The 72,089-nt window shown below is 31.0% G+C and overlaps 1 protein-coding gene across 1 annotated transcript; it reads right to left on the bottom strand.

The window, feature by feature from the left end:
• Nucleotides 1-41,687: 41,687 nt before the first annotated feature.
• On the bottom strand, nucleotides 41,688-62,465 carry LOC126883047 (uncharacterized). Its single transcript, XM_050648236.1, has 3 exons — nucleotides 62,298-62,465; nucleotides 47,675-47,895; nucleotides 41,688-42,053 (listed from the first exon to the last, which is right to left on the bottom strand). Exons 1-3 carry the CDS (start codon nucleotides 62,362-62,364, stop codon nucleotides 41,736-41,738), a joined length of 606 nt encoding a protein of 201 aa, XP_050504193.1. The 5' UTR covers nucleotides 62,365-62,465; the 3' UTR covers nucleotides 41,688-41,735.
• Nucleotides 62,466-72,089: the final 9,624 nt, after the last annotated feature.

Here is a 72,089-nt window from a genome sequence, read left to right as displayed (position 1 = left end):
ATTGTTTAGATATTAATAGTAAAAAGTATTTTGAAGATTCTCAATTCAGAATCTCAAAACAATTTTTTCAAAAATAACTATGTTAAGTGTTATGTTATGCAATGAATTAAATTGTTTTTTGACTTTTGAAAAGTAATGTGGTATTGTTTAGAAATTTTTAACAAATTTTATTTTGAAGAATCCAAGTCTGGATCCTCAAAATAATCACAAACGACTAAGCTGCGTGTTTGATAGAAAATTCAGTATATTATAAAATGTTTCAAAATTATTCAAAACTCACAATTATTTTAAAGTTAAATTAAAACAGAGTAGGCAGGGATAAATTCTAATTCTAATTGTGCATTTAATGTATGTGAATCAGGGTCTTTAAGAGATCGTAATATTTCTAAGTGTTCCAGGTTGTTCAGAATGAAACCTCGGTTACTGATGTGGAGGATATTGAAATCAGTGTTTGGGTCAAATGTATGGTTAGAGTTGCGGATATGCTGAGAAAAGTGTGATTGGCCAGATGATGGGCGTTCTATGTATCTAAGGTGTTCTTTCAGCCTAATGTTGAATGACCGATACGTCCTACCAACGTAACAGGAGCTACAGGTATGACAGTTCAGCTTGTAAATTCCACTACGCTCAGATTTGTCACGAATGTCCTTGTTATTAAGGAAAACCAAACCTAAATTTGATATTGTTTTAAATGAAATGTTACAGTAGTTTTTGAACAGTTTAGCAAGTTTATATGAGAACTGACCTGTGAATGACAGCGATCTATATGGCTTTAGTTCTACTTCAGCCATTGTAGGTTGTGTATAGACTTGATATTCTAGAAGTCTATTCGTCTTTTTATGAAGTAATTTATTCACTAAGTTAACGCTATAACCATTATTAACTGCAATCTGTTGGATAATTTTTAATTCTTTATTAAATGAGGTGGATGTTAATGGAATAGAGGTAAGGCGATTGATGTAACTGTAAAAGGCTGCTAATTTATGTTGTATTGGGTGATGTGAATCTGCTGGTATAATTGTGCCTGTATGGGTAGGTTTCCTAAATATACCAAAGTCAATCGTTCCATTTCTGAGCGTTAAAGTAAGATCTAAGAAATTTAAACTATTTGAATCATCTTGAATCTCTAATGTAAATTTAATAGAATGATGTAGTGTGTTAAGGTAATCCATAAAATTGTGAAGGGTGTCAATAGTACCATTCCAAACTATTATAGTATCATCCACATATCTCGAGTAAAATTTGATGTAATCTGTGAAAGGATTGTTCTTCATTATTTTATTAGATTCAAGATCATTCAAAAATATGTCCGCTAGTATTGGGGACAGTGGAGAGCCCATAGCAAGTCCATCCGGTTGAACATATGTAATGTTATTGAAATTAAAGAAATTCTGGCTCAGACATAAATTCAACAGCTCTGTGTACTCTATAATTTGACCCGGTGTATAGTTATTATTCCATAAATCTAAAGCAATGATATTGATCACTTCTTGTATAGGTATATTAGTGAATAAGTTAGTTATGTCAAGTGAAATAAGTATGTCTTCGTTACTAAGTTTGACTTTTGTTATTTTGTTAGTTAAGTTTAAATTGTTAGAGGTAACATAATCAAATTTGCCGTTATATAAAGTTTTCAGAAATTTATTCAAATGTGTAGCTAGAGAGTAAGTTGGAGAATTAGTGAAAGAAACAACTGGTCTGATAGGTATATTTTCATAGATGTCGGTTTTATGAATTTTCATTAGTCCATAGAGTCTAGGTATAATTGTTTTAGTCGGTAGAAGTTTCTTTTTGGTAACAGTATCAAAGATTTCAGTTATGTTATTAATGGAAGTTCTAACTTTTGTTTTAAAGGTATTAATGTTAATTGATTTTGTAATAAATTTATTGTCACTGATGAATTTAGTAACTTTTTGTTGGTAATCTTGGGTAGTTAAGATAACTACTGTGCTACCTTTATCTGCTTTGGTGACGGTTAGGTTGTGTTCAACAATCTTTTGTTCTATAGACTTGATAGTGTCTTTAACTTCCATACTATATCTGTTGTTATTACCATTTCTGTTTGAATTTATGTTATTTAATTCTTTTTTGAGCATGACTTTGACATTATTCCTAATTTCTTCTGTATTATCTAAAGGTATTGATTGCAAAATACTCTTACACTCTACTCCAAGTAACTCTAGATTTTTAAGGTGTTGTTTTCTTGAATTTAGGGGGGGGTTAAATTTAAATCCCTTTTGTAGTAGAGATATTTCATCATTAGAAAAAACCACACCGGAATAGTTGATAAAAGGTGTATAGAAATTGTGTTGTACAGAGCTATTGAAAATATCGTCCGGGTCAGAAGAAATAGATGAATTAATACTATGAATTTGATCACCTGGTTCATTCAGACTATTATCAATGGTGGTATGAGAAAGTTGTTCTGAATTATACAAATTTGAATTTGTAAAAATACTAGTAGAATGACGAATTGATAAGTCCGAACTATCATTATTATCACTCAAAGAATTATTACTGTTATTGTTAACATGGTGCATGTTATTATCAGATTGTAAATGATATGTTCTGGTATATAAAATTCTATTATTGTTGTCCCTATGTGTTGTAAACTTGAGTCTATCGATTTTGTTTTCAAGCTTTTTATACTGTTTACACCTAAGAAAATTAATTGTACCGTGCAACCTGCGCATCCACTCGTCGAACTCCAACGTTGTCAGTTTTTTATTTAAATTGTTGTATATTGTCTTCAATTGTATGTCGATAGTATAGATTTTTTGGTAAAGTTTCCTAATCTCGTCCCTGATGATGGATCTACCCAGCATGTTAATTTGCTTAATCCTAGCTGCATTAAAGTTGAATTCCCTGAGTCTTCCCTTGGCATAACTTGGTAACAGGTTGAGCCGTAAGCATTGGTTGTTGAAATAGATCTGTGATTTTTGTAGCATTTTTTTGATGTTAAGTTCCTTGTACCGATGTTGCAAAATTGCTAGTCTTGCATTATTCAAATCTTGAATGGGTTGCATGTGAGAGTTCATTTTAAATGAAGTAAAAGTCAGACTTACTCTCAATCTTTATTATAACTTCCGACGACCGGTTTCGCTCTTTAAACTTTGTAGAGCATCTTCAGGTCAAAGGTAACAAGTTACAAAATGCTACAAATAAAACCAGAATTAGAACATTGTCTGGTTGTAAAAGATGCTAAAGATCCATATGATCAAGCCAATGTTGAATAACATACATAAAAGTAGCGAAATAGCATACCAATGCACATGAAAGCATTCTTGGGGGTGGTGATACAAAACTTCCCTCAAACGCGACAACATGCGCAGAAGTATGCTATACATAATCATGCAATCATAACGTGTCGTACTTACGTTCGGATACAAGGAGCCATCAACTCAGTTTTCATTATCATGATGTTTCTTTTAAAGTTATGTTAACGGGATGTGGTGGAATAGACGGAGTTCTTGAGGGTGAATTTAAATTAAATTACTTATTTATTCCATTCCAGTTATCATTTCTCAACGAGTCTGGTTTCGTTTTTCGAATTTCTACAAATTTAAAATTAGAGTTACCAACTATAACATACCATGACATGGTAATTTGTCTAATTTGTCAAAGTTGAATCATCTGTTACTTCATTACAGCATGTTTGGTTGGTTGATGGTTCTAATGGAGTTAATGTATATTGCTTGTGGTTGTAATATTATATTAAATTCACATTTAGAATCAGCAATACTAACGTGGTTGTATAATGTATTACTTCATGAATATTTGAAACAGAATGTTAGCAACCCTCAACACATGATGGAGAAGAAGAATTAGACAACTAACCTAGCTTGTTCTGACACTTCATACTTCATAATTCCCTCAATAATTTATAAATAAAAAATAAAAAACACAAAATTAAAAAACTGACACCTGAAGAAAGATTTTAAGAAATTAAAAAGTAATTGTAGTAAAATAATCAAATGTAGTGCTCCAGAACTAAACAATCCCTCTTTTTGTTGTATCGTCCTTTGTCCTGTGTGTTTCTATGTGAGGTGAATTTACATAACTAGCAAGTATTTATTTATTGACAAATTTTATAGCACAATGTAGGTATACCAAGAAAGTATAATTTACTACCAATTTCAATTCTCTGGTTCAATAGTTTATTAATATCTATCCATAGCTTATATCACTTATAACATAGTTGCTGTTCACAAACAATTACTTCCTATTACAATTATGTTTCAATTTAATTTCTATTCCAATTCTCCACCATTAAATTGTAATGTTTTGTTTGCCTGCATTGCTGTTTTAATTTTTAATTTAATTTAAATCCACCTTTTGTATTGCTATTTATTAATTTATTATTTGACTGCCAATATGGCATTTTAACTACAATTAATAAACTTTCGATCTCCCTACTCCTCTTATTAGAACAATAGTCCCACACAAGCAGTACACGTCACAGATCTGGTTTCGACCTTAAAATAATATTTTTACAACTGCGCAATCAAATTCTAAAATACACAATAATTACTCAATACATTTAAGATCCAAACGTTGTCAATCTTACATTAATAATAAATAGAATTCCTTAATATACATATAAATATAGATAAAATTAAAATAAAATAAAATAAAACCTTTAAAATCAGCACACATTAAAATTGTAAAAAGTCATTCACTAATTTGATTTACACAAACATAACAACAGACACAGATTTGCTGGTTAACTTCCACCAATTATCTCATCACCCTCAAGAACTCCTAATTCCCATAGATTTGTTTACCTATGCTGCATCGCCCGTCTATTCCACCACATCCCGTTAACATAACTTTAAAAGAAACATCATGATAATGAAAACTGAGTTGATGGCTCCTTGTATCCGAATGTAAGTACGACACGTTATGATTGCATGATTATGTATAGCATACTTCTGCGCATGTTGTCGCGTTTGAGGGAAGTTTTGTATCACCACCCCCAAGAATGCTTTCATGTGCATTGGTATGCTATTTCGCTACTTTTATGTATGTTATTCAACATTGGCTTGATCATATGGATCTTTAGCATCTTTTACAACCAGACAATGTTCTAATTCTGGTTTTATTTGTAGCATTTTGTAACTTGTTACCTTTGACCTGAAGATGCTCTACAAAGTTTAAAGAGCGAAACCGGTCGTCGGAAGTTATAATAAAGATTGAGAGTAAGTCTGACTTTTACTTCATTTAAAATGAACTCTCACATGCAACCCATTCAAGATTTGAATAATGCAAGACTAGCAATTTTGCAACATCGGTACAAGGAACTTAACATCAAAAAAATGCTACAAAAATCACAGATCTATTTCAACAACCAATGCTTACGGCTCAACCTGTTACCAAGTTATGCCAAGGGAAGACTCAGGGAATTCAACTTTAATGCAGCTAGGATTAAGCAAATTAACATGCTGGGTAGATCCATCATCAGGGACGAGATTAGGAAACTTTACCAAAAAATCTATACTATCGACATACAATTGAAGACAATATACAACAATTTAAATAAAAAACTGACAACGTTGGAGTTCGACGAGTGGATGCGCAGGTTGCACGGTACAATTAATTTTCTTAGGTGTAAACAGTATAAAAAGCTTGAAAACAAAATCGATAGACTCAAGTTTACAACACATAGGGACAACAATAATAGAATTTTATATACCAGAACATATCATTTACAATCTGATAATAACATGCACCATGTTAACAATAACAGTAATAATTCTTTGAGTGATAATAATGATAGTTCGGACTTATCAATTCGTCATTCTACTAGTATTTTTACAAATTCAAATTTGTATAATTCAGAACAACTTTCTCATACCACCATTGATAATAGTCTGAATGAACCAGGTGATCAAATTCATAGTATTAATTCATCTATTTCTTCTGACCCGGACGATATTTTCAATAGCTCTGTACAACACAATTTCTATACACCTTTTATCAACTATTCCGGTGTGGTTTTTTCTAATGATGAAATATCTCTACTACAAAAGGGATTTAAATTTAACCCCCCCCTAAATTCAAGAAAACAACACCTTAAAAATCTAGAGTTACTTGGAGTAGAGTGTGAGAGTATTTTGCAATCAATACCTTTAGATAATACAGAAGAAATTAGGAATAATGTCAAAGTCATGCTCAAAAAAGAATTAAATAACATAAATTCAAACAGAAATGGTAATAACAACAGATATAGTATGGAAGTTAAAGACACTATCAAGTCTATAGAACAAAAGATTGTTGAACACAACCTAACCGTCACCAAAGCAGATAAAGGTAGCACAGTAGTTATCTTAACTACCCAAGATTACCAACAAAAAGTTACTAAATTCATCAGTGACAATAAATTTATTACAAAATCAATTAACATTAATACCTTTAAAACAAAAGTTAGAACTTCCATTAATAACATAACTGAAATCTTTGATACTGTTACCAAAAAGAAACTTCTACCGACTAAAACAATTATACCTAGACTCTATGGACTAATGAAAATTCATAAAACCGACATCTATGAAAATATACCTATCAGACCAGTTGTTTCTTTCACTAATTCTCCAACTTACTCTCTAGCTACACATTTGAATAAATTTCTGAAAACTTTATATAACGGCAAATTTGATTATGTTACCTCTAACAATTTAAACTTAACTAACAAAATAACAAAAGTCAAACTTAGTAACGAAGACATACTTATTTCACTTGACATAACTAACTTATTCACTAATATACCTATACAAGAAGTGATCAATATCATTGCTTTAGATTTATGGAATAATAACTATACACCGGGTCAAATTATAGAGTACACAGAGCTGTTGAATTTATGTCTGAGCCAGAATTTCTTTAATTTCAATAACATTACATATGTTCAACCGGATGGACTTGCTATGGGCTCTCCACTGTCCCCAATACTAGCGGACATATTTTTGAATGATCTTGAATCTAATAAAATAATGAAGAACAATCCTTTCACAGATTACATCAAATTTTACTCGAGATATGTGGATGATACTATAATAGTTTGGAATGGTACTATTGACACCCTTCACAATTTTATGGATTACCTTAACACACTACATCATTCTATTAAATTTACATTAGAGATTCAAGATGATTCAAATAGTTTAAATTTCTTAGATCTTACTTTAACGCTCAGAAATGGAACGATTGACTTTGGTATATTTAGGAAACCTACCCATACAGGCACAATTATACCAGCAGATTCACATCACCCAATACAACATAAATTAGCAGCCTTTTACAGTTACATCAATCGCCTTACCTCTATTCCATTAACATCCACCTCATTTAATAAAGAATTAAAAATTATCCAACAGATTGCAGTTAATAATGGTTATAGCGTTAACTTAGTGAATAAATTACTTCATAAAAAGACGAATAGACTTCTAGAATATCAAGTCTATACACAACCTACAATGGCTGAAGTAGAACTAAAGCCATATAGATCGCTGTTATTCACAGGTCAGTTCTCATATAAACTTGTTAAACTGTTCAAAAACTACTGTAACATTTCATTTAAAACAATATCAAATTTAGGTTTGGTTTTCCTTAATAACAAGGACATTCGTGACAAATCTGAGCGTAGTGGAATTTACAAGCTGAACTGTCATACCTGTAGCTCCTGTTACGTTGGTAGGACGTATCGGTCATTCAACATTAGGCTGAAAGAACACCTTAGATACATAGAACGCCCATCATCTGGCCAATCACACTTTTCTCAGCATATCCGCAACTCTAACCATACATTTGACCCAAACACTGATTTCAATATCCTCCACATCAGTAACCGAGGTTTCATTCTGAACAACCTGGAACACTTAGAAATATTACGATCTCTTAAAGACCCTGATTCACATACATTAAATGCACAATTAGAATTAGAATTTATCCCTGCCTACTCTGTTTTAATTTAACTTTAAAATAATTGTGAGTTTTGAATAATTTTGAAACATTTTATAATATACTGAATTTTCTATCAAACACGCAGCTTAGTCGTTTGTGATTATTTTGAGGATCCAGACTTGGAGTCTTCAAAATAAAATTTGTTAAAAATTTCTAAACAATACCACATTACTTTTCAAAAGTCAAAAAACAATTTAATTCATTGCATAACATAACACTTAACATAGTTATTTTTGAAAAAATTGTTTTGAGATTCTGAATTGAGAATCTTCAAAATACTTTTTACTATTAATATCTAAACAATAGTCCATCATTTTGTAAAACCAAAAATTGCATTAGCCTTGTTTTTATACACTTGAATTACTACATTAAACCGGTACTGTAGACAATAGTTTCAGTTTCATTTCATTTTCTATTCTTTTTCAATTTTAATTCAATTTATAAGGACTTTCACATACTACACATTATAATACTAATTTAATTAGCTCACCTTAATAGTTCTCAATTCTCCAATAACCCCATCAATCACAGTTTAGTTCTCATATCCTTTTGATACTCACATCAGTATCATCCATAATCTTGTATATAATCGGTTACATATCCTCTCCCGTAGAATAGTACCGCCTTCTATTGGTTTACCAAACATCTAGCCACGTGGTGGACAAAATTCACACCCCACTCAATGGTATCTAAAACTATTTTTAAAAAAAAGTCAGAAAATTCTGGTATGATAGCTAAGCTTGTTTATTAACCCACAGCAATTGCATCCGTTTGCACAAAACTTAATACAGAATTTGATCCATTACAACACACACACTCCAAAAATTTATATCTGAATTAATTTATACAACACTATGTTGAGTTATATCACCAATTGTTTTAACAATAATTATTTGAGATTATTAATATGAGCGTCCATAATCGTACACTCCCAAATTTTCGTAGTTTCTGATAATTTTTACTATTCAGACTATTTTACAAAACCGGCAATATGTTCTTAAACAATCTAAAATCAAGTTATTGTGAGGAATTTCGAATAACGCCTTCAGACAGTTGATACACCTACTAAGATCTACTAACATCATTTTTTGTAATAAATTTGAAATTGGACTTACCACGAGGTCGTCGATAGGTGATTCGTAATAGATCTGAACAGTTGAAAATCTTTTATCAAAAAGGGTATTGTTAAAGTACATTTGCATTTAAATAATACAAACTTGTGCCCTTCCACTAGAATTAGTTATACTTCCGGTTCCTTAACACGCTGATTTGTCAACGTCAAAGACAAGGGTTACCAAATGAACACCTGTTGACGTTCGTGATAACTCCACATTTCTTTCTTTTCTCTTTAACTTTCATTTACAATCCGGTTTTCTCTCTCACTCTCTCTTTTAATTTACAATTTCTTAGTTATTCTTTAACTTATTTACAACTACAGTTTAATGTTCCATTTATCATTTAATTTTATTTGTTAAATTTAAATTACTTATTTATTCCATTCCAGTTATCATTTCTCAACGAGTCTGGTTTCGTTTTTCGAATTTCTACAAATTTAAAATTAGAGTTACCAACTATAACATACCATGACATGGTAATTTGTCTAATTTGTCAAAGTTGAATCATCTGTTACTTCATTACAGCATGTTTGGTTGGTTGATGGTTCTAATGGAGTTAATGTATATTGCTTGTGGTTGTAATATTATATTAAATTCACATTTAGAATCAGCAATACTAACGTGGTTGTATAATGTATTACTTCATGAATATTTGAAACAGAATGTTAGCAACCCTCAACACATGATGGAGAAGAAGAATTAGACAACTAACCTAGCTTGTTCTGACACTTCATACTTCATAATTCCCTCAATAATTTATAAATAAAAAATAAAAAACACAAAATTAAAAAACTGACACCTGAAGAAAGATTTTAAGAAATTAAAAAGTAATTGTAGTAAAATAATCAAATGTAGTGCTCCAGAACTAAACAATCCCTCTTTTTGTTGTATCGTCCTTTGTCCTGTGTGTTTCTATGTGAGGTGAATTTACATAACTAGCAAGTATTTATTTATTGACAAATTTTATAGCACAATGTAGGTATACCAAGAAAGTATAATTTACTACCAATTTCAATTCTCTGGTTCAATAGTTTATTAATATCTATCCATAGCTTATATCACTTATAACATAGTTGCTGTTCACAAACAATTACTTCCTATTACAATTATGTTTCAATTTAATTTCTATTCCAATTCTCCACCATTAAATTGTAATGTTTTGTTTGCCTGCATTGCTGTTTTAATTTTTAATTTAATTTAAATCCACCTTTTGTATTGCTATTTATTAATTTATTATTTGACTGCCAATATGGCATTTTAACTACAATTAATAAACTTTCGATCTCCCTACTCCTCTTATTAGAACAATAGTCCCACACAAGCAGTACACGTCACAGATCTGGTTTCGACCTTAAAATAATATTTTTACAACTGCGCAATCAAATTCTAAAATACACAATAATTACTCAATACATTTAAGATCCAAACGTTGTCAATCTTACATTAATAATAAATAGAATTCCTTAATATACATATAAATATAGATAAAATTAAAATAAAATAAAATAAAACCTTTAAAATCAGCACACATTAAAATTGTAAAAAGTCATTCACTAATTTGATTTACACAAACATAACAACAGACACAGATTTGCTGGTTAACTTCCACCAATTATCTCATCACCCTCAAGAACTCCTAATTCCCATAGATTTGTTTACCTATGCTGCATCGCCCGTCTATTCCACCACATCCCGTTAACATAACTTTAAAAGAAACATCATGATAATGAAAACTGAGTTGATGGCTCCTTGTATCCGAATGTAAGTACGACACGTTATGATTGCATGATTATGTATAGCATACTTCTGCGCATGTTGTCGCGTTTGAGGGAAGTTTTGTATCACCACCCCCAAGAATGCTTTCATGTGCATTGGTATGCTATTTCGCTACTTTTATGTATGTTATTCAACATTGGCTTGATCATATGGATCTTTAGCATCTTTTACAACCAGACAATGTTCTAATTCTGGTTTTATTTGTAGCATTTTGTAACTTGTTACCTTTGACCTGAAGATGCTCTACAAAGTTTAAAGAGCGAAACCGGTCGTCGGAAGTTATAATAAAGATTGAGAGTAAGTCTGACTTTTACTTCATTTAAAATGAACTCTCACATGCAACCCATTCAAGATTTAAAAAATCCTTAATTATCGTCTTAAATGGTATCTCGAAAACAATAACCTAATAAGTATCAGACAAAGCGGATTTCGTACGGGTAGATCCACAACAGACAATCTAATAACCCTTGAATCAGCTGTACATGAATCTTTTCTGCACAATCAAAAACTTATTGCCGTATTTTTTGACATAAGAAAAGCTTTTGACACAACGTGGAGACATCTTATACTAAAAACACTTCAAGAATGGAATGTCCAAGGGCATATGTTGTCGCTTATTAAAAATTTTCTAGAAACACGAACTTTTCGAGTTAGAGCCAATGGATTCACATCTTCCAGACGAGTACTGCAAAATGGCACTCCACAAGGATCTACTCTAAGTCCTACACTCTTTCTGATTGCAATAAATAGTATTATACATCAAATAAAGCTGCCTGTATTTACTAGCCTATATGCAGACGACTTAGTCATTTATCTAAAAACAAATAATGTAACTCTGGGATCACATATATTGCAAACGGCCTTACATACAATTGAAAACTGGTCGCAAAACACGGGTTTTATATTTTCTGGCGAAAAGACACGTTATTTAATTTTTAGCAAAAGGAAAGACTATCCTAATATTCAATTAACACTTAACGGAGTTATGCTGAAGCAGTCAGAAGAAATAAATTTCTTAGGACTTTCTTTTGAACGTGACTTAAAATGGAAAAACCACGTAACGAATCTGCAACGTTCTTGCCAATCCAGAATTAACCTACTAAAAATGCTGTCAAATACCTCTTGGGGGGCTGATACAACAACTTTACTTAATCTATATAGATCATTAATAAGAAGTAAATTAGACTACGGCTGTTTATGCTACGATACTGCTAACAAAACATCTTTAAAAAAACTTGACTACATTCAAAATACGTGCTTGAGATTGGTTTTAGGTGCCACAAGAACTAGTCCAGTAAGTAGTTTACAAGTTCTGGCTAATGAACTCCCTTTAAGCCAACGAAGGCAACTTCTATCACTGAATTACGTTGCCAGAATTTCAGCAAACAAAAGCAACGTAACCTACTCAACAATATTCTACAGAACAAATATATCTTCTGATCATTACGAAAACATTGCAAGAAATATGCTACCATTTCCTGAACGAACAAAACGTATTGGTTTTAATTTAGAACAGTTCAGCCTCACTATACCCATTCATGTAAATTTTCCTCCCTGGATGATCAAACCTCCAAAAATAGATATGTCTCTAAAAGATCTCCCTAAACATTCCACACATCCTTTCCTTATCCAGCAAGCTTTTAAAAATTTAATTTCCAAGTACCCAACAACTCATCGAATCTTCACTGATGCTTCCAAATGTGATGAAGGACATGCTGCAGCTTATATCTGCGGAAACATCAAGTCTACCGTACGAATCCCAACAAATTGTTGTATATATACCGGAGAACTTACAGCAATTCACCAGGCAATGAAAAAATGTGGTTCTATCCATGAAAGCAAATTTGTGATTATCACCGATTCAATGAGCGCATTACTTGGGATAAAACAGCTATATACAACTCACGCTATTCTTCTCAAAATCAAAAAAGAATTATCTTATCTACAGAATCAACAGAAAGATATTTTCTTCATCTGGGTACCTTCCCATATGGGAATAATTGGCAACGAGGAAGTGGACTCTCTAGCAAGCAATGCAACTACCGACCAAAGTATTTCTATCACAGATCAAATACCTTGGACTGATCACAAAGTAAATATAAAAGGTCATGTCCACAGAACGTGGCAAACTACTTGGGATCAGACTAACAACAAACTAAAAGAATGCCTAAGTCAAGTAGGAACTAAACTCATGTTACCAAGTAATAGAAAAGACCAAGTCATCATCAACCGACTCCGAATAGGACATACGTTACTAACACACAAGCATATCTTCAACAAGGAGGCCGCTCCGATGTGTACCAATTGCAACACGCAACTGACAGTGAAACATATAATTATCGAGTGTCCAGTGTACCAGAAAGAAAGGATCGCGTGTGCTCTTAGTGACAATATTAAAAGTGTACTGACTTCAAACCTAAACTCCTTATTAAATTATCTCAAAATGACTAAACAATACACCAGATTGTAAAGCATTTTTATATAATAATATGTATCTTACTGTTTGTGTATGTCCCCCCGCTAATAACCCTTAGTGGTTGATGCGGGTTTATTTGTGTAAATAAAAAAAAAACATATTTTGCTGAATTTAAAACCAAAATCCTATTATTTTTCTATCATACATTGATTTGTTATTTATTTATTTGTCCTCTAGATTTTTTTCAGTTCTTAAAAGGTTTATTTATAAGCCAAATTAGTGCAATGTAAATATTTTAAATTTTTACACACTACACAGCAATTTTTATCGGCAGTGAAGACAGGAAGTCGTAAATTTTTATTAGATACATCTTTAATGTGAGATAAAATAAAAATGCGATGACTAACTGGAATGTTTAAGATTAAATAGATAAACATAATATCTCATGTTTATTAAAATACTCGACATCATTAGCATGTGCAAATCCTACTAGACAAGGCGAAAACGGCGGGTTCGAAGGGAAAAATATTCCCATGAGATTTTTTTGCATAATCACATTCGTGAGACATCCCAGAATAAGGTTCAAGAAGTCGCCCACGTGAAAAGTGGGCCAATTTTTTTTTAACAATTTTTTTTTTAATCAAATTGCAAGAATCAATATTTTTGGCCCGAACAATTTTTTCTTTAATTTTTTGGACCATTCTGAACAAAAAAGATCTCTTATAATTTTTCTCTAAAGTTGATCGTTTTCGACTTATAAGCAATTTAAAATTGAAAAAAACGAAAAATGACGATTTTCAAGGCTTAATAACCAGTGGCGGCTCGTATAACTTTAGGAAGGTAGTGCCAGAATCCGGGCAGCTGCCTAAATTTTTTGTGGCGGTTTTACGATATGGTCAAAAAGGATATAAAATATAAATAGAGTATCACGATAAGCTGAATTTAATTGGGTTTTTATATTTAACTTACCAAGCATTGAAAAGCTAAAAACGTTATTCATGTGCACTTTAGATTTTTCATGGGATTTCAATTTCTCCCATATATGTACAAGATCATCGGTGCCTTTGTTTGACCAAGTCTCGTCACCTCCAAACAAAACGCATACAAAACAGAAGAGTTTATTAGTTTGTTCGCAACCACACAACCAGCTATTTTTATCATAAATAATTTTATTAAACTTACGACAGCGAAGTTTTTGTCCATTTCCACTTTGTTTTTCAATTTTTAAATCGGGTAAAGGCCGACCGAGTTCTTTAATTTGTAGTTTTTTTTTCTAACGAAAAACCACCAAAAGAGTTTTTTAATATACTAATTTGATTCATTGTCAATAAATAAATTAAACGTAGAAAATAATCAAAATATTATTTTTATACCTACGACACCCACGATCACAACGCACTAACTAATAATTACAAATTAAAAAATATAGTATAGTATAAACACAAATATACAATACAGTAGTAGACAATAAACACAATAGCGTCAAGCGAACGCGTAAAGAAACTAGAAATATGTAGATCTAAAACATTGTATCTTAAGATCCACTAACTTCCTTTTCGAGATTTCGAGCCTGGCACGGAGACTCCAATTTAAACGTATGTTAAAAGTGCAATACCGCTCTCTCTCTGTCACTTACACAGGATGCTCATACAATCTTTCTCTTTTCTCACGAGCCACTATGCCGTTCGGCACTGGGATTTTTATGATTTTCATCCTTTATCCGGTCAGCTCTGGGTGGCCAGAGTCGGTAGATTTGCATTGCGCTACACAGTTGCCAGATTTGATATAATTTATAAAAATAAAGAGAAATATTCACAAAAAAAATAAACAGGCATTAAAATGTTTTTAAGATAAAAAATATGTTTCTGCATAGTTAGCAAGGTAGTGCCATGGCTCTATGGCACTACCTCACGGGCCGCCACTGTTAATAACTCGGTTAAAAGTTATTATTATGAAAGTCAATATATGACTAAATCAAAGTTTAAAGCCCCCCCTATAAGATCCTGAAGAAATTTTTGTCATTATTTTATTACTAAGCTGTTATTTTTAAATAAAAATAATAAGCGCCATGCATGTGTGCGGCCACTGTAAATGCTGAGTGCGAGAGAGAAGCCATTCCAGCAGTCCAATTGTGCATCTTGCTCGCACTCACATTTACAACCGCGTCAATACGATCTAACCGCTCATTGTTTTTAATTAAAAATAACAGCTTAGTAGTAAATTAATGACACAGATTTCTTCAGGATCATGTAGCGGAGACTTTAAACTTTGATTTAATCGCTTTCTGACTTTCATAATAATAATTTTTAACCGAGTTATTAAGTCTGAAAAATGGCCATTTTCGCGTTTTTCAAATTTTAAATTGCTTATAACTCGAAAAAGATCAACTTTAGAGAAAAATTATGAGAGACCTTCTTTTTCCAGAATGGCCCAAAAAACCTAAAAAAAATTAGTGCGGGCCAAAAATATCGATTTTTGCAATTTGATTAAAAAAAATTGTTAAAAAAAATTGGCCCACTTTTCACGTGGGCGACTTCTTGAACCTTATTCTGGGACGTCTCACGAATGTGATTATGCAAAAATATCTCATGGGAATATTTTTCCCAACGAACCCGCCGTTTCCGCCTTGTCTATACCCTGTCGCCTAATTTCCTATGAAATTATAATGGTGCATGTTTTTAGGGTCCATTTATTTTTTCGGGAATACGTATTTACGAGGTTCACGAGGTTTTGAACTAATTAGTTCGAACTAAACTAATGGAACTAATAACTCATTTAAAAATACACATACGATTTCATCTAGTTATTAATTAAATTGCCAATGTCAAATAATTTTTAAAAGCTTTTTCGCCATGACATCCATATAAAGAAAAATTGACTAATGCATTCGTGACTAAATAATAATAAAAATAATGACGTTTTTGTATAAACAGAAAAGTGCATTTAAATAAACTAAGTTAAAACACTCGCAAAGTTTTTTTCAGCTCATTGAGCAGTTACAGTATTGCAAACTTATAAAATGTTCCATGACATCCATTAAAGAAAAAATTGTCTAATGCATTAGTGGTATGCCCTTTACGTTTGTGTATAAACAGAATAGTACATTGTTTACCGGGTAGGAAAAGCTTAACATTCCTGGACGACTGTGAAGATTGCTAAGTCGAGGCGCAAGCCGAGACTTAGCAACACAGAGTCCAGGAATGTGGCTTTTCCTACGAGGTAAACATACTATTTTTCCGCAAATCGTTTAAAATTCGACAGATATTGATTGATTTAAAAAAAACGCGATAATTTTATTCCCAAATAAATGGTGCTTTGAAATTCCTAATAAAATTACTTGGGTTACTATGGAAACGTATTGAGGTTGAATTGTCAAACTTGACGCTTATAAATTTAATTGCTGGTGTTCTCGAAAGTAAAATGATAAGTGATGATGAAATTTCCATTCCTGGGACTCCTCCAGAGCTGGTTGAGGCAGTGAATACTGCTTCATTAGAATTATTGCCAAAGAAATCAAGAGAAAAGTACGAAAATGCATACAGACGTTTTATGGATTATTAATAATTTTCTATCATTTATGTAGAACACTAACAACTGTACGGAAATATCATTTCCTTACAGTAAGGAAATGACATTTCCTTACAGTAAGGAAGTCCTGACTTTTTCTTCAAGAAATTTTGACAGGAATGTCAAAATTTCCTGGCGATTTGCGGAAAAAGTACATTAAATAAACTAAGTTAAAATCCTTGCAAGCTTTTTCGGCTCATTGAGCAGTTACAGTATTGCAGACCTATAAAATATTGTATCTACTCTATCTTATATTATGTAGTTTTTAGTTTGTGAAAACTGTCATTGTAGATTAGGGTGGAACGAAAAAGGTCAAAAAAAAATAAAAGAAAAGAAAAATTCTTGTGGTTATCGTTTAAACGTTGTGCCAGGTGATGAAAACAATTGGTGCGAGAGCATTTTGAAATAAAAAAATATCTTGAGGTTCCATATTGGATTTGAAAAATGAAAAAACAAAAAAATTATTTTTGTCGAAAAAATAAATATGGCTCTGATCAAATTTCAATGATCGTGTTTTATCAACTAAGTGTGACATTCTAAAGTGCTTTCTCTTTATTCGTAATGAACTTAAGTTGACAAATAATAATAAAGATCCATCTATCGCCGACGTCTTGAATGCCGTTGCAACGAAAGTAGAACAAATATGAATAAAAACTTCTATTCCAACATTATCGCATAAGTGCATTCAAGATATGATTAAAAATATTTACACAGAGTATCAAAATCTTAAGCGATAGGTACACAAAAATTCAGCAAGCATCTGATTCATAAATAGAAAAGATTTGCCAGTTTCCAAATGAGTGTAAAAAGTTATTGAATATCGCGGCTTACAAGTGCAACATGACTGGAACTGTGTGTGTATACTTGTGATAAAATCAAGAAAGTACCACAAAATGAGCGAATTTTTCTTCAAGATCAACGATCCTGTCGAAAAATGGCAATTGGACCAGTGGATATTGCAGCACCTGCAGCAATAAGGAAGAAAGTGGAAAGAACCATGAAGGCAAAGGCAAGTTCTCAAAAATATAATACTGACGAAATTGTTCTTAAAGCATGTACCGTAGATTCCTCTAACCCTTCCATAAATAGCAGTTTGTCTGACTCAAATTCTTCTGATGCAGATGATCATGAAGAAGAATTCATTGCTCCTTTGTCAACAATTACAGCCCAACCATCTACGTCACAAATACTGCGGCACTTCACTTCAATGGCTAGTATGCTTTTTTCATTGCAATGAGCTACCTCTACGTCATTTAATCCAACAGTTAGATAGACGCACCAGTCGACCACTTGGTTTTCCAGGGCCAATAGGGAAACTTCTGGAACGCTGTGAAGAGAAGGCTGTTGTCGATTTTGTCGCAATAGAAAACAACCTAGCAATATTATTAGAAACAACAGACCTTAGTACCGATCAGAAGTACTTTTACCAAATCAGTCAAGCAGTTGCTGCGGAAAAATGTCCTAATGATTTGAGCCTTAAAAAACCTGGGAAAATATCACACGTATGGTGGCTGATAGTTGATAATCGGTTGTTTTGATTGTATGTTGGAACTGAATGTCCCAGCCCCCAATTAATTACGTTAGTAAGTTTCATCCAAAAAGTGTATGCACCAGTTTGGTTTTATATAAAATTTTATCCAAGATTTCTACCAGTTGGCCAAAGAAAAATTGTCGATGCCGTTATCCAAAGGAATGCTTATTTTGCCCATCCCGAAAATGTGTTACTCGGTATGATAAAAGATGAAAGAAAACATATACAGGAGCTAGGACTACGCAGAGTGCCGAAAGCTAGAGAAAGTCAGAAAGAAAAAAGATCCGGAGTTTGAAAATACCAACATTAAATTTTAGTGCTGCAGATTATAATGACTTAATTTCTGTTTCTGGATTCAAAGTTATGGCTCCTCCTTTGCTAAAACATGTTTCCAATGAAGATGTAAGGGATATGATTGATTCTGGGAAGTACAACAACATAGAGATCTTAAACTGCCCTTGTCATACAAAATCCGTGGAAAGAACTGTTAAGTTAGTAACTGAAGTATCAGCTGCTGTTTGTGGACCAGAATCAAGGGATGGCTTTATTCGTTTAAGGTTGCAGTCTAGAAATATGCCGTTTTTTAACACAAAATCAGACTACCAATCTTAAAATGTATATTGTATCATAAAACAATTATTTAGATTCAAAGAACTGACAAAAAAATAAATTTTTTAAATTAAATTTTTTTTTTGTTATTCCCAAAAATTTAAATTTAATATGGAACCTGAAGATAGGGTCCAATACAAAAAAGATTTCATACAGTTTTATTATACATCAAAACACAACTTTTTCGCACTAGCCCCATAAAAATAATGACTTCGAATTTTTCGTTCCACCCTATTGTAGATAGCAGTGCGTGAAGGATTTAAAGTGTGCGTGAAGTAACAATGTATTTTAAATGGGATTTACTTTTTCGCACTGTTTCTTGGCACACTTTCATTTAATCAAATACCCTTAACTTTTGCGTTGTCATAGTGACGACATGTGAGTAATAAATTCTAACAAAATTTTGACAGTTTGTGGTTTGAAAGAAGTTGGAATTTTTAAATGTCAAAGTTCTAAAAATTGTAGAATAGAAATGAATTCCAGTGACGATGGGTTACAGTTTGTTTATTTGTTTATCGTAGATAAAATATTGTATGAAACTGTGCGTGAAGTACTTTTTACAAACTTACGCGATGTATAGCACTCGCTCCGCTGTCGCTTGTGCTATAAACATCGCGTGCGTTCGCAAAAGGCATACCTACTTCACGAACTGTTTCATAAATAACTATTATCTACTCTATCTCATACAGTAAAACCTGTTTTACCGGCCACCTGCCAAAAACGGCCACCTGTACTAACGGCCAGTTTAAAAATTCTCCAAACCAATTATATGTAGACTACAAAAACTGGCAATACCGGCCACCTTTAAATATCGGCCAATAGTTCTTTCATTTTTAGTGGCCGTTACTGACAGGTTTTACTGTACTATGTATAAGTTTTTAGTTTTTGAAAACTGTCATTATAAATAGTAGTGCGTGAAGGATTTAAAGTGTGCGTGGGAGTTAGTCTTTCGCACTTTTTTGTGGCTCACTTTCATATAATCAAATATCCTAATTTTCGCGTTGTCATGGTGATGACATGTGAGCAATATATTAGAACAAAAGTTTTGACAGTTTTGTGGTTTGAAAGAAGTTAGAATTTTTAAATGTCAAAATTCTAAAAATTGTAGAATAGAAATGAATTCTAGTGACGAAGAGTTACAGTTTTTTATTTGTTTATCGTAGATAAAATATTGTATGAAACTGTGCATGAAGTACTTTTTGCGAACTTACGCGATGTATACTCGCACCGCTGTCTTTCGTGCTCTAAACATCGCGTGCGTTCGCAAAAAGCATACTTCATGAACTGTTTCATAAATAACTATTTTAAAGCTTTTTTGCCAATTTTCTGTATGGAGAAAATTACATGATAGGTACATGGTTAAACGGTTGTTAAACGATCCATGTTTTTATGGATTCTATTTTTACAAAATAACTAATTACAAGTTTATAAAAGAATAAAAACTCTTATTCATGTTCACTGAGTTTGATGCTGCCTGCAACAAAGTTGATTTGAACATAAATTTTGGAAAGACACAACACATGACAATAGGGAACCTGCATAAAATTTTAAATTCGAAAAAATGTTATAAATCACAACAGAACATAATTTAAAACATGTATCAACGATTAAAAAGTTTTGTTTGGCTTTCGTTTGGCCCCTAAAGATGATTAAAAATTCAAATTAAAACAGGTGGCCCAAAACGCGTCGTGACGTCATTCGTTTAAATTATGTTTACATTCTTCCACAAAAGTAAACAGAATTTAAAATTAGACATTATAAACGTTAGAAGAAAATACAGATATGTAACCTCACAAGTGTTTTTGATCGTTTGAACTATTTTAAATTGACTAAAGGTTCTCTAAACCAAGGCCAGAAAACAAAAAAATATATAGATTTTAAATTTGTACTTCTGTTATTATGAGGTTTTAAGGGGTGAAATTTTGGAAATCTTATTTTTAAAGGAAACTGAACATTATTATGCAATAAAAAAATGTGCAAGTTCCCTATTAGGTTTGGCATTCGTTTTGACACTGACACTATTAAATGACATTTAAAATAGTTCAAACGATCAAAAACACTTGTGAGGTTACATAACTGTATTTTCTGCTGACGTTTATAATGTCTAATTTTAACATCTGTTTACTTTTTTGGAAGAATGTAAACATAATTTAAACGAATGACGTCACGACGCGTTTTGGGCCACCTGTTTTAATTTTAATTTTTAATCATCTTTAGGGGCCAAACGAAAGCCAAACAAAACTTTTAATATTTGATACATGTTTTAAATTATGTTCTGTTGTGATTTATAACATTTTTTTCGAATTTAAAATTTTATGCCAGTTCCCTATTCTGGTACCAAGCGAAAATTTCAAAGGCAACTACAACGAAACAGCATTGGTTCAAAAAATATTAATTCTTAGGTCACAGAATACACCCAAGACCAGAACCGATTTTCATGAACCAATTTTTTTTAAACAAAATATGTTATAATCTGTTTTAATATCTAACGGCCAGTTTCACCAACGATAATAGTATTTTATCCTATGATTAAAGTTATTGGACCAATAAACTGACATTTTTTAATTTTACTAACGTCAAATAAGACTTATTATATTTATGTATCAAATAAATATTTACGTCTAATAAATTTTATTCGATGAATAACTATTCATTGATTTAGTTGTTGTTGGTTGGTTGGTGAAACCGGACCAAGTCAAAGAACTTTGGTGACAGTGACTTTTGTAATTGTACAAAATCGGCGTTAGTTTTTGTATTTGTTATTTTTGATACATATACTTTTATATTATGATTTTAGACTTTGTATTTATATTTTATAAAAGTTTAGGTTTTATTTGTGTGTGGTGTGTACTGGTTCATTTACTGTTGAAATGACTAAGAACAAATGAGGGTATTCTTGCATGTTATATTGTGGTTGTCGCACAAATAGCGGAGGTTGTTTAAGCCTATTTTCAATCCCAAAAACCAAAAAATAGTGACCAAAAATCAAAGGACAATCTGACCCAAAAAAATAAAGGAAGGATGAAAATTTGTGAATAGGTAGTTGAAATTGTATATTATTATATAAGAAAAAGTTGACAATTCTACATTCCCCTCCATTTTACAAAAATGGAGGGGAATACCCCCTTATTGGGGGTAAAAATATACATCCAAAATAAGTCTGTAATTGGATAAAATGACTAATTCTAAGCAGTTTGTGTTCTATAGAGTTTTTTCACTAAGTCAATACTTTTCGAGTTATTTGCGAGTGAATATGTTTATTTTTAACAAAACAAAACGTGCTTTTTGACGTTTTTTCGCAAATAACTGAAAAAGTAAGTATTTTATCGAAAAAATGTTCGTAGGTAGTGAAAATATTATAGTTTATAAAAAAGTGAAACAAATGGTGTACACAAGAGTTCGGTTGACCCAGCAGAAGCAGAGTTGTAGCTAATGAGAAGTTGGTTCTTTTTAGTCAAATTCCAAATCAAATATTTCAACGTGAAATAACCAAAACATTTCAGGGAAAACTCATTACAACTTTTTTAAAGTGTTTAAGGTTTATTTTTGTTTCTAAAAAAACTTCTAACCTTAAAAGTAAGTGAGTTACGCTCAAAATATTGTTAGTTGCTTTAATTTTTTGCTAAAAAAATCGCGAAAATCACTCCCTAATTAGCATCTCAAATAAAATTAATCGTTACCGCCTCACAGGTTACTTTACTTATGTATTATTTATATGATCTGTAAGTTTCATCGGTTCAAATTGCTTGTTTTTGAAAAGGCTTTAGTTAAAATGGCTCGAACGAGTCAGTAATCACGAGTGTATGCAAATTTTGAACAGTCATAGCATAGCCAATTTTTGTCTACCAGTAAAACAAAAAAATCTAAAATATTCAGAAAAGCAAAACGTAAATTTTATTACTCTTTTACCCGATTTCACCAACGATACCTAAACAGTTGCTTTATTAAGTAATTCTTATCGATAGGAACTGCCTAAGTCAATATTTAGGAACAATCGCGTTTTGAGATTTTTGGTAGTATTAGTACTTTTAGTATTTTTAAGTTATTTTGAAAAAAAAAAATGGATTTTTTTTCGAAATTAGAAAATTTTTTTTATTTTAAAACCAATTTTTTTCAAAAATGAACAGTTTGAACCAATGAAACTTATAGATCATTATAAAGAATACATGCCAATATAACTTGTGGAGCGGTAATGATTAGTTTTATTTAGGATGCTAATTAGGGGGTCATTTTAGCGATTATTTTTACCAAAATATAAAAGGCACCAACAATAATTTGAGCGTAAATCACTTAATTTTTAAGTAAGAAGTTTTTTATAAAATGTTTTAGAATAAACCTTTTTTTAAACACTATAAAAAACTTGTAATGAGTTTTCCCATGAAAGTGCTCCGTGTTTCGGTTATTTTACTTTTAAATATCCGATTTGGAATTGGACGAATAATCGCATCAACTCATGTTTTTCATTTCTTAATATGTGATCAAAGTAGCTCATTTTTCTTTCCTTTATGGTGTCGGCTATTGATTATGTACTATAGAAAGGAACTATAACGTTAACGGGGTTTTATTACTTCATATGGTCAATGAATCTCTATATATGAAAAAACCGCGGAGTGCTACCATTTAAAGGGGTGCGTTTTTGAGAAATGGGTGAATTAGTCCCTGGGCACAGGTTACATTAGGGTGAGTTCTATGCACTTTTGGTACAAACACTTCTACATAAAAATTGTACCTGGTTAAATTTCCTATCAAAATATAACTTTTTAAAGTCAAAGATACTTTTTTTTACAAAAATATATTCAAAAGAAAAAGCCCAAAGAAACCCAAAAGAAAGAAATTTTGTTTTTGGTCCCATAACTTTTGTCCACGGGGATATAGGTATAGATATTGCTTCACCGAAAAAAAACTTACATATTTTCTCTTTAAAATGGTGCTTAGTAGAGGTCGTTAGGATTTACAGTTTTCGCAATATGATTTTTCAAAGTTTGCCACTCACAGCAATTTTGGGCAATTTTCCTTGTTATTTCGCAAATATTTTTCTGTAACTTTTTTCTACGCAACTTTAGGCATATGCATTGGTACATGTAAGAGGAATAGAAATCAATTACCTTTAAATGTTCTACTGTATAATGTTGTACGACTTCTTTTAAAGAGGTTATCTTTTTCAAGATTTTATACTTTTAACAAGTTTTTATATTTTTTACGATTATTTTTTAAATTTCCCATTATAACTTTTTTTCTTCTACATTTAGGTATATATTATATAATAAAAAAGAAAGCTTATTTTGTTTACTTTAGAATGGTGTATTATAAAAATTTCTAGGATTATTTTTGAATAAGATATACTTTTTCAAAATGTAATAAGTACTTGCAACGATTTTTGATTTTAGGATTATTTTTTAAATTTCTCCTTATAACTTTTTTAAGTGATTGTGTGTTATGATTGAATCTTATTTTTTATAGGTAATACTTTGGATCCACTTGACTCGGCCGGGCAAACTTCAAAATATGGATTAATTCCAATATTTACTGTCAAAGCTCCTGCACCACAAGTTTTGCTTGAAAAAATAGCATGTAAATGTACCAAAGGATGTACAAAAAACTGCGGTTGTAGGAAGATAGGAATTAGTTTTTCAATATTCTGCAAAGGGTGCATGTGCATGGGTACTAATTGTGGGACTCTAAGATAACTGAAGTGTCAGAGGAAGATATTGAAGCTAATGCTAACGAAGAGATGGACTTTGATTTTGAAATTTTTTAAATGTCAACGTTTAAATAATTTTAACTAAAGTGATGTTTTCTAAGACTAATGTTTATGTAATTTTTGTAAAAGAAATAATTTTAAATAATACAGGTAAAAAATATCAAAGAATCACTCGGTTTCCATTATTAAAATATAGATGATACACCATTTTAAAGAACAGAAAGTAAGCCCTCTTTATTCAGCAATATATAGTATATTCATGTACAAGAAAAAAAAGTTATAATGAGAAATTTAAAAAATAATCCTACAATCAAAAATCGTTGCAAGTACTTATTACATTTTGAAAAATAATATCTTATTCAAAAATAATCCTCGAATTTTTTGTAATACAAAATTTTAAAGTAAACAAAATAAGCTTTTTTTATTATATAATATAATATATACCTAAATGTAGAAGAAAAAAAGTTATAATGATAAATTTCAAAAATAATCGTAAAAAATGTAAAAAATAATATTTCTTTTATATCAGGTATTATATATTATATAATATAATATTATATTATATATACTATATATAATATAATATTATATAATATACAATATATCATATAATAATATAATTTTATTTTTATATTATATTATAAAAAATCGTTAAAAGTATAAAATTTTGAAAAACCATAATCTCTTTAAAAAAAAGTCGTACAACGTTAGACAGTAGACCATTTTAAAGCTAATTGATTTCTATTTCTATTACGTGTACCATTTCATATACCTAAAGGTACGTGGAAAACAGTTACAAAACAATATTTGCGAAACTACAAGGAAAATTGCCCAAGATTGCTGTGAGTGGCGAACTTTGAAAAATCATATTTCGAAAACTATAGATCCTAATTACCTTTACTACACAACATTTTAAAGAAGAAATATGTAGATTTTTTTTCTGTAAAGCAATATCTATACTTATATCCTCGTGGACAAAAGTTATGGGACAAAAAACAAAATTTCTTTCTTTTGGGTTTCTTTGTGCTTTTCTTTTGAATATATTTTTGTAAAAAAAGTATCATTGACTTTAAAAAGCGATATTTAGATAGGAAATTTAACCAGGAACAATTTTTATGTAGGTATGTTTATACCAAAAGTGCATAGAACTCACCCTAATGTAACCTGTGCCCAGGGGCTAATTCACCCATTTCTCAAAAACGCACCCCTTTAAATGGTAGCACTCCGCGGTTTTTTCATATATAGATGTCCATTGACCATATGAAACAATAAAACCCCGTTAACGTTGTAGTTCCTTTTAGCTATCTTATTTTGAATATAATCAATAGCCTAGTGTTGAATATTTCTTGTTCCTTTTTCATCTTTCTTAATGTTTCCTTTTTTGCTACGTGTTGTGTCCATGATATTTTTTACATTCTTCGATAACACCACATCTCAAAAATGGCAAGTATTTTTTCGTTGCGTCCGTGATTGTCGACTCCATATAAAAGGACAGAGAATACGTAGCAACTCAATTAATCATTTATTTATTAATGGTTAATTAATTCGATAAACCCATATCACTATTTTCAGATCATATAGAAAAATCCGAGTCTCGAGTGGAGTCCGACGACACAGAAGAAGAAAATGAATATTTCATCTCAGATGAAGAGTTTGAAGAAGTAAAAGATTCGGACACAGAATTAATTTAATTTATATTTTTATACTTTTATGCTTATATGGGTATTAATAATAATTTTATCGTTTTCTTTATTTTTTTATTATATTTGCAAAATTTATTTTAGAGTGTGTATTATCTTCTTTTAATCAATAAAAAAATATCTGAGAAATCTGAAATATATAATAATTACTCCAAAGTTTTGAGACACAACAACATATGTATCGTCAGGTCACGAGATTTTGCTTGAGCGAATGGATTCGTTGCAAATGAGGAAGCAAACAGCTATAGCGCTAATTATTCACATTCACGCGTAATTTTTTTGATCATATAAGTAATCTGCGACGCATTATTGGAGTGTTCTTCTAGCGGCGCCGCTTGGTACTGTGTACCTCAGTTAACAGATTACTTGATTCGTGGTCGAAATTATTTTTACTCATTTCATCGTTCCCCGTTAGAGGACAGTCTAACCATACTTCGGTGCAAATATTTTAATATTTGCACCATCTTCTTCTTTTCGTTATGGTCCAATTCAGTCTTCTTGCAAAGCCTGTTTAACATGGAATAGATTCCGAAACATCAGGTGTCAGAGGATGGCAAGAAACTCGAATTGAATCAAAACGAAACGATTATTTTCTTTCTTGTCATACCATACTCTTTATTAGAGTACAAAATAACCACGTTTCATATAAGTAATCTGCGATGCATTATTAGAGTGTTCTCCTAGCGGCGCCGCTTGGTACTGTCTACCTCGGTTAACAGATTACTTGATTCGTGGTCGAAATTATTTTTCACTCATTTTATCATGGAAGAGTTACCTTAAATTTTCAGATTGATACGACCTACGGTGTTTATTGATAATCATGGCCTATGTTTGACTATGTGAAGTTGCCGGTGACTGACAAAGGCTGTATGCAAAGTCTGGCTTGACGCTGTACGTAACCTACCGAATTTATTGGAGACCATAGCCTAACAAGAGTGAAATGCATGGTGCGGTCCTATTTCCAATTTAAAACAAGTAAATCTACTTCGTAAGTCCTAGGTTTTCACCCAAAGTAATCGACACTAGAACTGGAAGTCCGATTTGAACTCTTAGTGTAACTTTGCGTCGATTGATATATGATTTTACAACTTTGAATAATTTTTACTTAACTTTGGGTCATCATTTTTTAAACAGAAATGACTTCAAAACCGGAACTAAAAATTCAAACTAAACTTTTTAATACGGTTCGATTGATGGGTTACATGTACTATTTCTGCGACTATAAAGGCACTTCTGGTTAGAACTTTTTAACCGAAAATGATATAAAAACCAAAATTTTACATTTGTTCTCATCTTACTAAGGCACGTCGAAAGATATATCGCTTATACTATTTCGGTGACTTTAAAATAGTACTTACGGTTGTAACTATAAAACCAGAAGTCCGATGTCAAATTTCTCATCTTTAATACCATCCTTGGATTATAAGCTTTCATTCGACACCTCATTTGTCATTCTATCTCTATTAATAACGGAGGGGTTGTATTCGTGGACAGACAGACAGACGTACAAACAGTCATGAAACCGGAAGTATATATTTGTTCTCGTCTTGCAAAGGCGCGTCGAATAATATATCACTTGTACTATTCAGGTGACTTTAAAGCAGTACTTTTGGTCGCATTTCTAAAACCGTAAGTCCTAGGCCAACTTTTCCACATTTATTACCATCCTTGGATTATATGCTTTTATTTGACACCTCATTTGTCATTCTACCTGGTGTAGTGACGGAGAAGTTACATATATTCGCGGTCGGAAGGACAGACAGACAGACAGCCTAGGTCAAATTTCTCACCTTTAATACCATCCTTGGATTATAAGCTTACATTTGACACCTGATTTGTCATTCTACCTGATAAAATATAATGACGGAGGAGTTACATTCGCGGTCGGACGGACAGACGGAACTCAAAGGTCAAATTTCTCACCTTTAGTACCATCTTTGGATTATAAGCTTTCATTTGACACCTCATTTGTCATTTTACTTCGTATAATGACGGAGGAAATATATTCGCGGTCGGACGGACCGACGGACAGACAGCCTAGGTCAAATTTCTCACCTTTAGTAACATCCTTGGATTATAAGAGCTTTCATTTGACACCTCATTTGTCATTCTACCTGTACTCTGGGCTAATTAGCAAAATTCATGGAAAAGTTATTTACCAGCAATTTTATTGCTGGAGTCGAATTATAAGATCCTATATATTAATAATATAGGTATGCAAAGTCCGCAGATAGTGTGCTACATTTTTTATAAACAAAATGGCGCCGACAAATCGTATTTTTTTCAATTATTGCTCTATAACTCCGAAGATTTTAACTTTACAACAAAAACCCTCAAATAAAAGTTCACCGCAATTAAATCCTGCATAGAGGTAGGTTTTTCATGATTTGCTCCGACGAAAATTTTCCTCGGAAAATGCGGGTTTTCCTAACAAAAACTATAATTTTCAAATAAAGTTTTAGGTAAGTAATTATTAATCAATAATTAAATAACTTAGTGACATCAAAGATTTCTTGGTATAGATTGTAATTCCAGAAGCCGGTGAAAATTAAACGAATATTTTAGCAACAATTCAATTGTTAATTAACAATTTAGGATCGCAATAATAACCAAAATAATCATGATACATTGATCAAACTTATCAAGATTATAAAGATGAGATGCTTGTTTAATATTTTATCGACAAAATATAAATTTTTCTTTTTTTTGCATAATCTTTAAATTTTGAATAAAAAAATAGTTATAATACGTAGTCTAATTAGTAAAGTACAAGGAAAGGTTATTTACCAGCATTTTTATTGCTTTAATCGAACTATAAGATCCTATATATTATTAATATAGGTATGCAAAGTCCACAGATAGTGTGCTACTTTTTTTATAAATAAAATGGCGCCGACAAATAGTATTTTTTTCAATTATTGCTCTATAACTCCGAAGATTTTAACTTTACACCAAAAATACTCAAATAAAAATTCACCCCAATTTAATTCTACATAGAGGCATGTTTTTCCCGATTTGCTCTGACGAAAATTTTCCTCGGAAAATGTGGGTTTTCCCAACAAAATCTCGAATTTTCAAATAAATTTTTTGGGCCAGTAATTATTTATCAATAATTATATAGCTTGGTGAAATAAAAGCTTTCTTGGTATAGATTATAAATTCAGAAGCCGGTTAAAATGAAACGAATATTTTAGCAACAATTCAATTGTTAATTAACAATTTACAGTCGCAATAACAACCAAAATAATCATGAGACATTGATCAAACTTAGAAAGATTATAAAGGTGTGATGCCTATTTAACATTTTGTCGACAAAATATAAATTTTTCATTTTTTTGCATAATCTTTAAATGTTTAAAAAAAATTGTTATAAACAAATTAACATTTCTTAGAAATTGTTTATTATATTCTAATTTTAAAAAATACTTTAAATGCGTATTTCATAGGTCTTGAAAATGAATGCTTTAAAAAAATTTTCCAACCATTTGCAAAAAAGTTAGGAAACAGCAAAATAAATATACGATATCTCCATTGTTTATAACTTGTTTTAATTGTTTCAAAGCTTAAAAGTGAGTATATGGTACAATCTAATTACTCACAAAGAATGTCAAAAATTAGTGCAATGGTTATATTTTAATCAAAGATTAGAAATACTTTTTTTTGTAATTTTTAGCGCGAAATTAGGCTTGATACAGAGCCGGAGATAAAATGTTCACTCGAAGCGACTGACACGCTTAAACTCACGCGAGTTGTGTATGTGGGCGGGTAGCTACGGTACTGTATTATCCTACTTTCGCGCGTGTAAATTACAAAAAAATATATTTATAATCTTTAATTAAAATATAACCATTAAGCTGAAAATCGATATTATTTTACAAATAATTAGCTTGTACTTTAAACTCACTTCTACGCTTTGAAAGAATTTAAAAAAATTATTAACACCGTAGTAATCGTATGTTTACTTTGCTGTTTCATAACTTTTTCGCAAATGGTTGCAAAAAAGTTTTAAAGCATTCATTTTCAAGATATTTGAAATGCGCATTTTAGCTATTTTTTAAAGTTATAATATAATAAAAACTTTCGGATAAACGTTAATTTGTTTATAACTATTTTTTTTAAACATTGAAAGATTATGCAAAAAAATAAAAAAAATATATTTTGTCCACAAAATCTTAAATAGACATCTCATCTTTATAAGATTTTAAAGTTTGATCCGTGTATCATAATTATTTTGGTTATTATTGCGACCGTAAATTATTAATTAACAATTGAATTGTTGCTAAAATATTCGTTTAATTTTCACCAGCTTCTGGAACTATAATCTAAACTAAGAATCCTTTTAAGTCACCAAATTAATTAATTATTGGTAAATAATTACTTACCTAAAACTTTATTTGAAAATTAAAGATTTTGTTGGGAAAACCTGCATTTTTCGAGGAAAATTTTCGTCGGAACAGATCGGGAAAAACACGTCTCTATGCAGAATTTAATCACGGTGAATTTTTATTTGAGTGTTTTTGTTGTAAAGTTAAAATCTTTGGAGTTCTAGAGCAATAATTGAAAAAAACACGATTTTCGGGCGCCATTTTGTTTATAAAAAAAGTAGCACACTATCTGAGGACTTTGCATACCTATATTATTAATATATAGGATCTTATAATTCGATTCCAGCAATAAAATTGCTGGTAAATAACTTTTCCCAAAAATGGCCTATTCTCCGATAATCAGCCCAGACTACTGGTATAATGACGGAGGAGTTGTGTTCACGGACAGGCAGATAGACAGACGGGCAGACGGACGTGGATAATTAAAAGTTTCACATTTTTTCAAATTTGGATGAAAACAACACTAATGCTGACAAATTGTGCTCCTGTGACTTTCTTTACTTATCTTCGATTATTGACAAGAGGCCGAACTAAATACTAATTAAATGTAGTAATGAAACACATACTTACTCACAATCATTTAATTATACTTTGACGACCGGTTTCGATCTCTACATTATACAGATCATCTTCAGGTCGGCGTTACAAGTAGTTAAATGCTACAATAAAAGAAAACCAGAATTAGAACATTATCTGGTTGCACAAATATTAATAGAAAGCCAAATTCGAAAAAATTTTTGAAATAAAGGTTTGCAACTGTTGACATTTCAGAATATTGATACACACAAATGCACACCTATGAGTTAAAATGCTCATAAGCATATATGAGCAAATGGGTGCATGCAGTTTGTGAATATTTGTTGAAATTTAAATTTTTTAACTATTAAAAAACAAATTAAAACATTCAGCAACCTTAAATATGCATCCCAACTCAAAATAATAATAATAAATAGATAGTAATATTGTTCAAACCTACTCACATGCCGTTACAAGGGATGCGTTGCCACTTAGTTGTTATCATATTAATTCGTCCAACGGCATGTGAGTAGGTTTGAACAATATTACTATCTATTTATTATTATTATTTCGAGTTGGGGTGCATATTTAAGGTTGCTTAATGTTTTAATTTGTTTTTTAATAGTTAAAAAATTTAAATTTCAACAAATATTCACAAACTGCATGCACCCATTTGCTCATATATGAGCATTTTAACTCATAGGTGTGCATTTGTATGTATCAATATTCTGAAATGTCAACAGTTGCAAACCTTTATTTCAAAAATTTTTTCGAATTTGGCTTTCTATTAATATTTGTGCAACCAGATAATGTTCTAATTCTGGTTTTCTTTTATTGTAGCATTTAACTACTTGTAACGCCGACCTGAAGATGATCTGTATAATGTAGAGATCGAAACCGGTCGTGAAAGTATAATTAAATGATTGTGAGTAAGTCTGTGTTTCATTACTACATTTAATATGGACTCACATATGCAACCCATTCAATATTTAAATACTAATTCTTTAAATGATATTCGTAGAATTCTTTTAAAACTTATTAAATTTGATAGGTTCTACACTCACCCCTACAAAACATCGGAAAAAGTTAGTTTCGTAAAAATATAATTGAATATCTTCAGAATTATTTGAAGGGTCTAAGAAAATACAAAAAAGTGAAACGAAGGAAATAAATATCTCCAGCAATCAAATAGAGTGTACTTCAGAGAATTCTGTAAAGGAAGATAATGAAATATAAACACCCATAATCTCGTTATCGTTCGATATTTCTAATAACACAGTTAGATACTTTATCTCATGTTGAAAAAAAAATAAAAATTAATTGACAGTTAATAAAACAGACTACAAATTTGTATGTTAGCTTGTCAAATAACACACTGACAAAAAAAATAAATTTTACCATTTATAAAATAGTCCAATGAAATGTTACATTTTTATGCCCTAGCGTGCATTTTTCAGAGGAGGAAATTTTATTTTTTTAATGTATTGGGGACAGTGCCGGATTTAGTTCATGGACCGCCGGGGGCAAAGTCATACTATACCGCCACTCTCCAGTAGGTATAGATGCGTCTTAAGGAGCATTTAAATCAAAGCGAACACGAACGAACGAACGATAGGCTATTGATTATATTCAAAATAAGATAGCTAAAAGGAACTACAACGTTAACGGAATTTTATTATTTCATATGGTCAATGGACATCTATATATGAAAAAACCGCGGAGTGCTACCATTTAAAGGGGTGCGTTTTTGAGGAATGGGTGAATTAGTCCCTGGGCACAGGTTATATTAGGGTGAGTTCTATGCACTTTCGGTATAAACATACCTACATAAAACTTGTTCCTGGTTAAATTTCCTATCTAAATATCACTTTTCAAAGTCAATGATACTTTTTTTACAAAAATATATTCAAAAGAAAAAGCACAAAGAAACCCAAAAGAAAGAAATTTGCTTTTTTGTCCCATAACTTTTGTCCACGAAGATATAGGTATAGACATTGCTTTACAGAAAAAAAACCTACATATTTCTTCTTTAAAATACTGTTTAGTAAAGGTAATTAGGATTTACAGTTTTCGAAATATGATTTTTCAAACTTCGCCACTCACAGCAATTTTGGGCAATTTTCCTTGTTATTTCGCAAATATTGTTCTGTAACTTTTTTCTACGTAACTTTAGGTATATGCAATGGTAAACGTAATAGGAACAGAAATCAATTACCTTTAAAATGGTCTACTGTATAACGTTGTACGACTTTTTTTTAAAGAGATTATGATTTTTCAAAATTTTATACATTTAATGATTTTTTATAATATAATATAAAAATAAAATAATATTATTATATAATATATTATATATAATATAATATTATATTATATATTATATTATATAATAAAAAAAGCCTATTTTGTTTACTTTAAAATGGTGTATTACAAAAAATTCTAGGAAATTTCTCATTATAACTTTTTTTTCTTGTACATGAATATACTATATTTGCTCAATAAAGAGGGCTTACATTCTGTTCTTTAAAATGGTGTACCATCTATATTTAAATAATGGAAACCGAGTGATTCTTTGACATTTTTTTACCAGTATTATTTAAAATTATTTCTTTTAAAAAAATTACATAAACATTAGTCTTAGAAAACATCACTTTAGTTAAAATTATTTAAACGTTGACATTTAAAAAATTTTCAAAACCAAAGTCCATTTGTTCGTTAGCATTAGCTTCAATATCTTCCTCTAACACCTCAGTTATATAAGAGTTCCCACAATTAGTCCCAGGTACATGCACCCTTTGCAGAATATTGAACAACTAATTCCTATCTTCCTAGAACCGCAGATTTTTGTACATCCTTTGGTACATTTACGTGCTATTTTTTCAAGCAAAGCTTGTGGTGCAGGAGCTTTGACAGTAAATATTGGAATTAATCCATATTTTGAAGTTTGCCCGGCCGAGGCCCGGCCGAGAAGTGGATCCAAAATATTACCTATAAAAAATAAGATTCAATCATAAATCAAAAATCGATGAAAGTACTTATTACATTTTGAAAAAGCATATCTTATTAAAAAATAATCTTAGAATTTTTTATAATAGACCATTTTAAAGCAAACAGAATAAGCTTTCTTTTTTATTATATAATATATACCTAAATGTAGAAAAAAAAATAGAATGGAAAGTTTAAAAAATAATCGTAAAAAATATAAAACATCATTAAAATTATAAAATCTTGAAAAAGGTAACCTCCTTAAAAGAAGTCGTACAACATTATACAGTAGAACATTTTAAAGGTAATTGATTTCTATTCCTCTTACATGTACCATTGCATATGCCTAAAGTTGCGTAGAAAAAAGTTACAGAACAATATTTGCGAAATAACAAGGAAAATGGCCCAAAATTGCTGTGAGTGGAGAATTTTGAAAAATCATATTTTGAAAACTATGAATCCTGATGACCTCTACCAAACACCATTTTAAAGATAAAATGTGTAAGTTTTTTTCCTGTAAGCAATGTTTGTACCTATATCCCCGTGGACAAAAGTTATGAGACAAAAAACAAAATTTCTTTCTTTTGGGTTTCTTTGTGCTTTTTCTTTTGAATATATTTTTGTAAAAAAACGTATCTTTGACTTTAAAAAGTTATATTTAGATAGGAAATTTAACCAGGAAGAATTTTTATGTAGACGTGTTTGTACCATAAGTGCATAGAACTTACCCTAATGTAACCTGTGCCCAGGGACTAATTCACCCATTTCTCAAAAACGCACCCCTTTAAATGGTAGCACTCCGCGGTTTTTTCATATATAGAGATTCATTAACCATATGAAATAATAAAACCCCGTTAACGTTGTAGTTCCTTTCTATAGTACATAATCAATTACCTACGAATTCGTTCGTTAACTTTATTGTATTTGTACAGAGAATCGAGCACGACCGAACGAATTCGTTCGCATTCGCACATGTTCCAACCGATGTCGGTAAGTTAGCGAATCATCAAAGGAAATCGTTGTTCAATGTGGACAGTGGATAGACGGTAGCGAACGAATTCGTTTAGAAGTACTGATTTAATTTATTTACAAACATTTGTTTGAGAGGGTTGTTTATTGTGTAGTCGTGAAAACATAATTTTGCAATATGGAATGGACCAATGAAAAGATACTTCAATAGATATATGGAAATGAAGAATGCCTATGAAACCCGAAATCGAAGTTATATAAAATAATAAAGAGAAAAACTGATGCTTGTTTTACCATTTCTTTAGGAATGGGTTTTGATGTCTCTGAACTAAAAAAATGAATTAGCTTCTGGCACCATATTACGAGGGGCACATATACACTTTTCAGCAACTGATACTCGACGGAAAGATAGAGGGAAAGAGGGGTATGGGAAAAAATATCATGGCTGCGTAATCGCCACCGCCAGTGGACAAGAATCCACGGCTATGAAATGCATTGCAATGCTGCTAAAAAGAGTAATATTTTATAAACAAGACAATGTATGGTGGACGCCTACGCAGAAATGCACGGCATCTTAAGAAGAAGAAGAAATATGAATTTATAATTACTAGACACTTTTGGACGTTATATTTATCTCAAACTTTAGTTGATAAAGCCAGATTTAAATAAAATATTAATAAATAAAACTTATCATCAAAATTTTCAACAAAATAATAAAAAATATCTGGATAAATTATTTTTGAGTGTGTAAATAATTTTTATTTTATTTTAATTATTAAAATCAAATTTTTCTAAATTAAATAATTATAGAATAGAGACAGGACAAAATGAAATTATTGAAGTCGTATCAAAATTTATATATAGACATATTTTTCCTTACAGAACACACATTGCATTTTATAAGCTATTATTGTATTAAAATTAACCCAACAAGAAACACGACAATAAACAACATAATGTGTGACTGGCCCATCTTAAATATATCTGCGGGCAATATGCACTCCCGATCTTCAACGAATGCGAACGTTCGCTTCAGTGTAAATTGCCCTACTTTGTAGCGAACGAATGACCAAGCGAACACCAACGAATTCGTTCCTTCGTTCGTTCGTTCGTATTCGCTTTGATTTAAATGCGCCTTTAGGTTAACAATTCATTAAAACTATTTTATTATTATTGGGTAATTTGGTCTTTTTAGGTATATTCCTTTTCAGTCCATATTCCTCACAGAAACTGTTTGTTTTGTTTAGTAGTAATTGGAGTCGTTCAGAAGAGGTTGGCATAATCACGGTGTTGTCTGAATATGTTATGTTATTAATAGATCTTCCGTTAATTATTATTATTTCACTTTGATTGTAACGCTTCATCAAAAATGGCTTCACTATATACATTAAATAGTAATGGAGACATAATACATCCCCGCTTAACACCTCACCTGATTTCAATTTTTGGACTATGTTCGTATTACTATTTGTGCTCTTTGATTCCAGTAAAGGTTTGTTATTATTTGTAAGTCCCTTTTGTCTATGGTTTGTGTCAAATGCTTTTTCAAAATCAACGTAACGAACATGCACATCTACATTCATATCCATACATATTTGAGCTATCACATTAAAAACAAATCGCCTCTCTGGTTCCTAGTCCATTTCTGAACCCAAACTGGCTATCATCTATTTCTTCTTCTAGTTTTTTGTTTATACGACCATGTATTATTGTCAGGAATAATTTGAGAACATGACTTATTAGTGATATTGTTCTGTATTCACTGCTACCTTTAGCGTTTGTATTTTAGGGATAGCACAAAAGTGGAGAGTCACCAAGAGAGTTGTTTTGGTACGTTTCCTGTTTTGTACATTATGTTAAACAAGACTACTATAATGTATAAGGTTTCATCATTTTTGCAAAGCTTTCTACTGGGATTTGGTCTGGACCAACTACTTCACCATTTTTGCTGTTTTTTAATGCCCTTTTAATTTCCTCTTTTAATATCTTTTAAACCTTATTATCTTCTGCTTTTTCTTTCATCTGCTCTGTTCTATTGTCTTTGAACAATTCATTTATGTATCCTGTCCATCTCTTTAATTTCAACAGAACATAATTTATCAATTATTTATTACTCAACACAAGCTTCCCATTTATATTTTTCAGTATTCCCGGTATTCTTTTTCTGTTATTCTGCGTTAATTCTTTAATTTTTTATGCGTGTTAAAACTATCATGTATTTTCTGGTATTCTTCTATTTCTGCGCATTGTTTTTTAACCATTGTTCTTTCGTCTGATTTTTTTTGTATTTTATCTACTTATCCGCATTTTTGTAAGTATACTGTTAAATTTTTTTAAAATTCGGCAAAAAATGCAAAAATCCCCCAGTGTTTTTAATTTAATTGAATAATACTGTATGACTTGTACACACTTCTAAATGTAGGCCAAACCGGCAACAGGTGTATGTTATGAAAAAAATAATCAAAATTTATTTATTTCACAAATACCTACAATCCATAATATAAAAACTTTTCATTAATCTTTTCATTTGTCGGAATATTAATTGCACAACACAACAATTATTAACAAGGAGTCACTTAAAGTACTTATAAAACTAATTAAATTTTTCCTTCTTTCGTATTATCATCATTCAATTAAATACTAAATTGATTTCGAGCATTAATATGGAAGGGTCCAGTCTTCTTACAGTATTCTTGAAGTTTGATCAATTTGGCGATTATTTTCTGCCAGTCCCTTACTTTTATTTTCTTATAAAATTTAGGAAATGTATTTGCACGTTGTATGCTGTCCCCTGTTGTATACTGGTTTTAATTGTCCCCAAATTAACTCTATAGTATAGAACACACAAACATAGGAGGAAACTCTCAATACAACGACACTCTAGGTCGTATAATTTGTTAAATTACTTCGTGTGTAGAACTTCAATAAGTCGTTTTTTGAGCAGGAAGCGTTGTCAAGCACTACTACACTATTTTCCTCTCACACACTTTTAAATCAGACGAAACCCATCTCTCACTTCCTCCACAATATACAATAAGTACCTGCCATCCTTTATTTTTACACATTTTTTATATGCACATGTTTGAACCATCTGTCCATCATTTCTTTCATTCCTTTCTTTCTTTTTTAACTGTATTGTGGGTATCATACCAAGTTTCGTCTCAATGGTAAATTTGGGATATATTCTTAAATATAGCTATATATATATTTTTGGCTATATTTAGTAATTTGTTCTAGGTATATACTCTGTTGTTGGCCTGTATATCTCTTGTTTATATATATCTTTCTACTTTGGTCATACCGTCATTTATGTAGATGTTTTTTTAAGTTGTTCAATTAATTTTTATTTTTTATAACTACTATTTCTCTGTATTATTTTTTAACTTAATCAAACATGGTTCGTCTCCCAATTTTTTCGCTACGTCTACTGTTATTTCAGCTCTTATTTCTTTCCTGATAAAATTCTTCATTGTCTCTCTCAATTCTTCCTGTGAATTATTTTTTATTTTCTTCTACTACTACATATATTCCTTACTTGTTTTTCACTTTCTCCTATTTCCACTATTTCTTTCGTCAAAGCAAGCTCTTTTTTTAGTTACTGCATTCCTTTCATGGCTTGTCTTTGACTTTCTCCAGATCTGTTATTCCTTTTTTTATATATTTTTTGTTCTTATTTAATCTCCTTGACCATTTGGCATACACTTTTGATCTCTTCGCCCTATTAGTGTTATTCTTCCTTTATTTTATTCATGTCATTCGTTAGATATTTTATCATGTTTATCATTGCCTCTAACAAGCTTTAATTTTCTTATTTTTTGATGTCATTGGTCTTGTCCTTGTCTCTGTTGTCCTTATTTTTTTGCTGTCCTTATTTGTTCTTTTAAATATCTCCACTTCTGACTCGTCCATTATAGTAGACCAGGGTAATAATCTAGAAATAGACCATGTTCGGGACACACAAAAATCCAGGTAGCTGACTACTTTTTTAGTTTTTGTATACCTATAGGATGAAAACCTAGCTGTTTCCTGCCTAGAGTTCGCGTCCGTTTTTTAATTATTAACAATTTAGTGCAAAAATCGGGATTTTTTTGATTTTTTGCACCCCATTCAAAATCTAAATAGTTAGCATAAAATTACAAAATTTAATTTTTTAGAACATTAAAAAACCTTCAAAATGCCGATTTTTGAAAGTTAAAAAGTTAATTTGTTGCTACGTAAACTGCAAAATAATTGAAAATAGTTATTTGTCAATAACTTTTACAAAAATTACCTTAGAACTTTAGTGTTTCACCCAAAGTTGGGTATTGGGGTACTTAACAAACCCCTTAAAATTTGAGACCGATCCATTAATTAGTTTAAGAATTATTCTAGTTGTTTATCCCAGAGACCTTTATTTTGCAATAACATAAGACAGAAAATAATGAAGATAGGGCAATTCTGAGTATGCCAAATGAAAGTAGAAAACTGATACTATCAAAATGTACTCAAAAATCGATAAAAATATTATCTAATATAGTCAAAAAGCCTAATGCGAAATTTGTGAAATTTTGTAGTTTAAAAACATTTAGAATAACTTTAAAAATATTGTCTCTAGAAAAAGTCATTTTACACATTAGAAAAGCTGGTATTTTACACGCATTTTTAAAAATATAGTTTAATTGGTGACTAGTCGTGGTAAGTGAAGTGGGAGCTGGGAGCCAACAAATGCACGAGTTCAAAAACTATAAAAAGCATCTTAAAACTATTATCATTTTCTATATCTCGGGATCTAGTGAATATATTTTGATGGTTCTTTTTTAATTCGTATGTAATTTTTCTGTACATTAAAAATATGCAACTTGTCTAGACATTTATTAATTAATAAACAGTCTAATTTGTTTAAACAATTTTTGAGAAAATAATTTTTTCCCAAAAATCCATGATTTCAATCATACTATCCCTATTAATCATAGAGAAAGTTAAGGTATACTTTAATAAATAAATTATCTTCAATAAATAATTATCTAATAAATATCATTTATTTATTAAAGTGTACTTTAACTTTTTGTGTGATCATTAATAATACTATGATATCTATGATATAAATTTTTGTAAAAAAAAATATTTTTTCAAAAAATGTTTAAACAAATTAGACTGTTTATTAATTAATAAATTTATAAACAAATTGCATATTTGTAATGTAGGTAAAAATTACATACCAATTAAAAAAAGAAAGATCAAAATCCATTGAGTTGATCCGGCGATACAGCAAATTATATTCGTTTGAAATTGCTTTTTCGGTATTTTAACTCGCTGGATTTGTAGATTCCCCCTAGTAATTGTTTGCACTACATTTTTGAAAAATCGTAGAGGGTGCTGTGAAGGTATTATGTTTGTACAAATTTTTTAAGAAAAAATACAAATCACATTCTTTAAAATGGCCTTAATGAGATTCCTTAATTATTATAAACAAATTAGCTGTGAATTAAAAAAAAACATATGGCTAACTTTGTCCCAAATGAGCTCAGGCTAAATTTTCTTATTTGAAAATTTGTCTTTTCGAATATATAAAAATATTGTTTCTACGGACAACATTTTTAAAGTTATTCAAAATGTTTATAAACTACAAAATTTTAAAAATTTTACATTAAGATTTTTGGCTATGTTAATTATCTTTTATCTTTTTTTTAATACATTCTGATACTGTCACTCTTCTACTTTCATTTGGCTACTCAGAATAATTGCACTATCTTCATTATTTTCTGTCTTATCTTATTGGAAAATAAAGGTCTCTGGGATAAACAAATATAATAACTGTTAAACTAATTAATGGGTCGGTCTCAAATTTTGAGGGTTTGTTAAGTACCCCAATTTCCAACTTTTGGAGAAACATAAAGTTCTAAGGTTGTTTTAGTAAAAGTTATTAACAAATAACGATTTTCACTTATTTTGAAGTTTGCGTAGCAACAAATTAACTTTTTAACTTTCAAAAATCGGCATTTTGAAAGTTTTTCAATGTTCTAAAAAACTTAATTTTGAAATTTTATATCAACTACTTAGTTTTTGAAGAGTGCAAAAAATCGAAAAAATCGCGATTATTGCACTAAATTGTTAATAATTAAAAAACGGACACGAACTCTAGGCAGGAAACAGGTAGGTTTTCTTCTAATAGGTCTACAATAACTAAAAAAGTAATCAGCTACCTCCATCTTTGAGTGTCCCGAGAAAATCCTTATTACCCTGGACTATAGTGGCTTTTTAGCAGTAGAAGTATACCATAATGATATTGCATATGTGTTAACTACAGTCAATTTACTTACCACGACAATAAGTCGATCACAACAAAGATAGTAAAATAGAATCTTTAATAAGGAGTTTTATTGCTTCTACTTTTTTTTATTTTTTATTATGTTTATGTAGTTTAGTTATAAAATAATGGCATGCTCAAACGGGATAAAAGATAGGTGTAGAAAAAGACGAAGTTAGACTACCTATAAAGTAATTTAATTCAGAATTGCTTTACATTGCATTTATTTATAATAAACTGGCACATTGAAACTACCACCAGCAAGATAATATTCAGCAGACACACCTGACCTATCTATGTATAAACTACCATCCCTTCTGTTTTGTGTTTGTGGAAGCCCGTGATATACTTTTCCTACATTGTTGCCTCCCAAAGCTGGAATGTAACCCACTCCCATATATACCGTTGCATTGTATACTACTGAATGTGCCTCCCAACCAGCTACTATGGGAGCAATTTTAGAATCATTCAATAAGTCATCAAAGTTTGCTGCTTTTGTATATTGCCATCCCAATGCATCAGGGTTTTTGAAACATAGAATCTAAAAATAAAAGTAATCTTTAACTTTATCTTTTTTAGAGCAAAACCAGATATTTTGCCAGCTGTAATAAAGGTAAAATAAGTATCGATTTAACACATATTTCATTTCACTTAGTTCTAAAACCATTTTCTTGTGGCATGTCTTATTTAGACCAATTTGTAGCAGCATTAGTTTCCTTGAAGCAGACTATCACAGTTATCAAGTATCGTTCACAACTAAAACCAAACTGAATGTGTCGGCTATCATAAAGAACACTGTGTACAGACAATACCTATTTTCATCTAGATAGTGACTTCTATAAACAAAATTTCGGATTAGACATAGACATGGGCTCATCCTCATTCATGGAGAATTTTGAACACAACATAGTACATAAACAAGTCGAACAGTCCATAGTATGTTGGAGATATTTAGATTGTTGTTCTCTATTTGGCCTCACGGAAAAGAGATATTGAACAAATTTCTGATGGACATCAACAATAAAGAAAAATCCATCAAATTGCTTATGGAACAGGAAAACAATATTCACTTCCTTTTCTGGATGTGCGCATTATAATATCTACGTTCTTTAACGGTAAAATATTGCAAAACCTCTAAATTTTAAAGAACCGCTTGGAATGACATGAAATTTGGCATGCACATAGCTAACAAGTCAAAGAAAAAAAGTGATATTGCGCCGATGTGTGCTTTTGTCATGGGGGTGGCTTTCATTCCTTTTGGAGGGTGAAAAAATATACGTCCAAATTAAGTCCGAAAATGGATAAATTGACGAATTTTAAGTAACTTTTGTTTTATAGAGTTTTTTCATTAAGTCAATACCTTTCGAGTTATTTGCGAGTGAAAATGTTCATTTTTTTACAAAAAGTAAGTATTTTGCCGAAAAAAACATTCTTAGCAAAAATATATCCCGCAAAAAATTGAAAAAAAATGTGTATATTTTAGGTCTCTATACCTGGTAACAGCAGAGTTATAGCTAATGAAAAATAAGTTCATATTCGTTCAATTCCAAATGGAATATTTTAACGTGAAATAACCAAATGATGAAGCACTTTTTGGGGAAAACGCATTACAAATTATTTAAAGTATTTAAAAAAAGTTTCATTTTTGTTTTATAAAAAAAATTTCTAGCATCAACAGTAAACAAGTTACGTTCAAAATAAAGTTAGCCCTTTTTTTTGGTAAAAAAATCGGAAAATCACCTCCTAATTCGTATCTCAGATGAACTTAATCGTTACCACTTCATAAGTTTCTTTATTCGTATATGTATTTTTATATGATCTGTAAGTTTCATCGGTTCAAAGTCCTTGTTTTTGCAAGAGCTCTAGTTAAAACAGCTTGAACGAGTCACTGATCACGAGTGTATGCAAATTTAGAATCACCAAATATTAATCAATTTTTGTCTTACAGAAAAACAAAAAATACAAGATATTCAGAAAAGTAACACCGACTTTTTTGTTTTTTGAGATTTTTGGTATCTCTAACAATTTTTAAGTTATTTTGAATAAAAGCATATTTTTCAAAATTAAAATTTTTAAAAAATTTAATTTAAACCAAATTTTTTCAAAAATAAGTACTTTGAGTCAATGAAACTTACATATCATATAAACACGACTTAAGTTAAATAATTTGTGGAGCGGTAAAGATTAATTTCAGTTAGGTTGCCAATTAGGGGGTGATGTTCCAGATGTTTTTTTGCCAAAACAAAAGGGAGCAACTTTATTTTGAGCGTTACTTGCTTAAATATGATGCTAGAAACTTTTTATAAAAACAGAAATAAAGCTTTTTTAAAACACTTTAAAAAAGTTATAACAGGTTTTCCCCAAAAAGTGCTTATTTTTTTGGATATTTCACGTTGAAGTAGTCTACTTGAAATTTGGCGAATATGAACCTATTTTCATTGGCTATTACTCTGGTTCTACGAGGTCCAGAGACCTCAAGCGTACACCATTTCTTTTATTTTTTCACAGGCTGTATTTTCCTAACAACGTTTTTTTGACAAAATACTACTTTTTGAGTTATTTGCGAAAAACCGTCTAAAAAGTGGTTATTTTGTTGAATAATGAACATATTTACTCGCAAATAACTCGAAAAGTGTTGACTTGTCGAAAAAACTCTATGGAACAAAAGTTACTTAAAATTAGTCAGTTTATCTATTTCCTACTTATTTTTGACATATATTTTTTTACACCCAAGAGGGGGTGAAAGTCACCCCCAGGGCAAAATCACACATCGGCACAATATCAATTTTTTTTCTTTGACATGTTAGCTATGCCTATGCCAAACTTCATCTCAATCCAAGCGGTTCTTTAAAATTTACCGCAAAAACCGTGAAAGAATGTACTATTACAAAAGAAGGCACAGGATATGCAACCAAATTCTACAGAAAAACAACCCTCACCGACATATATTTAAATTACCAGTCCAACTACAATATAAACATAAAAAAATAATTATCAAATCCCTATGTGATAGGGCCCAAAGCAGCTGCTCGACTAAAAATGCATTTCAGAAAGAAAAAAAGCCTACGTGGTAGAAACTGCAAGATCACTAAGTGTCAGGGTAAACGAGCATGAGCTATACATCAGGAAGAGAGCCTTCGAGAAATATGTAAAGAGGTATGTAAACATGTCTGGGACAAAGAGTGTATACCACAATAGAAAGATGCATCAATAGTCACGAAAGAAACATAAATGCATAAGAGAAAAGTCAAAGAAGTAGCTCTCATCCTGCTCAACGAAGAAAAATGTGTAGCAAACCCATTAGCAGAGTACAGGAGGCTTTGGTTGCCAATACTAAAAGAAGTAGTCAACAACAACAACACACCAACAATAGCGGAGTAAAGGAAGTCGAAGAACAAATCTCAAAAACGCTGGACGGAAGGGCCGCCCGAGAATTTTATCGTACCGATCTATTATCGTTATTGTACTAGATCTGGCATTCTATAAAAATAACAAAGTTACTCGTTATTTTGATATTTAAGAGACACCTTGTATACTTGAAAATATTTTATGGTTCTACGCATCATTAATTCCTGCATTTGAGAAAATGTTCGATGCCGTATTTCTGGGACATACTATAGATTATTGCATAAATCAATAGAATATTAGTCATAATTTCATTTCAGATTAGTTCATTTTTTAGAGGAATTAATAGTTTACAATATTTGCATTTTCATTCTATTTCTATTACGCCAGTCAATGCCCGAGTAAGAACTAGATATTACCTCCGAATTCTATCCTACTGCATCGATTTTAATGAAATTTTGGGAGTAGCCTAATCTCCTAATTCAAAGTCTATCCTATATACTATGGCGCTTTTATCATGGGGGCGGTTCCCACCCCTTCTCGGAAGTGGAACATCTTTATTTTCGAATTACATGGAGAAAAAGAAAGATTTTTAAGAAAATTTAAAAATGCGCTCTATAATTTGATCTTATTTTTTTCAAAAACTTTTCATTTTAAACCCGTCCAACTTTATGAAAGTAGAAATAACATTATGTATATTAAAAGGTACTGCAGAAGAGAAACGTTGCATTTAAATTCTGGTGGATGAGGTGTTAAATATATGTACTTATTACGTACGTATGTACGTATTTTTCCTTAAAGTACATTAGTCATATATTTTTTTGGCACCATATCTCGCTTAGTTTGAATGTAACCTACATTTAACGGTGCTCGTTTTAAAGGCCTTTTCAAAAACTACAAAAGGCGTTGGTAGCATTATACACCTAAAACCTACCGTTCCACTGTTATTTCAAGTTGAATACACCAATTTGAGCATGCAGCAAAAAACAAACTGTTTTCACCTACCATATCTCTTTTTGTATTATAAATAGAAGATTTACGAAGCAACGAATATTTTTGTTATTTATAATCTAAAACATGACTTATATAGTGTTTTTAGTTGGATGCTCACTTTTTAAGGTATTTACAAAAAACCGTCTGAAAAGGTGTCATTTTTCAATGAACATGGCCAGTTTTCAACTACGCATAACTCAAAAAGTATTGAGTTATCAAAAAAAAAGTATAGACAAGTTTTTGCTGAGAAATAGGTTCTCTAGCCACTTCCGTGGTTATTTTGACCAACAAATTTTCCACCCCCTTCAAGGGGTGGGAACCGCCCCAAAATAAAAGCGCCATAGTATATAGGGTAGATTTTGTTTCTTGAGCTATTCCCTACTTACTGTGAAAATATCAAGTACATCGATGTAGTAGGATGGAATTCGGAGCCAAATACCCTCATTGACTGCCCCATAATAATGCTCTGCTATGATCGCGTGAGAGAGGACATACACAAAATTATAGCAAAATTTCTATTTACTGTAACTTTTCGAGTATTTTTGCATTATTTCAAAATATGGAAAAATTCACAGGGCGGATCTAAAAAATTAAGATTTTTTTTCATTCCCGGATCAACTGGAAGCCATATTTTGGGTAAAATTTATTGTGATAATAGATAATAAAGCACTATATACGTCTGCCAAATTTCAAATTTTAGTTTCTATTACAAAAGAAGTTACGGGCACTCGAATATTTTTTTATACAAAATTCACAACTCCCCTTCTATGGGGATTAAAAAATCTGACTAATGCCATTCAATTTAACAATAGGATATCAAAAATATATTAAAAAATAAACAAATTCCTTGCAGCCATTTTTGAGAAAATCTATTTCAAAGCTATGTCAAATTTTGACTCCTTAAATATAGGCAACCCATAACTTTTTCTGAAAAACGATAATATTTTTCTTATAGCCCCATCTTTAGGCTATATAACGGCTTTTTCAAATTAAACTTATCTTAAACAAGTTTTTAGATAGGTAAGGAAATGTATCGGGTGGGCGGTCGGCCATGTTGGCCGCCATTTTGATTTTGGAAATGTTAAATTCCATATTTCTATTTACATATCGATGAGCTAACTTTGAGTTAAATTTTATTCGTTTCGGTCAGAATTTGCAAAAATGGGCCCCAAATAACCCCTCTATTTCGTCCCCCCTTTGAGAGGTTTTTTTAAAAGCTTAGTTTCTCGACAAAATTCTCTTAAACTAACTCATACCGAATTTCATCGAAATCGGTCCAGTAGTTTTTGCTGGGCGGTGGCGACATACGTACGTACATACGTACGTAGGTACGTACGTACGTACATAATTCCCACATGTTTTTTTATTTGATTTTTAGACTCAGGGGGACTCAAGACGTCGAAAAAAAGTGAAATCTGAAAATTTTTTTTTGCACGATCCTATAACTTTATCTATTATACTACGTATGTAGTACGATAAAGTAAAATCTCATACAGAATACATATGCAACACACAATACACGAACACACTCTTCACAAAAAATTTTAAAAACTCAATTTATACAACCACATCTATGATAATGTATACTATTTTTGTCTAAGGTGTTTTGGAAACTCTAAACAAAATCTGATACACTATAACACATTTTGAGTATTTCTGATGACTTTACAATTATAAATATTGTAATACTCTAAGATTGAATTATAGGTACAACAACCTATTACAACTATAGATACAACATAGAAAAGAACGAAATAAAAATTGCCATTCTTGCTAGAATATGCCATATTATTTATAATCATATAGATTCACTTCTATCCTTACCTGAAGATTGTCAGCCATATAGTTTTTATCATTTAAAGTTACGTTTGCATAGTTGAAGCCTTCAACTATATTTACAGGAAGATAAGCTTCAGACTGCGCTGCATTATCAATCACGTGTGCTAGGCCAATATAAACAGCTGGGCTATATTCAGTTTGAACTTGAATTATTATTGCATGGTCATCTGGTACTCCATTATAAGGTCTCCATTCAACAGCTGAATCTAAAAGAATATAAAGTAGTAAGGAAAGTAAACATGCGAAAACCTTGCAAAGTAGCGACGTGGAATGTTAGAAGTCTACATCAAGATGGAAAAGTACATAATGCCGTTATTGAAATGGAAAGGCTGAATGTAGACATTTTAGGAATCAGCGATGTCCAATGGCCCGACTCAGGAAAGATGAAAATCAACAATAAAACAATATACTATTCAGGAAGTCAAGACGGTTCACACAGATATGGTGTCGGGATAATACTAAACAAACACATGGATAAAGCTGTAGTAAATTTCATTCCATACTCCAACAGATTTATCCTCTTACAATTAAATCAGAATAAACCCAAATTAAACATAATACAAGTTTATGCTCCGATTGCGGACAAACCAGAGAGCGATATTGAAACTTTCTACGAAGACCTAGACAATATTTTAAAATCCATTAAAACGCAGGATGTTACAATTATAATGGGAGATTTTAACGCAAAGGTTGGAGACGAAAAAGTAGAAGAATGTACAGGAGGATATGGTCTGGGCAACAGAAACGAAAGAGGTGACAGGCTTATCGAATTTTGCCAAAACAATAATTTTGTCATAACTAATACATTGTTTAAAATGCCAAAGAGAAGACTATATACCTGGAAGTCACCAGCAGATCAAGAAGGGAGAATTGTAAGAAACCAAATAGATTATGTATTGATTAGACAAAGATACAAGAACGCAATTATATCTTCAAAAACCTATCCAGGTGCCGACATAGGATCAGATCACAATCCAGTAGTGACCACAATTAGGCTCAAAATGAAAATAATAAAACGCAGAACAACAGATGTAAAAATCGATACAAGTAAACTAAGAAACCCACTCATAAAACAACGCCTGACAGATGAAATTAATAACCGTTTAATGAATGTTAAAGAACAAATCCAGCAAAATACTGAAACAGAGACAAAATGGTTATTAATAAAGACAGAAATAGATAAATGTCAAAAAGAAATTCTTACACCAACCAGATACAAAAAGAAACAATGGATGACGGAGGAAATCTTAGATTTAATGGAAGAAAGACGTCAGCATAAAAACAAAGATAATCAGATGTACAAAAATGTGGATAAACAAATAAAATCCAAAATTAAACAGGCTAAAGAACAGTGGTTAAAAGAACAATGCGCAGAAATAGAAGAACACCAGAAAAGACATGATAATTTTAACACACATAAAAAAATTAAGGAATTAACGCAGATCAACAGAAAAAGAAAACCGGGAATACTAAAAGATACAGATAGGAAACTTGTGTTGAGTACTAACGAAAAATTAAATAGATGGACAGAATACATAAATGAATTGTTCAAAGACAATAGAACAGAGCAGATGGAAGTTGAAGTAGAAGATGATACGGCTTTGAAGATATTAAAAGAAGAAATTAAATCGGCATTAAAAAACAGCAAAAATGGTAAAGCAGTAGGTCCAGACCAAATCCCAGTAGAAAGCTTAAAATGTATAAATGATGAAACCTTAGACATTATCGTAGACTTGTTTAACACAGTGTACAAAACAGGAAACATACCAAAACAATGGTTACTCTCAACCTTTTGTGCTATCCCTAAAAATACAAACGCTAAAGATTGCAGTGAATACAGAACAATATCATTAATAAGTCACATTCTCAAATTATTCTTGAAAATAATACATGGTCGTATAAACAAAAAACTAGAAGAAGGAATAGATGATAGTCAGTTTGGGTTCAGAAACGGACTAGGAACCAGAGAGGCGTTATTTGCTTTTAATGTGTTAGCTCAAAGATGCATGGACATGAATGTGGATGTGCATGTTTGTTACGTTGATTTTGAGAAGGCTTTTGACAAAGTAAGACATGAAAAATTAGTCCAAATTCTAAAGACAAAAAACATAGACAAAAGGGACTTACGAATAATAACAAACCTTTACTGGAATCAAAGAGCACAAATTGTAATAGATAACGAACCCAGTCCAGAAATTGAAATCAGGAGAGGAGTTCGGCAGGGATGTATTATGTCTCCATTACTCTTTAATGCATATAGTGAAGCCATTTTTGAAGAAGCATTGCTATCTCAAAGTGAAGGAATAATAATTAACGGAAGATCTATTAACAACATAAGATATGCAGATGACACCGTGATTATAGCAAGCTCTGCTGAACAACTCCAACTACTACTGAACAAAACAAACAATTTATGTAAAGAATATGGACTAAAAATGAATATAAAAAAAAACCAAATACATGATAACTAAGAAAACAAACATACAAACAAGCATATATTTGGGAAATGTACCGATAGAAAGGGTTGATAAATACAAATACCTAGGAACCTGGATTTCAGAGAAAAATGATCAAACAACAGAAATAAGGACCAGGATAGAAATAGCAAGAAATGCGTTTGTAAAAATGAAAACAGTTCTCTGCAACAAAGACCTTAGCTTAGAACTGAGAGCAAGAGCTTTGGGATGCTACGTGTTCTCGATACTACAATATGGACTTGAAAGCTGGACATTAAAGCAAGAACACATAAATAAGCTACAGTCATTTGAAATGTGGTGTTACAGAAGAATGCTTAGAATAGCATGGACACAGGAAAACGAACACGGAAGTACTGCGGGAAATGGGTAAAGAATGCGAAATAATAAACACAATAAAAATAAGAAAGTTACAATATCTGGGACACGTAATGAGGGGACCACGATATGAAATGCTAAGACTGATAATACAGGGCAAGATAAGAGGCGGAAGGAGTATAGGAAGAAGGAGAGTGTCATGGTTAAAGAATTTAAGGGACTGGTTTAGATGCAGTTCTATAGAACTCTTTAGAGCAGCGGTGGATAGAGTAAAGATAGTGATGATGATATCCAACCTCCGATTAGGAGACGGCACTTGAAGAAGAAGAAGAAGGAAAGTAAAACAATAATAGTATAAACGCTGTAGAGAGGATATTTAAATTTACCTCATAAATTAAAAAACAGCTGACCTACCAGAGTTGGGCAATACCCGGGTACAAGTACCCGAATTTTGTACTCTGAGTACATTTTGTGTACTCAGTACCCGGTACCCGAGTACATTTTCAATTAAGTAGGTACCCGGTACTCGTACACGTAGCATATGGGTAAAATACCCGGTACCCGAGTTTATTATACTATACGAGTACATTTTCCAAGTACTTTTTGCAAGTATAAACTTGTCGCTGCATGTGGGAGAGCAAATTAGTAGCAACACGCAAAAACGCCGTTTTCAGTATCAGTCCATTCGCAAATTCAAGCAAACGCCTATTCTCTTATGCCATAATAATTTATAGCCCTTCAAGAAATGCTCTGAAGAACTGATGAAACTTTGAAAAATGATTTATCTTAAAAGCCAATAAAATTAATCAGTGAGTGTGAGTGGTGTTGTACTGATTACAGTAAAACTTGTATTACCGGCCACCTGCCAAAATCGGCCACCTGAACTTACGGCCTGTTTCAAAATTCCGCAAACCAATTATACAGTGTGCACGTAAAGGTTGGAATAAATTCATTTTCTCGAGAATGGACGATTTTGGAGAAAAATCCCGAAACAGGTCAATTTTTATTTTTAAATGACGATTTTTTGGCATATATAGCATACTAGTGACGTCACCCATCTGGGCGTGATGACGTCATCGATGATTTTTTTAAATGAGAATAGTGGTAGTGTGATCGCTCATTTGAAAGGTAATTCAATTCTCTATTCAGTAATATAAACATTAACATAATTTTTTATACAGGGTGTCCAAAAAAAATTTTTGGATTAAATTTATTGACATAAAAAGAAGAATATCTGTAATTTATTTAATTCAAAATACATTTTACTGCTCTCAGAAAACAGAAAAAAATGAATATTTGAAAAATAATCATTGATATTGGCTTAAATTAAATGTTTAAATTGTCACGAGGCTGGTGGGTGGCTGCTTTAATATTGAATTTAAGCAAAAAACAACATTTATTTGCCAAAAAACATTTTTTTCTGTTTTCTGATAGCAGTAAAATGTATTTTGAATTAAATAAATTACACACATTCTTCTTTTTATGTCAATAAATTTAATTCAAAAAAAAAATTTTTAGGCACCCTGTATAAATAATTATGTTAATATTTATATTACGGAATAAATAATTGAATTACCTTTCAAATGAGCTATCATACGACCCCTATTCTCATTTAAAAAAATCATCGATGACGTCATCACGCCCAGACGGGTGACTTCACTAGTATGATATATATGCCAAAAAGTCGTAATTTAAAAATATAAATTGACCTGTTTCGGGATTTTTTTCCAAAATTGTCCGTTCTTGAGAAAATGAATTTATTCTAACCTTTACGTGCTCACTGTATGTATATTCACTTATTTATGACCTGCTGTTTACGGCCACGTTTATAATACGGCCAAATAATCACATATTTTTAAAGCCCATTTTATAGAAATTGAATGTGAAAGTTAGCCAAAATAATTTTGTTAGATAATTTTGTCTATTTGTTGATGGGAATTCCCAGTACTATTTATTAGGACCTATTGTATCTACCTACATAAACAGGAGATTAATCTTTATCTGGTCGGTAAAGAGAAACGTTTGTCACTATTTATAAGTATGATTACATTTCACAAAAGTTGGTTGAAAAATTTGGTGTAAAAACTCAAAAGTGGGTTGAAAAATTCTTTAAAAAAGATTAACCTCAATACGCTTTTTTCGTAGTATAGTTTTGTTTTATATTAGGATATTAAAGTAGTTTTACGGCCGGTTTCACAAAGTAAAGTTAACTTGTGGTTAAGAGATAACCAGAGGTTACCCCGAAATATGCGTTTCATAATATCAGGTCAACTGCGAAGTTGTGGTTAACTGACAGAATTTTTAACCAGAGGTTGAAGTGATGGTTAAGCTTTTAACCAGAGGTTATCCTAACCTAATTTCGTTTTATTGACAGAAACAGAATGTAGAGTGAATTATTAATTACACATATGAATTTATATGATGTACTTAAATGCGTTTAGCATTTCAGCGGCCAATAATTTTTCGATTTTTGCTTGCTGGGGTAAATATTAATACACATAATATATTCTCTTGCTTGCTACATATTTTTATATTAACAATTTAATTTTAACGATTTTGGCGAAAGACTGTAAAACAAATATTATTCTTAAAACTTAAAGTGTATAAGGTGCATGTAATATACAGCGTGTGTACTTTAGTTAGCCACGTACGCCTAACACTTTTACAAATAAAAAAATTATCCCTATACGTCAATGTAACAGTTGCTAAAATATCAGAATTTATAATTTACAGGGAGTTCTCGGCTTCAGTGGAGTTGGCATCATCGTAAGATACAGAAACATTTTTGACTTCTTGCTGTGCTTACCGCATACATACTTCTAGCATTTTGAACAAACTGTGGTTATTTTTGCCTACTTATTGGTCTTTTTTTCTTTTCATCATCATAATCACACAGCCAAATTTGTCCACTGTCGGACATAGGCCTCCTCAAGATGTCTCCACCCTTCTCTGTCCTGGGCAGCTGCAATCCAGTTTGTCGCTATTCTCTTAATATCGTCGGTCCATCTGGTAGGTGGTCTTCCACGACTTCGTTTGTCCGCCCCTGGCCGCCACTCTAAGATCTTCCTTGTCCATCTGTTGTCTCTCTGTCTTGCGACGTGTCCTGACCATTTCCACTTCAACTTCGTAATGCGCTTTATGATGTCTTCCACTCCAGTTCTTCGCCGTAACTCATCATTTCGTATTCTGTCTCTCAAAGTTAGGCCAAGCATGGATCTTTCCATTTTTCGTTGTGCTACTTGTAGTTTTCTTATTGATGTTTTAGTCAATGTCAGTGTTTCAGCTCCGTAAGTAAGCACCGGAAGTACGCACTGGTTAAATGCTTTTCTTTTTAGCTTTATTGGGATGTTTTCTTTAAACACGTCTCTTAGTTTGCCATATGCTGCCCATCCTAAAGCTATTCTTCGAGATAATTCGCATGTTTGGTTGTCTCTACTTATTTGTATTTCGTGGCCCAGATAGATGTATTTGTGAACTGTTTCGATATGGTAGTTTTCTAGTGTCAGTGGTCCGCTAGGTACTAAATTGGTCATCATTTTAGTTTTCCCAGTGTTTATTTCCAACCCTACTTTTTGAGAAACTCGTTTTAGTTCTTGCAGCACTTCGTGGGCTTCCTTTAAGTCGTCGGTTATTAAAACTATATCATCTGCAAATCGTAGGTGGTTCAACCTTTCGCCATCGACATTCAAACCTCTGTTTTCCCATTCTAACATCTGGAATGCATGCTGCATTACGGCATTGAATATTTTTGGTGACATGTTGTCTCCTTGTCTATCTCCCCTTTTTAATTTTATTTTTTGAGTTTGGGTATAAAGGTTTATTGTTGTTGTGGCATTTGCATATACAGGGTGAGTCACCTCTAACGGGACGGAAGATTACAGCGAAATGATAAAAGATTTGAAAAAAAATTTAAATTAGTAGTTTGTAAGTTGATAAAATCTACATTTTAAAATTATTTTGAAATATACAGGGTGTCTCAATAAATGGCGGCGTATCAAAGTTATATTTTTTCTTATGGAATACCCTGTATTTTATTGCATATTTTGATTGTCCGCAAAAAATAAAGTATAGTTTCATAAGGCTTCCCTATAGCTATGTACAGAGTGTTCTGAGTTATGGTGACTTTTCTTAAAATGTAAAGTTTTAAAAGAAGGCTTATTCTCAAGTTATTTAAGAAACTATGAAAAAAATACTTTTCCATCTAAATAGTTGGATATTGGTTAAATGTATTCCATGATTAATTATTACACATTTATTTACAGGGTGTTCAACATTTACAGTTTCATTATTGGATTATTCAATGTGTCATATGATGCTTATTTTAAATGGAACACCATGTATATTAATACACCATTATACTAAACGAAGTCACTTCTTTCTTATGGTATATGGATGTCCTATACCTAGGTCTAATAGTTATTGCGTAATTTACAATTATTTAAATTCTTAATCTGTAAATCGAGTTTAAAACAAAAGATGTATCTCATTGTATGGCATCGTCATTTTATGACAGTACGGTCTGGTAATTATCAAAAATATAAACATTCGTGTATGATATTCAAATTTAATTGTTCCTAAAAATGAATATTCATGTTATCTATAAAAGAGTAGACATGGTACTTTGCTGTGGGGAGTGTTTTCAAAATTGTATCTTACCTTCTCAAGTTTACGCTCAAAAGTATCCTGATAAAAGACACCCAAAAAAAGGACGTTTTTGAGAGATTTCAATAGATTCCGTGCTACTGGTAATGTTGCATACGGAAAGTTAAATAAAAATAAACCAGTTATTTGTGATGACGTCAAGGAGCTTGATGTCCTGCTTTCTGTTACGGAAAACCCAAATGTTAGTAAAGAAAAAATTTCGGGTGAATTGTAAATCAGTCAAACAACTGTTAGAATACTTAAGAGAAACCAGTATTATCCATATAAAACTCAACTACACCAGTATTATACCAAATAGGATTATGATAAATATTTAACTTATCGTTTATGGAATTTAGACTTTAGAGAAGATCCTGATTTTTTTAATGTATTGTATACAGACCAATATACCTACTTTTCATAATAATGGTCTAGTAAATAGACATAATTTTCATTTCATTATGATACAGTAAACAAACATTTATTTCGTACAGTTTAAAAATCGGGAGTGACTATAAATATTATTTTTAAAATCAATTTACTGTTTAAGAAAATTGTAAATTACGCAAAAACTATGACTCCTAGTTATAGAACATCCCTATACCAATCGAAAGAGGAACCTGTGCTTAGTACAATAATTTATTAATATACATGGTGTTTTATTTAAAATAAGCATCATATGACACTTTAAATAATCCAATAATGAAACTGTAAATTTTGAACACCCTGTAAATAAATGTGTAATAATTAATCATGAAATATATTCAACCAATATCCAAATATATAAATGTAAAAGTAATTTTTTTATAATTTCTTAAATAACTTGAGAATAAGCCTTCTTTTAAAACTTTACATTTTAAGAAAAGTCAACATAACTCTAAACACTCTGTACATAGGTATAGGGAAGCCTTATAAAACTATACCTTATTTTTTTGCGGATAATTAAAAAATGCAATAAAATATAGGGTGTTCCATAAGAAAAAATATAACTTTGATACGCCGTCATTTATTGGGACACCCTGTATATTTCAAAATAATTTAAAATGTAGATTTTATCAACTTACAAACTACTAATTTAAAAAAATTTTCAAATCTTTTACCATTTTGCTGTAATCTTCCGTCCCGTTAGTGGTGACTCACCCTGTATATGTTGAATAATGTTGGAATACCGGTAGTCGATTCTACAATCTCTCAAAGCTCTTAAGATGGCTACCATTTCGATAGTGCCAAAGGCTTTTTTGTAGTCAACAAATACTAGAACTAGCGGCCGGTTGTACTCCACAGTTTCTTCGATTAGGACCTTTAGGCAAGTTAGATGGTCATTTGTACCATACCCAGGGCGGAAACCTGCCTGTTCTCTAGGTTGGCATGTTACTAACTTGTTCTCAATTCTGGCAGTGATTATTCGAGCAAACAATAATTTATACAGGTGGTTTAGAAGACTAATTGGCCTATAGTTTTCGAGGTCTGTTTCATCTCCTTTCTTATGTATGAGGAGCGTTATAGAATTATTCCATTCAGCTGGTATGGCTTGGTTTTCTAAGCATATATTGAAAAGGTGTTTGATTGCCCTGATGAGGGCAGAGCCTCCGATTTTTAGCGCGTCTGCCACTACTCCATCCTCTCCTGGTGCTTTGTTATTTTTCAGTTCCTTTAAAGCATGATAAGTTTCAGCCGTTGTTATCTCGGGAATATCCTCTGAACCTTGATTCATAATTTTTGTTCTGAATGTTCTGTAGGGTTTAGGTCAAGTTTATTTGTATATAGTGTTTTATAGAAGTCTTCCACTATCTCTAGCATTTCCTCTATATTGAATGTTAGTTTGCCATTTTTTCCCTCGAGTCTGATAATTTCTTTTCTGCTGTTCGTCAATTTCCTTCTTAATATCTTCATGCTCTTGTTATGCTCGATTGTCTGCGAGATTTTCTCATTTTTATATGCCCTTATGTCCTTTCTAATAGCTTTAGAGACCTCTTTGTTTATTTTATTTAAGCTTTGTTGTTCTATATTCTTATCTTTTAGCATTTCTCTTCTTTCTTCCATTTTAAGTTTGGTGTCAGCAGTGATTCTCTCGTCTCTCTTGTTGACCGTACAACATTTCCTTTGAGCTTCTGCTATGGTATTAGTAATTAATTTATTTAGCTGATTTATATCATTTGTAGGGGGTCTGTTGTGTAGATGTACAGTTATATGATCTGCAAACTCTGTTTCATTTTTTGGTTGTGACCATGCTTTCATTTGTTTCTTTCTTATTAGTTTAGTTCTCTCTTTGTCGATGTTAATTTCTATTCTAGCGCGAACCATTCTGTGATCACTTCCTGTTGTGAAGCTGTTTAGGACAGTGTAACTAAAAATGTTTTTTCTGTAATTATATAGTCAATTTCATTTTGCGTTTTCCCATCCGGGATTCTCCATGTCCACCTTATATGATGTTTTTTGTAAAAGAAGCTATTCATTTCATATAATTTGTTCTGAAGGAGATAGTTTAATAAAGTTTGTCCGCGTTCATTTCTTCCATCGCTGCCGAAGTTTTCAAGTGCAAATTCTGACGGATCGGATTTCATGCCAATTTTTGCATTCATATCACCACATAGGACTATAAAATGGGTGTGATTTTCTTTCAGGGCTTTCGTTACTTCGTCATAGAAAATGTCTATTTCCTCTTCGCTGTGGTCTGTGGTTGGTGCATAAGCCTGTATTATTTTGATGTATCTGACGTTTAGCTTTAGAATGGTGTATATTACTCTAGTGGATATACCATGTATTGTAACGATTCTACTGTAAAGCAGTTTATTTATGAGGAAACCTACACCTCCCACTGATTTGTTATCTTCACCAACGTGATAGAATATATGGCCAGATTTTAGTGTCTGTAGGTGTTCACTATGTCTTCTTACCTCGCAGAGCCCAATTACGTCCCACCTGATCTTTTCCATCTCCATCTCCATCTCCATTTCAGTGATCTTGGCATCCGATAGTAGCGTTCGAGCATTGTACGTTGCGACATTCATCTTAAATAGTCTCTGAGCCAAGGTTTTGTCCCCCCCCCCAGTATGGGGGGTCCCCTTTGTATGTACTTTTTGCGTACAGTACGAGTATGCATTATTTAAATAAATTAATTGTTATATACACCATCAAATTTGTTTAAACAATTTTTTTTCATTTTTTTTTAATAATATTTGAAGTAATTTTAATCACAAAACATACATATTTATGAATAATATAATAATACATAGTTTTTTATTAAACTTAGTAATAATTTAAAGTATGAAAAAACAAATTATCCCATTCGATTGTTTCTAAAAATAGTATTGGTCTATGGAAATCAGAAAATCTCAAATAAACTAGGTTTTATTTTTTTAGTAAACATGCTATTAGATGAATGAAAAACTGAAGTTACAGAACCACCAAAAAAGAGATAAACGTAATTGATTGGGGTTAGAAATTAAGCTAAGAACCGTTAATGCCGATCCGATCAACAGATCTCCTTTATATCAGATATTTCATTAAAATAAACTATCTGCTCTTGCAAAACTGGTTGCACCGAGTACTTGTTAGTACAGAGGTATAAATAGTTCATGGACTTCGGTTATCAAAACATCAATCTTTCTCTATTATCTATTTTCGAGTTTCTTTTTTAATCTGCATGTACTTTTTGCGTACGTTACGGATATGTTTTTTGTTAATAAAGTGGTTATATAATTAACTATGTAAATTGTGTAAACAATTTTTGGAAATTCTTTTACGATATTTTTAGGATGACTTTGTTGGCAATTATAGGAGTGGATCATATGCACTTGACTTTACAAAAACTTATAATAAATGGGTAACTGATAATTGTTACGTTTTTCATAAAAATACAAGTATTCCTAGATAAACCTCCTTTAAAAATTTTATTTTAATAGTCTTGCTATCATACCAAAATGTATGAAATATATTTTGTTTTTTTGCAATCTTAAAATTATAACTTTCAATGTTGTAAGATACAATTATTACAATATTGTAGAAAATTTCTGAAAATAATTTTGTTCTTTTTATCCTCTTTCTAATTTTGTTACATTTCATTTTTCGTTTATCTAGTAGCATGTTTATCAAGAAATAAATCCTAGTTTATTTGAGATTTTTTATTTTCAATTTAATATTATAAGCCAATTTTAGATTTAGGAATAATTGAGTAGTATTAGTAATATAATAATTACAGGGTGTAACAAAAATACAGGTCATAAATTTAATCGCATATTCTGGGACCAAAAATAGTTCGATTGAACCTAACTTACCTTAGTATAAATATGCACATAAAAAAGTTACAGCCCTTTGAATTTACAAAATGAAAATCGATTTTGTCCAATATATAGAAGAGATTTTTTATTGAAAATAGGCATGTGGTATTTTTATGGCAGGAGCATCTTACAAAAAAATATAGTAAAATGTTGACACCCCATAAAAATTTTATGGGGGTTTTTTCCTTTAAACCCCCCCCCCCAAACTTTTGTGTTCGTTTCAATTAAATTATTAATGTTGTACTATTAGTTAAACACAATGTTTTTAAAACTTTTTTGCCTCTTAGTAATTTTAGAAAAGTCAGTTTTTATTGAAATATTTTAAATATTCGTCAAATCCACCACATATTTGTATAATATGGTTAAGTACGATTATGAAGACTTGGTAATCGTATGAAAATTTATTATTTATAATTTACATTTTTAGGCATATTTTGAACCATATTAAAAAAGAAGCCACATCTTGATAAAAGGTGCCTTATCGAAAAAATACTAAGAGACAAAAAAGTTTTAGAAACATTGTGTTTAACTAATGGTGCCGCAGTAATAGTTCAATTGGAACGCACACAAACATTTGGGGGGTGTAAAGGAACAAACCCCCATAAAATTTTTCTGTAAACATATTAAAAAAGAAGCCGCAACTCGATAAAAACTGCCTTATCGAAAAAATACTAAGAGGCAAAAAAGTTTTAAAAACAGTGAGTTTAACTAATGGTACCGCAATAATAATTTAATTGGGTTGTACACAAAAGTTTGGGGGGTTTAAGGGAACAAAACCCCCATAAAATTTTTATGGGATGCAAAAATTTCACTATAATTTTTTTTAAGATGTTCCTGTCATAAGAATGATACATGTCCATTTTCAATAAAAAATTTTTAATAGTTTTCGATATATTTGAAAAAATCGATTTTCATTTTGTAACTTAAAGGGCTATAACTTTTTTTATGTGCACATTTGTATTAAGGTAAGTTAGTACCAATCGATCTATTTTTGGTCCCAGAATATGTGATTTAATTTATGACCTGTATTTTTGTTACGCCCTGTATAACTAATATGCACGTTTTACAATAAAAGTTACCAAATATTATTAAAAAAATTGAAAAAAATTGTTTAAACAAATTTGATGGTGTATAGAACAATTAGTTTATTTAAATAACACATATTCATAATGTACGTAAAAAGTACATACAAATTAAAAAAAGAAACAACGAAATAAATAATTGAGAACCAGAGATACAGTTAACAGCTCCTTCCCCCCTCTCATCGCTATCCCAAGTTTCAACGCCGGCCGATTTTAAGGGCCACATTTTTAAGCTTTATGGGCGATTTCCTTGAAAGGAAATCTTTTGTATACTTGGTACGTTAAAACTTTGAAGTATGTTCTTTCAAATGCTGCTAATTTTATTTCTTAATTGTTATAAACAAAGCTGCCGTGAATTAAAAAAAGAAGGGGGCTAACTTTGTCCCTAATTGTCGTAGGACAATTGTTTTTCTTTCTAAATGTGTATAAAAATTTAGTCTTTCTAAATATGGAAAAATAATTTTTCTACGGGTAACGGTTAAAAAGTTATTCTAATTGTTTATAAACAAAAAATCGATATGTTCTTGCAAAATAATTTTAAATTATTTATAATTACTTTTTGTCATTTTTTTTTAAATTAAGTTAATAGAATAAATCTTCTTCTTTCATAAACTGTCCAAAGTATTACTGTTACCTCATCGTTTTCTGACTTATACTATTGCAATAAAATTAATTTGGGATAAACAAATTAAATAACTTTTAAACTATTTGACCAATTGCTTTGAAATTTAGAATATAATTTAAGCACCAGAAGTCTCAGCACTCCGTGTAATAAGAAAGTTCTAACTTAATTTTTACATAAGTTATGAACATTTATATAATCTCAAAATTTATGACTTATTTTGCAATTTTCTAAGCAACAAATAAGGATAGACATATGCAGTGAACGCTATATTGAATTTTTTTATATGATTTCTCAGTTTCCTACTCTAAAATTTGTTTAAAATGCTTTATTTTTTAGTAATAGACGAAAAAAGCGAAAATTTAGCATTTTTTGATCTTCATTTGTTTATAGCTATGTATATCATCAAAATCGGCTGCAGGAAACATATAGGTTATTAATATAGATGTCCATACTACTCAAAAAATTTGGTTTCTGCCTGGAGGGGGATGTGTCACGAGAAAAATCTTATTTCTCTGGACTAGGAAATTATTGACAAAACTATTGACAATAATACCATACAACAGACAGGCACTTACAAATATCTGGGACATGAGATCAAAATAAACAAAGACAATCAAATACATGAATTACAAAGGCGAATAGGCCTGACTTGGCCAGCATTTGGCAAACTAAGCCATATTCTAAAAAGTTCAATTCCCATGTGTCTCAAGGGAAAGGTTTATAAACAATGTGTTTTGCCTAATACAAACTTATGGTGCGGAGACTTTAACCCTTACGCAAAAAACCACGAATAAACTTAGAGTTATACAACGTGTAATGCTGAACGTGAGCCTTCGAGACCACACATAACAAACCAACCAATCAGGCAAAGATCAGGAGTTCAAGACGTCATCGAAAGAGCTCCGAAGCTTAAGTGGAACTGGGTAGGGCATTTAGCTGGAACAAAATATGAACGGTGGACACGACGAATCATGTAATGGATGCCCAGAGACTATAAAAGAAGCCGAGGACGACCACCGACTAGATGGACCAACGATATAAAACGAGTATCGGAAAATTGGCTACTAGCGGCCCAGTGTAGAGAACACTGGAAATAAGTGAGGGAGGCCTATGTCTAGCAGCGAACGAGATTGACTGATTGATGATGATGCACATTTAATTTATTTTATATGTAAATGTTAAACTTACCCTGTCCTGCAATTGCAAAAGGAGCAAGAATTGAGATGATCAGTACAAGTGACGTAACTTTAAACATTTTCGCTATTGATAAATCTGTTTATGATCGACAATAGGATATAATTGATATAAATGAACACGAATCAATCTTTATATCACAAAAATATATCAAACATAATATGTAAATTATTACGATAAGAGTAATACGTATACATCTTAATAGGTCTAATGTTCAATTATCTTTATCCGTTTTAATATACCATACAAAAATAATTGCAAATACAATAATTAGATTAAGTTGTCAGCAACAATATAATTATTCTGAGTGCTGTATTCTATAAATCCTTATCTATCCTTAATTTATAGTTTTTGAAAAATTTAAATATACTATTTCCACAAAATAATTTCACAAAAACCCCATGAAAAAATTACACCCAACATACAAAAATGGTATCACCCTTCAGAGTTCCCAAAGCTTCATATACCAGGGCAGAGAACTAAATAGTCAACTATACCACTCAAAAGAAATTAGAAGACACATTGAAATTGAATGAGAACACTATTCATCTAAAAATAGTTAAAATAATTCTGAGTTAGGTCTACTCGACTTGTATAATATTTCAAATGTAATTTCGGTGAGTCTCTGACCCTTAGCCGAAAATATCTATTGAGCTTTTAAATTTCAGGTATTATATTTTAATTTATTTTATTTTATTTTATTTTATTTTACTTTATTTTATTTTATTTTATTTTATTTTATTTTATTTTATTTTATTTTATTTTATTTTATTTTATTTTATTTTATTTTATTTTATTTTATTTTATTTTATTTTATTTTATTTTATTTTATTTTATTTTATTTTATTTTATTTTATTTTATTTTATTTTATTTTATTTTATTTTATTTTATTTTATTTTATTTTATTTTATTTTATTTTATTTTATTTTATTTTATTTTATTTTATTTTATTTTATTTTATTTTATTTTATTTTATTTTATTTTATTTTACTTTATTTTATTTTATTTTATTTTATTTTATTATATTATATTTTATTTTATTTTATTTTATTTTATATTTGATATTCATTGAAATAGCAAGGTCTAGTTTCATGAACTTGCGTAAAATGCTCTGTAATCCCAAGCTATCAGTCACAATAAGATTAAGAACACTAAATTGTTATGTGTGGTCTCTATTACTATAATATAGCTCTGAAACCTGGACATTAAAATAGTAGAACGCCAACAAATTGAATTCATTCGAAATGTGGATTTTTATTTATTTATTTATATTTATTTATAGTAATATACAAATGACCTGGCCTCTTGTGACTAATCCAATTCGTTTCCTGATGAAATTACAGCAGTTGATTTTACATAATTTTTATTTTTCAATTTTCTATTTATTTAACTAATTAAAAATGGCCCTAATCTATTACTAATTCTGAAATTATAAATAATTTTAATAAATAATTCTAATGAACAATTTTAATAAACAATTCAAAACAATTATAATAAGCAAAATATAACTTTCAAATTTTTTTTATTTTAAAGTTAAATTTTTTTTTGTGAAAATATCATTTTTTAAAAGTGGTTCCAGTTCTCATTCTCAAATGAGAACACTATTCATATAAAAATAGTTAAAAATAATTCTAAGTTAGGTCTATTCGACTTTTATAATATTTCCCATGTAATTTCGGTGAGTCTCTGACCCTTAGCCGAAAATATCTATTAAGCTTTTAAATTTCAGGTTTTTAGTTATATTTTTTTTTGTTTGATTAATAATTTTTGCTCTATTTTATTTTATTATATTTTATTTTATTTTATTTTATTTTATTTTATTTTATTTTATTTTATTTTATTTTATTTTATTTTATTTTATTTTATTTTATTTTATTTTATTTTATTTTATTTTATTTTATTTTATTTTATTTTATTTTATTTTATTTTATTTTATTTTATTTTATTTTATTTTATTTTATTTTATTTTATTTTATTTTATTTTATTTTATTTTATTTTATTTTATTTTATTTTATTTTATTTTATTTTATTTTATTTTATTTTATTTTATTTTATTTTATTTTATTTTATTTTATTTTATTTTATTTTATTTTACTTTATTTTATTTTATTTTATTTTATTTTATTTTATTTTATTTCAGCCATTATTTTCACGCTAGTTCAGTGGAATTGCGATGGGTTTTACCCTCGCTTAGAACGCATACAACAGCTAATCAACAATACAGAAGCCGATATAATTTGCTTTCAAGAAACTAATTTTAAAGACTCTCATAAACGAGAGCTTAAAAACTTTGAAGGTTACCATTTTCTTCGAACAACATTTACTAGAGCAAGTGGAGGAACCTCTATTTTCGTGTCTAACGATTTATTTTTTTACATCATATTCTAACCACTAATTTGGAGGCTATAGCAGTAACTATCTGGTGTCCTGATAAAATAACTATATGCAGTATTTATATTCCACCTAACTATAACCTCACTGAAATCGAGTTAGATGATTTAGTCCGCCAACTACCTAGCCCATTTATACTAGTCAGAGACTTCAACGCCCATAATACTATGTGGGGCTCCAAGAAAACAATCGGAAGAGGAAAAATCATAGAAACCGTATTGAATGGCAATAATGCTTGTTTGATGAACAGTGGAGCTAACACATATTTTAATATCGCATCAGGAAGTTACTCGTCTATTGACTTAAGTATATGTGATCCCAAGTTAGCTGATTCACTCTCATGGTATACGTTAGATAGCCTATACGATAGTAATCATTTCCCGAGAGTCATAACAAATAGTCATAAAAAACATTGCACCGTCACTAAGTGGAATATTGCTAAAGCAGACTGGAATCATTTCAAAAGTAGTGCCGAAAACCTACTTTCATTAGTACAAGAGTCTGAAGATATTGACGAGACAATAACTCTTTTTAATAATTGCATTATCATGGCTGCAGAAACTCATGTCCAGAAAATATCAATATGCCCCTCTAAAAAGGCTGTACCATGGTGGAATTCAGAATGCCAACAAATAGTACAAGAATATAAAACTGCTCTTAACAGATATCGAAGAAAGAGAAGTCAAGAAAACCTGATTTGCTTCAAAAGACTAAAAGCTAAAGCTAAATATGTTTTTAAAAAAGTAAGAAAGATTCCTGGCAAAATTTTGTTTCGACTCTTACCAGTGATACTTCGCCAACACAAGTGTGGACAAAAATAAGACAAATGAAAGGACAGACACCTTCACCAAAAATCCCAGCAATTACACAGGAAGGAAAAGTAATTACAGATAACCAAACAATTTCGCATATTATGGCTGAAAGTTTCGCACTGAAATTTAGATATGAACTCGAGCATAACCAAAGTCTAAATGAGCAAAATTCGTTAACTTCTCACACTCCTCAAATTAGTAGACATGATATAGCCGCTATCAACCTCCCTTTTACACTAGCCTTGCAACACTATATATAAAACTATAAACAATAATATATGGCTTACTAAGAAATTTCCTCGTATATGGTTCGAATCAATCATCATACCAATAAAAAAACCCGATCAATCTTCCAATCGGCCAAAATCATATAGGCCAATTTCACTGACCTGCTCGTCATGCAAACTTCTCGAGAAAATGATTAACTCAAGATTAACCTGGCTTCTAGAAAAATATTCTATAATTAACAAAGCCCAATCTGGCTTTAGACGTCACCGTTCTACACTTGATAATTTAGTGTTACTGCAAACACAAATAGCTACCGCCTTTTCGAATAAACAAGATGTTATCGCTACCGCTTTTGATATAGAAGGAGCCTTCGATAACATTTCACGACCAGCCATTCTTCAAAAGCTTCTTCAATGCAATATTACAGGAAATATTTATTTCTTCATACAAAACTTAAAAAAAAGAACTTTCAAGGTAAAAGTAAACGGTGAAATATCTGCAACATACCCGCAAAATAATAGAGTCCCACAAGGTTCCGTACTCAGTACAATCTTGTTTATACTCGCAATAAATGACATATGCTCGAGTGTTTGTCAATCAGTCAAATATGTAATGTATGCGGATGATCTTATTCTATATTGTCAAGGAAAAAATACAACCGCCGCATGTAAAGTACTGCAAACCGCCGTAAAGGAACTTAAAGAATGGGCTAAAAAGACAGGATTAATACTATCACCTTTCAAATCAAAATTAATTCAATTGAGCAGAAGACCTTGTAGCCAAAATCCTATTGTATACCTCAACGAGATTCCATTGCAAACTGTAACACACTACAAAATACTTGGTTTAATTTTTGATAGTAGACTAACTTGGAAAGAGCATATTAACAAACTAAAAGGAGACACCATGAAGAGGCATAATATAATCAAGGCACTGTCACAGTATACTTGGGGTGCAGACGAAAGTATTTTACTCAATTTCTATAGAGCCTTAATTCGCTCCAAACTGGACTACGGTAGTTTCATTTACATGTCTGCGTCAAAGTCTGACTTAAAGTTACTCAACTCTGTGCATAATACTTCCATTCGTCTCTGTTTAGGCGCCTTCAAATCCAGTCCTGTAGAGAGCCTTTATTGCGAGGCTAATGAACAACCCCTCTGGATTCGACGAGAGTATCTCCTAATCTTACTTTGCCACAGTATCCGCAAATCCATCTAACCCCGTCTATCGTCTAATAAATTCAAAACCTCTCTCGGATTTACCGAAAACGATCCAATCAATTATTGAATTCCAGAAATCAACCTTAAGAAATCCCATCGATCTTACCAAAACACTTCCATATCCAATTCCAGCTACCCCTCCTTGTACTCTCCAATACTTTGAAGAAATCATAGTGAACAACCAATTCCAAAAATTTTTATACACAGATGCTTCCAAAAGTGAAATAGGAACTCGATGTGCTGTTACCACAGTTGATAAGACTATAAAATCATTTTTATTACCAGATATATGCAGCGTATATACTGGAGAATTATAAGCGATATTAGAAGCTTTTACATCCTTAGAAATCGATAGTAAAAACCAAGCAATATGCAGATTCCTTATCATCACTCTTATCCATAAAAAGTTTATATGTTCAACATCCTTTAGTTCACGAAATCCATAACATCTACAGTACACTTGCTTCTCACGGCGTAGTTGTTACTATCATCTGGATACCATCCCATATCGGTATCCCCGGTAATGAAAAAGCAGATCACGTCGCCAAACTAGCCTCTAGCCTAAATGGTCAGAATTCAAAAGAACATGTTCAAATCCGTAGTGATTTGAAGCAGATGTTTAAGCAGCAACAACATATCTCTCGGCAAATCCACTGGAACACCATCAAAAACACATTACACGAGATCCGGCAGACTCAATATATTTGAACTCCCAACTATGACTAAAAAAGAAAAAGCAGTCATTAGAAGGTTGAGAATTGGACATACCCGATATACAAACGAATACTTAATGAAGTCTGAACCGAAGCCTAATTGTCAAACTTGCTTTAGTGTTTTAAGCGTGAAACACATCCTTACCAGAGAACAATAACCACAGAGAAACGACACGCCTTTGATCTTTGGTGGCTAAGCCGCCAACGACACTTAAAGCAACCAGACCGACCATCGAAGTAATAGTCAGTGGGCATATCACACAATATAAATTCGTAAATAAAATTAAGCACTTATGTTGACTTTCAATAAATTAATATAGAATATTGCACCGAGAAAAAAGTTGCGTACAGGGCCGGCTTTTGTTGGCATTCTTTATAATAATGGAATTATTTTTGATTTACAAAAGGTTGCAAATATATCGCACAATGCAAAGTAATGATGAAAATCATATTGATTGGAACCATAAATAAAAATACCTTTTTGTTTATCCTGATTTTGACATTGAAAGACCAATAATAAAATATACCTATTTATTACGGTGGGTGTGGCTTTCACTGATTGTTTTTGGCTTGGGCTGATACAAGATATAATTTGTTCGTCGAGGTATTTCCTAATAAATTATATTTTTTAATATAGGTTATCGAAAGATAACACAGCCATTGTAACGGCTACAGAAATGTCACAAACTCTGAAAGTTCCAATTCTCTTTGGGTGACAAATGTTCGTTATCGATAACAAGAAACTTTATGTTGAAATCGAATGTCAATATTGTTCTTGTCTTGGAAACCTATCAAAAGTAGAGTTTTCCTTTAAAGTCGAATATCGGAGCAAACGAATAAATACCCAAGAAGTACTGTAAGAGTATATTTCTATAAATATAAATATGTAACAATCTAAAAAATAATCAAAAAAGTATTATATGAATCGTTACAATTACACCGATTTGTAACATTACATACACTATACATTCAGTATCATTGTAAATCCAGGATGTCCACCGGTATAAAATGGCGGATTACATATTTTTTCACAACTACTTCAACATGGGTATCAAATGAAAGGGTTTGACTATTAATAAAGAGTTCATTATAGAAAATCCAAAATGGCCGCCAAAAAATGGTGGGTTACATATTATTTAATTTCACAACTACTTCAATATGGGTATCAAATGAAAGGGCTTGACTACTAATAAAGAGTTCATTATAGAAAATCCAAAATGGCCGCCAAAAAATGGTGGGTTAGATATTTAATTTCACAACTACCTCAATATGGATATCAAATGAAGGGGCTTGATTAGTAGAAAAGAGTTCATTATAGAAAATCCAAAATAGCTGCCAACAGAATAGTGGATTACATATTTTCGTTGGCATACTGTTATACCCCCATCTACTGTTTTTTTTATTTTTATTGACTTCTAAAAGGCATTTGATCTTAGTAAATATTTTATATTGATCGAGGTTTTAAGAATCATTGGCAAGATTTTCCCAATTATCGCCCCAATTATGTCTCCAAACAATTTTTAGTTTGAATAGTATTTTGATTTTGTTTGCGTCGTGTAAATCAGAAATTGTCGTGTATAGAACTCTTTATATATTTTTATTTCGTAAAAATTGGATATCTTGGAATGCGATGACACCCGGACAACATCTGTTTTGACCTGGTTGGCCCTTCGGAGACTTGCGTCTGTTATGAAAAATACATGCACTGACACCAAATTTATTATTTTTATTTTGAAATAGGTATCCTTTGGTTGGAAGAGCGAAGTTTAGTTTTTTTATGCATTACGTAGGGGTAATGAATACAAGGAAATGAATCACTTTCTTCATGATTTATTATCAATAATATTTAATCAAGTCAAATTAAGACTATTAGATACCTAATAACTAATATGTAAAAATTACAAAGCAATAACAATTACCTATTATTATTCTTAGGAAATCTAAATAAACTTATTTCTCTTCCTGTCGCAGAGGAACATCCGTGAACCACACACGAGTAACCAGACATTTTAACTATTATAATTATTATATAAATGCTCAAACTTGTTAAGTCAAATATTTACCATACACGCCTACGGACTATCGTAAAACAACCAGAGTGGCAGAATTAGCTGGAATTAGAATGTGTTGGGAACACTTAAAGCAACCAGGTTCGCGCATGCGTCTTCAAAAACGGTACACATTTTGAGTACGGTCGTGTCATTTCTCTGTGGTTATTGTTCTCTGTCCTTACTGAGTGTCCTCAGTATGTGACGCAGAGAAATCAACATAAACTTAAGTCAAATAATAAAGATATTTTAAACTCGTCCGACCAACTTCGTAACCTAATTAGTTTCTTGAAAGACATTCAATTATTTAACACAATATGATCTTTTGTCTTTATAATCTCTACCTGTTATTCAAAATTCAGTGATTAATAATTAATAATTAATAGTTGTTGTAATAATTAGTTGTACGTCTCTATAGTATCCCATGATTGTATATCCAATTTTTTTTCTTAATAATTTTTACCTAATGTTATTTAAGATTTAGAAATTAACTGTTATAATAATTAGTTTAAGTCCTTATTGTAATTAATTATTGTATAACCAATATTGTTTGTGTCAATGGCCATTGCAACCGAGACACATAAATTTAAATAAAAAAAAAATATCACAAGAGAGTGAGAATATATTGACAATAATGCCACAATTTTTCGAAAACTTGTTGTCTGGCTATTGTCCAATGACAACCAATTTGAGAAAAAATAATTTTTGAAACAGAGAAAAAAAGTTATTTATTCTTAGTGTCGTGAGATATTCGTAAGGTTATTTTTTAATACTTACATATAAAATTCAAATCTTTGTATAAAAACATTCAGTGACATTGATCCCAATTAATGTGACACACATTTTTCAACTTGTCAAAGTAAACAGCACAGTTTAGCAAATATCCGTCAAAATTTTGCATTAACTCAATGTAAAATTCTGAACTGTTGAATTCCAGCTTCCCTAATAATTATTGTACATCAAAAGACATTAGAAACTATTTGTAGAGGATTGAAATCTGTATTGGAAATAACTGTTAAAATTGGTCTACGTAATTAAACATATTCCAAAATTTTGTAAAAATGTAATACATTTTAGTTTTCAGCCCAAACTTAGGCCACACACAATGCAATAATGTTCACATTTTTGAACTGTCAATACAGGGTGTCCCGGAAAATAGTGCGTTCCTTTAAGGTATGGAGAGAATACACAATTTGGAACAAAAAAGTCCTATACCATTTTTTTCTAAAGTTAACCGTTTCCAAAAAAAGTTAACATTGTTTTCCATATACCTACCTGTATTTTAATGTTTGGAAATTTTAATAAACTGGCAACATCGTACTCACTACGGCATAATAACATAATAAGAACTCGTTTGTGATTGTGCTTAACAGTATTTAAAATAATCCAACCTAATAGTAGGTAATACTTATGTATTTACTATTTGTTTAGTAAAATTATTTTCTTGTGAAATGTATTGAAATACCTATTGCATAATTTTAAACGAATTACACATCTTTTAACATAAAAACACATCTTTTAACTAAACTACTATTATGTATTTAGTAAGGTTTAAATGGGCTGAATGCTGAGTATTGCTGAGGGCTTTAACTGAATTACATAGTTTTAATAGTTTACAGTGGAACTTAAATACACCAGATAATATCTCAGTAATTTGTTTACTTGTGAACTGAAATAACTAAGTTGTACTTACTTGAAAATAATTAATATACCGAATAGATGTTTCAAGTAACCTTTCACAAACACTATTCATAGGTAATAACATAATAGGTAATACACTCACTATTCGAAAACATTTTCGGCATTGACACTAAACAGGATTCTTTAAAACCATCTGTTTACTATCATCTTGTATCTATTTACATGGGACTGTCTATGCTTAAATTTACGTACCGCACATAGTTGTCAGATTTAAATTTGGATACCAAAATACATTTTAATTTTTTGGTCAAACGGTTGCATTTCGACGCATCCAACGAAGACTGTACTAACTCAATTTTTGGCGTTTTTGAGTTACACCCCTGACAAATTAGATAACCGTGATGTCTTTCACCGAACAAAGTTCTATATTAATCTGTTTACGTTTAGGCAACCAATTTTGCACTTCGATATTGTACTAACTTGTATATCTTTACATTATCCCACGAAAACTATCCTATTAATATCTCCTATCTGAGATAGGTAATAAGCTATCTCAATCAAAGTTAGTATAGTCTTCCTCGGCATTCCGAACGGAATCGTCATTGTCTTGTGAGTTAGTATAGTTTTCGCATTTTTAGGTTAAGTAAAATACGCCTACATGAATAACATTGTTTACGTTTTAAAAGTTGTACAGCGTATAAATTTCTATTAGATAGATAATACATGTGAAT

This window comes from Diabrotica virgifera, chromosome 4 (genome assembly GCF_917563875.1).
Source record: "Diabrotica virgifera virgifera chromosome 4, PGI_DIABVI_V3a".
Classification (NCBI taxonomy): Eukaryota; Metazoa; Arthropoda; class Insecta; order Coleoptera; family Chrysomelidae; genus Diabrotica; species Diabrotica virgifera.
The sequence above is the reverse complement of the archived record's forward strand: the minus strand, read 5'-3'. Positions and strand labels throughout refer to the sequence as shown.

Coding starts and splice junctions, on each gene's coding strand:
- LOC126883047 (XM_050648236.1), bottom strand. CDS start 62,364: ATGTTTAAAGTTACGTCACTTGTACTGATCATCTCAATTCTTGCTCCT. Junction 47,896..62,297: donor TTTTGCAATTGCAGGACAGG/GTAAGTTTAACA, acceptor ATATTCTTTTAG/ATTCAGCTGTTGAATGGAGA. Junction 42,054..47,674: donor ATATGGCTGACAATCTTCAG/GTAAGGATAGAA, acceptor TTTTATTTTTAG/ATTCTATGTTTCAAAAACCC.